Below are 53,991 nucleotides of genomic sequence, written 5' to 3' on the forward strand. Positions count from 1 at the left end.
GAAGGTCGTCGCGTCAAAACGGACATGCGCAGTTCGTAGGATCACCAGCGAGCTGGAGTGAACCACGCTCTTCTCTCTTCCAGTGTTGCACTATGTGTTTCAATCTAAATTCATTTGGCCTTCTCTTTGTATTATTTACATTTTACAAAAACTTATTATTGGGTTGGTGCGAATGAAATGTCCGCTTTGACGTCTGGTGGGAAGCTCACCTCAACAGCACAGCACAGGGATTGACTGAGGTCACAGGTCTAATGTCATAAACTCTGTATACGTCCAGCAAATAGGCTGGAGAACCCAGACAGTCAGGAGGCAGTGTGTTGCCGAACAGGGTCGTCTGAAAGTGCACCATGGAGAACACCCAATTGCAAGTGATTTGTCTTTACGAATTCAAACTGGGACATTCTGCTCAGCAAGCCGCCAAAAACACTAACAATGCATTTGGGCCAGGAATGGTAAATGAACGCACCATTCGCCGCTGGTTTGTCAAATTTCGTTCCGGTGACACAGCATTGCAAAATGAACCCAGTGGCCATCGACCAACATCATGTTCGGATGAGCTCCTCAGGAACCCCGTAGAAGCGGACCCTCAGATAAGTGTTCGTGCCATTGCAGACGAGTTAGGCATACACCATACCACTGTCGTTCGGTGGCTCCGTGCGATCGGTAAAGTGAAAAAGTTGGACTCATGGATACCATATGATTTGACACCGGTCAACAAGACTCGCCGTCTGGAGATGTGCAGTTCTCTGAGTGTAAGGAATAACTGGGATGGTTTCCTGCATGGGATTGTCACTCCAGATGAAAAATTGATCTGCTATGACAATCATAAACGATCAGGACAATGGTTGGATCGTGATTAACGTCCAGGGCGGTTTCCGAAACCACCTCTCCACCCACGGAAGGTGTTGTTGCTGGTATGGTGGTCTATGGTGGGTGTGATCCATCATGTCTTTCTCAGGCGAGGTGAAACCATCAATGCAAATTGTTACAGTACTGAACTCCATGAAATGCACCACAAACTTCTCCACAAGCATCCAGCAATGGTCCACAGACATGGTGTCCTCGTGTTGCACGACAATGCTCGCCCACATGTCGCACAAAGGACGGTGCAGGCTCTCCATGAGTTACAATATGAAACCCTTCCTCATCCAGCATATTCTCCCGACCTCTCTCCCACTGACTACCATAACTTCCGGCATCTCGATCACTTCCTGACAGGGAAGACCTTCGCTGATGATCGGGCGGTGCAACATGCCGTTGAGGAGATCTTTGCGTCGCAGACTCCAGACTTCTTTCGCCATGGAATCCAATTGTTGGCTGAGCGATGACAAAAGTGTGTGCCTGCGACTATTTGGATTAACCAGGTATTGTAGTTTTGATTTTTTTGGCCTTTGGCAATGACGCACCTGGGCCGGACATTTCATTCGCACCAACCCAATAGATTAATGAAGAGGGTGTAATATAAATGTAGAGGTGACACCGAACGAAAGCTAGAAGTAAAGATGATGGCACAAATTAGATAAATATGATAGAAATCAACTTGCCTACACATTTAGAGTTTTCTTCTTTAAGATGGAAACATTTCAGGTGGAAGGAGCCAAAACTAAGAGCCGAAAAGTAAAAAATAGCGCGAGGGCGAGGGGTCGCTTATCGGACAAGACTTAAACAACCTTTTGGTCTTCTTACGTCTGACTAAATGCTTTCGTTGACATGTTAGGCTTTTTAGGTTTAGTTGTCTTAGAATACACACACTGCAATTTTCGGGGCTTTACCATGCTTCACCAAAAATGTAGTATTTATTATTTATGCTAAGAGACATAAATCTATCAAGCCTAACCTAACAATGAAGGCATTTCGCACTTACGTCAGAAGAAGACAAATAGTTGTTTGGGTTTCGTGCGATCAGTTATACTCTAGCGCGAGAGGGTGTTCGAGGGGACGCACGCGATTGACTTTGTTACGTGTCATTGTCTCCATACTTGTTAGTTTATTTTGAAGTGCATTGCTGGTGATTGAAATATATTTGACGTGGTGATACGTTGGGTGGAGTGAGGTGGATTGTGTATTGGAAGGAGTGTAGTTGTTGCTGTGTGAGAAGTTAGAAATAAGTTTATTCAAATGGCTAGTGTTACGGTGAAAAGCCTAACGGGAATAACATTTTCGTCACTGTCCCTTGAAAGGAAACTGGAGGTAAAGCGTCGTGGTCGGCCGACGCCCCCCTTGGACATTACCCAACGATCGAAGGAAAAGTAAGGACAAGGAAATCATAAGGAAATTTACCATGGATGTATATACAAGAAATGAATGGATTTGTGGGTGCAGTGAAACTAACAGGTTATTCTGTTGCCCTTGTTTATTATTTAGTGTGGATGGCGAAGTATCATGGACGAAAACAGGGGTTGTTGACCTCGGTCACTTGTCCGAAAAAATCAAGAAACACGAAATTTCCAAGACTCACATGAATTCTGAGTTAGAGCTCAATCTTCTGGGGAAGCAAGACATACGACAGCAACTTGACAACGCATATATTTAGAGACATAATGATCAGGTTCGTAAAAACAGGTACATTCTGTCAAAAATAGTTGACTGTGTAAAATTTTGTGGGGTGTTTGAATTAGCGCTCAGGGGGCATGATGAAACAAGTGAGTCACGAAATCATGGAGTTTTTCGTGGCCTCGTTGATTTCAGTTCTGAACTTGACGTTGCCCTCAGGGACCACTTATCAAAAGCAACTGTTTTTAAGGGCACGTCAAAGGAAATTCAAAATGATTTGCTATCGTGCATGTTTGAAATTTGCCACGAAAAGATAAAAGATGAAATAGCGAGTGCAGACTTCATGTCGGTAATTGCTGATGAAACAACAGACATTTCATCAATTTTTCAATTGGTTCTTGTGCTGAGGTATGTTTTGCCCAATGGAAACCCAGTTGAACGGTTTTGGGGGGTTTTCACTCCCCCCGACCATGATGCTAAAGCTCTATCGACATGCCTCAGAGAAACACTAATACAAATCGTTGGGGACCCGAATAAAGTTATTTCGCAAAGATATGATGGTGCGAATGTCATGAGTGGTCGCCAGGTGTTCAGACTTTGCTCAGGGAAGATTTTCAATACGCGTATTACATACATTGTTATGCTCATGTTTTAAATTTAATTTTGGCACAAGCAACCAGTCAAAATACAGATGTACGAGTGTTCTTTGCTGATCTGAACGAAATTCCCACTTTTTTATCACATTCCTCACAAACAACTGCAGTTTTAAACGAAATTGTTGGGAAAAAAGTACCCCGTGTTTCAAATACAAGATGGAACTTTAAATCTAGAACAGTCCAGGTTGTGCAAGAAAACAAGGAATCTTTAATTGAGTGTCTTGAGAAAATTGAAAGAACTACTCGTCAAACTTCCACCATAGCTCAGGCAAGAGGTCTTCGCTTAAAACTAGAAAATGAAACTTTTCAGTTTTGGTTGTCAGTATTCTACGACATAATGCCCCATGTCGATATAAAATGAGCAATTACAGAACCGAAATATAGATCCTATACAGGCTAAAGATGCAATGCTGGGGTTCGAATTGGCAATTCAGAAAGTAAGAGACGTACATATTGAGAGAATTGAAGAATCATCCCAGGAATTTTCACAATCAGCAAAGCGAAGGTGTCGGGAACCGAACACATCAAAGAGTGTTGCTGCAAAAGAAGTTTGCGACGTTATAATCAGTCACACAAAGGAACGCTTTCAGTTTACCAACCATCTTCTTGCAGCAAATCTTTTTCTCTCAGATAAATTTCCACATTTGTTAATTCAAAAAGCCCTAGAGGCTTACCCCTTCATTGAAGAAAACAAGATTCGAACAGACGAAATCCTTTACATGCGTCAAGACTTTCGGGAGGTGTCGGGAGCTTTAGCACTACTACAGTTCATGATGAGGAACAATTTATATACAACTTTCAGTGAGTGTATTAAGTTATTAAGAATATTAGTGACCATTCCCATGACAACCGCAGAGGCTGAACGCTGTTTCTCCACCCTTAAACGTGTGAAGACTTTTCTCCGGAGGACAATGACAGAAGAGATGTTAACAGCTTTGGCCACACTTTCGATAAAAAAGGAGTTCATCGGTAGCATCCAAGACTTCAACGAGACTGTTATTGATAAATTTGCAAGAAGAAAGGAGAGGGGAATGGACTTTCTCTACAAACATGCACAGTAATGCAAGTAGGTGAACAATATATTTAGTTTTAATATTTCTTGTGCACTTTGATTCTTGTTTAATTCTGTTCGTCGCAAGAAAGGAACATATTTCATAGAATAGAATCGAATCGCTTTGATTTAGCGATATACTTTCGAATAGTTATATAAGAATTATCTTGTAATCAAGGGGTCTTGGGTTCGATTACTGATACATACTCATTTTAGCAGGCAGAGATTTGTATTTTTAACTCTAGGTTCAGGATCCAGTTCCAATAATATAGTCTATTTGATAGTGGTGGGACCAAAAAAAAGTGGCAAGTGTGGAAGAGGCAAAATTGAGACGAGAATATTTTCTGAATTCTGAGATACCCCTAAATACAATACCACACGAAAATCTTAACTTAAAATGATCGCCCCCTACACACACACACTCTCCTTGGTGCTGTCACTGTTATCTGAACATAAAGCAAATTAACTTTGTCAGTAATCTACCGGCAAAATTTTGATAATTTTCCCAGTACTATCTCTACGAACCAAAGCGTGTAGTGTCTCAAAAGATTTAGATAAGTCCACTTTGCAAAATTTTGGTGAACCCCCAGGAAAATTATTCACGAGCCGCGCCTGGTTACGCGACACAGCAATTATGTTATAATATATAATATATATTATATATATAAGGGGCTGGGGATCCCGTATAATGTGACGGGTGCAAAATAGCCAAAATTTTAAATTCAAATTCAAATAGGTAATAATGTAAACTACTCGGCGTCCAAGCAAGACTAAAACATGTACAATACGAGAAAAGATAAAAACCTTGACTTCATATTGTCCTCGTTTGAAACCTGTGACGTCACGCCCTCTTTGAATCTGCTTCAGTCGGACCACGAGTCGCTGTGCGCTACCTTCAAAATCCCGGTGAAAGCGGGAGGCTCCCCTTCTGCACCCCCCAGGCATAAGATTCGGCTGTGGAAGAAAACGCCGTCCGTCGAGCCATTGACCTTTTCAACTGGAACCTGCTTTCCGAAGGGTCCGTGACCGAGGCTGTCGAACTGTTTACAGACGTTATTCATGCCCTAATTCAGGACCACGTGCGTATAGGGCCGGTGGCAAACCACCATCGTGAGGAAATTGGGGAGCTCCGAGTTAGTGAGCGTAATCCGGTCGCGAAGTCCTACAACGGCTGGGGGGTCGGTCGGGCTGACCACCCGTCCCCCTAGTCTGGCTGCAGATCTCCACGCCCCCTTGGTGGCTCGCGTGGGAGGGAGGCCAGCAGTCGGTAGGTAAGCCTTGGCCCGATATTGGGCTGTTGCGCTATTGGATTATTATTATTTATAAAAACAGGTGTCGTTCAAAACAGCATTTCACATTCCTTTTCTTGCAGGTTACATTGTCTACATACCTTACAATGTGGTAATTTTTTATCGTAACTAGGGGTGTGCGGGACAGAATATTTTGAGTCGAGACGGGGAATTTTTTTAAATCCCGACATTCGGGACGGGAAAAATCCGCAATTTCCCGACGAAGTGGGAAAATTTTCGGGACGGGAAATCTTCGAAATTTCCCGAAGCTCTGGAAATCTCGAATTCTACACGTCATTTTCACTTTAAGTGATTGTTTTTGCATTTCTGGAATAAAAACTAACAATATCCGATAAGTTCCAGAAAACGTCGAGAATTAACGACTTTTTTAAAATGACCATTCGGTATTTCTCTACTGCTCGGGATCCTGAAAAGTCGGGAAGTCATTTCCCGAAGTCGGGATTGGGACGGGAAACCATAACCATAACCAATAACACTTTATCATAATTATATTTTGTTTACTTTGCATTGAATTTTGACGATGTTGTGAAACGGTCTTTCATGCAAAATAATAATCTCACTTCATGGTTTCATTCTATAACTAAACGAATAGTACACATTAACAACTTGTTATTAAATATTTGACACGAATCTTACGTAGTTCTTTGTTTGAAATATGATTTCAGTGATTGTAAGACCTTGGATTTTAGGTTTTTAACCTATTTTTTCCTTTGCAGGTAAATAAGAAATAATAAGTTATGTCAGCGTATCATTACAAAACGCAACAACTGATGAAGTTTTATAGTGCCTAAAATAACCTATTTTGCTTCTTAGAACCTATTTTAGGTTTATGTGCCTAAATTAAACATTTTTTTAGGTTTTTATATATACTATTTTAAGGTTTTACAGGATTTTTATATCTCACAGAGATATTTATTCGGTTTGGTGACGAAACAATTAATTGACTTGCGTGTTTGAAACAGGTTTTCTGTCTACTTCCCTCCCCCTCCAAGTCTATTATGTTTTTCAAAGCTCTTAAACAAAATAAAATGTCTGATACCACTGTCACCTGCATGGTGGTGATTAGAGGGGGCACTTGCCTCCTACTTTTTGCCCCCGCACTATGCACTCTTAATGCTAAGCCTTATCTACTAAGAGGAAGTAAACTGTCCTTGCGCCCCCCCCCCCTTCCCCATTCCAGTTTTGGCACCCAATCGCCTCTACTGCCTGTACAGTCCAAAGTGCAAACTTCAGATCCGTGTTGTCTTGCTCACTTTCTCGTCAGTTCGGTTCTTTTGTGACATTCACGCCTTGCGAAGTAACATTTGAACGTTCATATTTTCACCACTGACTACGTTTCAGTTGAAAGATTAAAAGATAAAGATAAAATAAAACATCTGCTTGTACTTTTTTTTATGTTTTACCAAAATTCACGCATGATTTCCAGAGCCAGTAACTCTCGCATAATTCCCGGAATTCAAAGAATTCCAAGTGAGTTGCCACCCTGATATTGTGCAGTAAATTTTACAAACTAATTCATTTTTTGAGTCAACAAATAACTTTTGCTAACAGAACAAGTATAGTATCGCAATTATTTGTGGTTAATTTTGAAAACGGTTCTTGAAATTTTTTTGAACGATTGATCTAATCAGTACCTATCAGGAATTTTGCATCATTTAAGTTTTTTGGAATCTAGCTCAGAATTTTTCGAGTCTAATTTAACATTTTTAGATTGATTGATTGATTTAATTTATTTTACTTCGCGTTTTGTGCCTCTTGGCTAATTTGCGAAGATGGGGATGAGTGATGAAATGATGAATGGACATTCACAAACAACCAAGCCCGAGCGGGATTCGAACCCGGGACCCTTGGCGTCGCAGCGCGATGTGCTAACCACTCGAACACAGAGTCTGGCTTAACATTTTTAGAACCTATTTTAAACATTTTACAACCTATTTTAGGATTTTTAGCACCTATTTTAAGATTTTTGGAACCTATTTTTGGATCTTTGGAACCTATTTTAAGATTTTTAGAGCCTATTTTAGAAATCTAAAAGCACACTTTTTAGAACCGCTAAAAGTCCGAGGTCTAGTGATTGGGTATATTTAAATCTGTGAAAAGAATCTGCGAAGGCAAGAAAAATGAAATTAGTGCTTAATTGAAGCACCAGCGTCTTACAAACTCGTAAAAACTCTATGTAGCCTAAACAGTTATTTTATTTGGCGCGGAGGTGCCTCTCCCTAGAGCCGGCTATGATAATATACTGCAGTTACATATTTATAGGAGCCTTGTGGAATAAGCACAAACGAAGAAAGTATTTAATTATCAAAGCTATTTTGTGTCACTTCACGTCTTTCTGTGCAAAAGAGGAAAGTTCCGCAAGGCAATATGCGTGCAAATTTTGTATTAGCAGTTTAAACAGCTCTAACCTTTCGCTTGAAAAGGTAAACAACTCGGCTGTACGATAGTAGAAATATTTTATAAGTATTCCCAAAACCAAAATGTAAGATTTTTTCTATCAAACAATTAACAATTAACAAGCTATTAATATAATGTACCATTTTTCTACCTCTTGGGTTAAATGCGCTGATGAGATTGAATGATGACACAATGAAATGGCGATGGTACAGACATGATGCAACCATAACTGTCCAAGGTCCGAACCTGGGACCTCTGGTTTCGTAGCGGTTTATGATCACGCCAGGGGTGCGGTTCGAATCCCGGCCTGGACATGGGTATTTGTAGGCCTAAGTGTCCCTTCATCAATTTAACCATTAAACACGGTGAAGCACAAGGACCCTTGCTCATCGACACGGAGACAAGTCAGGTCATAAACATTTTTGGGATCCAATGAACAGATGGTCACACTTTGAGGCATCTCCCTACCCCAGCACAAACCGCTCTGTCCGCCAATTGTTTCAGTTGAGCGGCAATAATGACCGTGTTACGCAATTTTCTTTTAGATAAAATGTCCAGTGATATTGGTAGTGAAGATTAAGATCAGCTTGCCATTAGTTTCGAATATTTGTGTAATTTCGTGTGAATAAACTTTCAAGAAATAAAAAATTTGCAGAATGAAAGTCTTGAAACCCCCTTACTCCTTCTCTGCATTTGCATATATTCCACACTGCTTCCCAAGATGCCTAAAACTAAAAGTAAATTATCAATTACGAAGCTTAGGAGTGAAATGTGATCGCCCGACTCCGCTCCCCCACCCACTTAAATATAAGCAGCCTCCTATTTGAGAATCCTGTTATAATTCCACCTATCGCATTGTAGAAAGTAAAATTGTTCACGTAAAAATACGTAGTACAATATATTGCATGTGGCGCGAGCGAATCGAGTAATAATAATGGTTGAATGATTTGGTTTATTTTACTTCGTTTTTCTGTCACCTTCGGCTAATCGCGAAGATGACGATTGATGATACGAAATTGCTGGAGGCACACTCACAAAAAAACATTCATGCCCGGATTCGAACCCGGGATCCCTGGCGTTGTGGTGCTCTGCGCTAACCACTCCGCCACGAAGGTTGAAACGAGACATAAAAATGTAACAAATAAAATAATTACTGTAAATAATTCTATTTGGAGTGAATAACAATGGGTCTACAAATACATACAGTGTTGCTAATACGAGTAGTATTGGAATTATATTTATTATTAATATTTTTACTCTTAATTTAAATGTTTCATGTGGTGTAAGGCTTGATGTGTAAATAAATAAAACTAGTATTCCACCTGAGAATACCACAAATTGATTTAAAAGTTACACATTCTTCTGTGACACATATGGGTCTTATACTAATGGAGCCATTATGGTGGTGATTACGAGAGTAATGTATATTTTCGTGGCGGAGTGGTTAGCACGCGCTACGATGCCACGAGTCCAAGTATTCTTTGTGAGTCCCCTTCATCAACTACATCTAATCATCACTCAACCTCTTCGTCGCCATTAGCCAAAATGGCAGGAAAGGGACGTCGAATAACTAAAAATAGAGATACAGTTAAAATGATTAATTAGGAATATTGTTGGGATATATCGGTCTCTCGTCGCGCTACGACGTCAGGGGTCCCGGATTCGAATCCCGGCCTGGGCATGGATGTTCGAGAGTGTCCATTCATCAATTTCATGCTATCATCACTCATCCCTATCTTCGCAAATTAGCCAAAAGTAGCACAAAAAGCAAAGTAAAATAAAGTGAATCAATCAATCATTCAATCAAAATTTCATGCAATTTATTGTATATCGCAGGTTTATCTCTATTTACCGTGACGAATTGAGCTTTCGTTTCATTCATATTAAAACATTTTCAGTCCCTATTTATGTCACAGTAGCACGTGAAAAGGACAGGAAAGGGTTACTTCGCGGGAGGGGGAGTAACCTTGAGTGGGCCAATCACAGAGCTGCCACTTGGAAAAAGGGACCCAAGATCAAATCTTGTTTGTTCTTGGGAACCTTGCGCCAGGAGCGGGGCTCCACTATACTGTTCTCCATTTAACTCCATGGGTTTGAATTGCCTGAAACTTCTCCTCGCTAGTTTCTGGCAATGTGAGACTTGTTCTGTGCTTCACTGTATTTTTACCCTTAGGCTTCGCCGCGCTTGGCCTTGTTGAGAGTGCCACCTATTTCGGAAACGACTCGAAACTAAAAATTTGGCAACGCAGAGTACCACGAGAATTTCCCCTCACCGCGGCAACTGAACAAAGCCGATTGGTTCAGCCGTTCGTGTGACCCTCCTTGGCTTTCGACGGAAAAGATAAAAATATAATTTCCAAGTCCATTCTTTGGCCGGAACCACTGTAGCAGTCGAATGGGAAAGAAAGGTATTGCTTGGGGCTTCGTGAAACTCAAATTGAAGAACAATGTTTCAAACTGAAAGCAAAATTTATTGAAATCCTATTTTGCAATATTTGTCATCAAAGTAAAATTTTCAGCAATTGTAGAACAGTTTGCCGGGGACACATGAACGTTTCGGGGGGCCGGTGCCCCCGCGTCCCCCCTAACGGCGTCCCTGCTTGTTAACGCCCGCTCCACTGTCAGCTGTTCAACCTCCCTGACCACGGGCTATCTGCTCCCCGCTCAAATTGTTTCAAAGATGGCTGCCTCGTTGCCTCTGGTGTTTCTGTATATAGCTCGTTGGTTCTTGGCAACTTGAAACAAATCGATGCGATGCAGGTTCAGGAAAATCCCGTCGGGAGGAGACTAGCTGAGAAGACAAGAAATGAGCCAGGGTTGGAAATTATGGGTCGATTATCATGGGGAACTTTGTTAATGCGCGTAGAAAGTAGACGTAACGGTCTCGTATGGTACTATTCATTAACGGATTTACAAGAGGACACACGGGGTATGTGTCCCCCAAAAGCGAAAAAAAAAAAAAAAATAGAGATTTTAAAAATGGTCCCGACAGAATCGAATCAGAAGGTCTCGCACGTAAGAGAGCCTTTTCCTTTCCTTTTGTCCACCCTAGATTGCGAAATAAATTTACATCTCACTCCTCACAAATTTCCAGTAAGTGAACCTCAAATATACGCGTCATTTCGAATCTTAACGTATTTCAACAACCCCTTTCAAGAAACAGAAAGTTTGGTACTGAAAAGTTTTCAACCATTTTCTCACTTCACTACACTCGCAACATTCTTTTCCTTTGGCCTTTTCTGCCACAAACTAATACTTTATTGTAAGTATCAACAGGCTACGTAGTTATATATCGAGGAGAAAATCCACATTATAGAAAAATCCACAAATCTCGAATATTTGAAGCATTTTTCGATCCCATAGGCCACTTATTAGATACGGAGAATTGAAAGCTTGGTAAGTACGAAATAGGAATAAGAATTAGTCTTTAATGTAAATATTAGTTGAAAGTTACCGTTACATATTTACTCGTGGCTACATATGTGACCTACTTTTTGATTTTGAGAATGAACCAAGGTATGCGTATTTTTTATCGTAATAAACATGAACTGTTTCATTCCATTTGTTGCATGAAAACCACAGTAACTGTCAAAGGAACGCAAATAAATCAAACCAAATCAGTTTGAGATATTTGTGGAAAAATTTTCAGACATTCAACCAGGAGTTTATCCTGAATTTACCATCTGGGGAGGAAGTTCATATATTAAGGGGGTGTTGCAGGCGCGTGCACAGGATTTTCGTAAAGGTGGGGGGGTATGAATCCAACACATTTTCCAGTTCACAGGTCAAATTTCTTGTAATAAATTAGATAATTAATATACTTGGATTTTACCCCAATGAATGCAATCAATGTATTTGCTATGGATGCTTCATGTTTTTATTGCATCATATAAAAGCAGCTGCTTGAATATTTCCAAATTATTAATATTTTATATTTAATTGCTCAAATATAATTTTTAAACAAAAAATATGTACACTCAACATTGTAACAACATTAAAGAGATTAAGACTACTTGATGTCTTAAAGACAGTAATAAATAAGGTATCACAGTTCAACAATTTAAATTCTGAAATTTAGGCATCGAGGATTCTGTGCGAGTTCTGACAATATGTCGTCATAAGTAACTTTTATACCCCGGTGAATGTTCAGAGCAGCTAACCTATTTAATCTTTCTTCGCAAATGGTATTTCGAAGATAGGTCTTCAACCGCCTCAAAGTTGAGAATGATTTCTCATTTGATGTTGTTGTTACCGGGATTGTACATAATATGCGCAAACGTGTGTTTACCCAGGGAAATATTACTTCACTGCCCATATCAATTGCTTCAAGAGCATTTACTGGACGTGTTTGCATTGCTGCAAGATGACGATACCACAGTCTCATTTCAGTGGGAGCGTCGTCGCCTTGTAATCAAGGTGTCCCGGGTTCGATACCCGGTGGAGGCTCATAGTGGTTCGGATCTCACTTTAAACTTTAGGTCCAGTCCCGATTAGCCTTACTGTGCATAAAGTGGATTTAAAACATCAATTCAATCAACATTGTACTTGTTGTGGAGATGATTTTGCTAAATATTGTGTACATTTTTGGCATTGTATTATTATATTATTGGTCAAAACATTTGTTTGACAGTCGACAAACAAATACGAACCCCTTCAGTAATTAACATTTTCTACTACAGTGTCATCATATTCATTTTCATATTAGGTCTATGGAGAGGAATTTTGTATGTTGTTAACGTTATGGAACTGCGAAACCAACTGTTGAATCCCCTCCCTTCCCTTCCGAAGCCCAGTACCGCACCTCAGGATCTGTCACTGAGCCCGACAAAATCTTGCCAGACAGACGTCCTCTTTTATCCGGACATGTCCTCATTTTTAGGTGTCTGTCCGGCGTCCGGGCGGATTTTTTAGAAATCGGTAAATGTCCTCCTTTTTTGGAAAGAGTATAGCATTGACCATAGCAAATGTGCTACATACAGAATGCTTCATTTGGGACGCGTTAATTCGAGCAATGCTCACCTAGCATCTGGGAGCTCAATACGATCACTTTCCCGACTGAGTCATTAGTAGGGCGCGTATTTAAGGCACTAAAAACATCTGAAATAGGCAGTCAAATAGGTACCAAAATGCACGAAAATAGGCACTTAAAAAGCACCATAAACTAAGAAAAGGCACGAAAATAGGCACTTAAAAGGCACTCTAAAATTAAAAAAATACATTAAAATAGGCAATGGATGTGAACTTATTTAAATTTTCTTCTTAGAATGCACAGTTATACTGTATTAGCACTTCAGTTTATACATAAAAGTGCGCTAGCGATTAACATACTATAATACTCTGAAAAACTCAATATGCTGACCAAGGCAGAAATTTATACTTCATGCCTTAGTCAGCATATTGAGTTTTTCATATCATAAAAACAAGGCTTAATGGTGTTATACGTGTATAATACTCTTTTGATCGAAATTCACATTTGCGGGGAATCGTCTGTTAAAATAATTCTCACAAAAAGAGCTTGTGCTAACGACTGTGTGGATTTGAACAAATGACGAATAAACAATTTGCACCATTGTAACAAAAAAATATTTAAAACAATGTTCCAATTGAGATCATCAAATCTGGCGAATTCCAGATTTCAGTCAGTACATCATCAACAAAGCCTTACATCTTTCAATATAGGGAAAGCCAAATGCACGTAAGAAAAAGCTGAAGTATGCAAAGATTGCAGAATATCCATTTTTTGGCACGATTAAGCAAAATAGGCACTAACCATCAAAATAGGAATTTATAGGCACTATAAAGATGTGTTTTCGGAATAGAAACTCCATGAAACGAACTTTAAAGTTTAAACATGAAAGCCTATGGTTTACTACAAAGGAATAAAAAACGCAAATAGGCAAATTTCCGCACCCCAGTCATTAGTATTAAGAGCTGAGACTGCTGGAACGCATGTAGTCTGTGCAGTTCCTTTTCGGTTGATTGATTTGGTTTATTTTACTTCGCTTTTTTGCTACTTTTGGCTAATCGCGAAGATGAGTATGAGCGATGATATGATGATTTTGATGAAGGACACACATGCTCAGGCCGGAATTCGAAACTGAGGCCTCTGGCGTTGTGGCGCGGTGTGCTAACCACTCCAACACAGAGGTCGGCCAGCTAACATTTCCGGCATCCATCCCGGCAGCTAACATTTCCACTTCAAACTCTGCCGATAAGTTTACGTTAACATACATATGGGCAAAGAAGATGTTTATATAAAACGATGACACTTGATTTGTATCTTACATACGTTATACAGAAATGCGTAGTGAGAATTTTGATTATTAAGTAATATTTACTTTCATGAAATAACGAAGCGAAAGAAAAGGAATGGAAAGAAAGGATGGAAGAAACAAATATGGGGTAAAGTGTGAGGTGGTTGCCACTTTCCCCTGCTTTGAAAGAGTGCTAGAAATGTTCGTGGCATTGAAATCATATTTCTCTACCCAATCCAAACTACCTAAAATTTAAATTTGACTTTTCGAAATAAGTTCAGCGAATCTTACTTGTTACATTTGCATTCACTTGTGGAGATATTTCAGTCTAATATCCAAGAATTAGAAAAGGAATAAAATTCTGTGCTTCAAATTATAGATATTCTTTGTAATTTGTTAAAAAACAGATTAGGAGATTGCTTTCTTTGCTTAAAGGTAAGATGCAGTTCTTGAAAGAGATCTTCTGAAAAGCATCTGTGAGCAAAATCTTGGTAAGATTTTTGTATATTGATTAAATTATGAGTAATGGCAAATGTATAGCCATTTTTTGCGGTGTCCTCTTTTTTGTGACTTTGTCCTCCTTTTTCGCTATGATCTGTCCTCTCTTTTGAATGTATGCGTCTGGTCACCCTAGCCAGACAGTGCTCGAAATGGAAATTCCTAGCCGAAAAGGGAGGGGATATTTGATCGATTTTGGAGATACGAGGGGGTACATCCTTGTATGGAACAACATGGAGACAATACAGTAGGTGGAGGATGCTCAATATGCAAATTATTCTAATTGGGGGTATGCTTTGTGAAACTTTCTTAACTGGAGGCAGCATCCCCTACTTCGACCACTGATGCCAGAAAAGATGCTTTCGGAAAATGAATTTATTACTGCACACACATATTACTTATTGTATTTGTTGCATTTGTTGAAGAGAAATATTCAGAAGATTTGTAAGGAATATTTACAGTTAATAGGATGCCTACCTAGTCTATCCCGTGTCGTAATACAAATTTTATCAATTTCCTACAAAATAATAAAACTGTTCATGGCAACCGTGATTTTATAATGTGGTTGCATACATACGTATATAGTAGCACCAAGCTTTCTGGGACCTCGGAAAATATGTGAACCACAGGCTTCCCCGTGGCTTTTAACCAGCGACACTAGTGCCACTGCTCCGATGCCAGGGTTTCAAATGCCTTGGTGGATCTATAGGATAGGTAATATCGTTTTCTGCAGGTTCGTGAACAAAACAAAAAATAAATTGTTTTAAAGTCCATTTTATATTCCGATACGTTAATCGGGACTGGACTTTTAAGTTTAAATCGGGATATGTACCACTGTGCAATGCACCTTCACAGAGGATCAAACCCAGGGCCTCTTTGATTACACCACCATCGGTGAGGCCCCTGAAATCATTGAGGAAACTTGTTCATCTTCATGTTCTCTCGCCCTGTGAAAGTTTATTGGTGATATAGGGTGACATCCTACACACGTCTTCCAGACGTACACATGCGGGCAACCCCCTCCCACACACACGATTGTATGCTTACAGCACATGCTGTGCCCTCCAAGAAAAACAATTCTAAATCCACCTATGGATATATCTGCTATCAAATAATGAACGTTACTTACCTCGAGAGTTCCTTGACATAATTTTGCAACAAGGTTTCCAATATCTTCTGTTATGCCTTCTTGTTGAATATCAGAGTCTGAAAGTTCGCACGTTTCACTCTTGCAATTCGGATGGAATTCCTCTGAACTTAAATCTACCTTTTTTGACGTTCTATTTGTGGAAGGTGAAGCTCCAACTTCCATTTTTTTGTTTCTTTTGGAAATAATCTAATAATGTATTTCTCCTCCTTTCTCTATCCATCTTTAGTTCCACGTCAAAAATCTATTACACACGCAGAAACGTAACACACAACACGACCACTTCGACTTGCTACCTTGCAGACTGCAACTCGCTACAACCCCAGTGAACACCAGGACTTGGGACAAATATACGGGGCGAGTGTTTGTGGTTTCGGGAAGTCGAATGTCTGAACCATACATCCACCTTAGTCCAGCTCAAATTACGTCACCAGTGTTGACAGCTACCAGTAGTGTCAGTGTCAGTAGTGTTGGTAACTGCTAAATTATTTACGCAGAAATTCAAGTGAGATCTTTCACAAATATTACAAGAAAATTAGGCTGGAAATTGGTTGAGAAAAAATATCTAATTTGTAAAGAGCACAAGAGTAAATCGTATAATATTTTGGCATATTAATTGTTTTTATTTTGTTTATGAAACTGACTGGGCCAGTTGGGCTATATAACGCATCCCTCACCCCTCCTTTCCTCCCGGCATGCTATTGTACAAAACATCGCTTGCCTCCTTCGTAAAACCATGCTTCGCTACTGCCTGCAACAATTATTATTATTATTATTATAATTATTGATATTTTGAAATAAATATGCATCCAGGTGCGATATAAGATTTTGACTTACTTTGCCTACTAATTTTAGTGATTCAAATCTCTCAGAACTTTGCTCTGCTGGCATAAATGGTATAAGAAGGGGAAAGAAAGAAAAGGGAAGTTAGCAGCACTGTCGTAACAGGAAAGGGAGGGTTATTCTCCTAAGAGGGTCATCGTGGGTGAAAGAAAGGGGAGGAGGGATTCCTTCAGTTCGCATTCCAAGGGTTACGGCTCTTTTCTTGACCATATTGAGAAGGAAATTCTCCTTCCTTTTCAGTGACTAAAGAATGAATGAATGCCTGTGATGACGAAACCAATGGGGGGGTTTTAACCCCCACCCCCCTGGTCACGCCACTAGGGTGTTGGATAAATTTGGAGCCAAAATTATAAAGTTGGACGTGAAAAAAAATATTGGGTGTTGAGCAAATTTTGGGCGTGTGTATGTCCAGAGTGGTATTTAAAGGGGGGGATGAGAAGGAATTTCCTTTCCTTCGGTTGCCACTCTTTGACTTTTGGTGGAGGAGGGAAGCTTATATTAGATAAATGCATGTTATTATTATCAATATACTAAACAATGATTAGAGAAAAATATTAAGGCAATTAATAACTTCATTATGAATCATTAATTTCCTTATGCTTATCTTTCTTTTCAAGTATTCGCTGTTCCACTTCAGCCAATACCAAATTTTACTATTTATGTGGAACTAATGTTAAAATACCTTCAACCTTTACTCCAGCTCCATGTATGAACTTACAAAAACAGTTCAACTCATTCTTCTTGTGCAAGCTTTGTAATGTGTGATAATGAAGCAAGAAGCCTTTTCATTAAATTTATACACTTTATTCCTTTGTAACCAACACTACTAGTTAAGTACTTATTGATATTATGGAGTTACTGCACATTCTGTCGGTTTCACACCTAGTTCTATATGACAGTGATTCTAATTAGGACTTTTGAAAGCATAAAATGTCCTCAACCTACTTCATGAACAAATATTTCGGAAATTGTCACCGCAGACATGAAAATTTACCATTCCTCAGGGGATACTTGTGCCAATTTGGGGGGAACCCCTGCCCCTTCCCCTGCAATTGATTCATACTTTGCTCAGCATGTGTATGTATTAAGTTGATTTTTTTTATCTGATATATACTGTATATGAGAAATTAAGTTTTACTTTCAACATATGTTACTTTTTCAGTAAAGTAACCATATATCACCAGCACTTATTTTGTAATCATCGCCTCCCAGATGGTTCACTCTGTACATAAAATATGCAACTACAAGAGGTCTGCAGGTATACAGAGGAAAGAACATCTCATACCTCTTACACTATTTGGATTTTGGAAATTTTGCTTTTGAATTCGAGACATTATGTGGTCATTCCTCTGTATCACCTTTCTGTAATGTAAATATAAAATCTGACTCATTCATGTAAACATAGACGTAATGTGGCAAGAGCACTTGCCCCTCCCCCCCCCCAAATTTTCAGGTTTATGAAAATGGTACTTTTGTTAACCTCCTGGAACTTGAGGAGCAAAATAGCGAGTAGTTTTGATGATTTTGCAAATGTACCAGAAATTTATCAAAATAGTCCTTGATGAAATTTTTAATGGGCTTCAAATTGTTTTGATTCTACCCCCCAAAGTTAACCCTTCTTGGGTCACGCATGCTCTAGTTCCTCGTATGGGTTTTTAACATTACCATTTATTAATGATTGTTTTGTCAACACCAGTGGTGTGCCCAAGGGGGGGTTGGTGGGGGTTATAACCCCCCCTTTGGCCCAGTATTTCTAAAAAAAAAAGAACGTCAAAGGGAGGAAAATATGACAAAATGAGGGCTGAATACCAAGAAAAAGTATACGTAACTCCTCCCTTTCAAAAATCCTGGCTACGCCACTGGCCAACACCGTCCTTCAACAACACCCTCCTAGCTGAGTTTCCGACCTTTTGTGTTTACACAATGACTTTGTTTTCAGTGTTAGATCTTCGAGCGGAAAGGAGCAATAGTGGAAGGAAAAGCTATGCTTTGTAATGATCATTCTTCCATTAAATATCCCTGCAGCCCACGTGTAAGATAAATGGAAGAGTTCTAATGCCACTGGTGGGGAGGAGGTGTGGTCATTGAAAGCCCCTGGTCTCCGAGTCTGTGCATGAATATCAGCGTACCTAGTTTTTACTGAAAATCCAGTCTGTTGTTCCATGCCCGACTAATGAAGAGTGCCTTTTTTTGTTAATTTGTGTGTTTGTGATTTCTAATAAACTGTGATACTTGTGCAATAATTGAACAGTTGGTGTAATAAGATGGTTATGAAGGATGAAGAGCAGATAAAGCAGATATTCCTGGAAATTCCTAGGGGATGTAACTCAATAGATGGACAGTTTGATTCAGATGACCATTGAGACCCATCAGCGTAACATTTGTAAGAGTGCCATGAAAAATGAAAAAGATTTTCAATCACCAGCTAAGTAGTGTAGGTGCACGGGTTCACCAACCGAAAATGGGGCTCGATGGGGCTCGCCTTAATGGATTTCTCTCGTAAGGCATGAGCCCCATTTTCTCGCAGTGTTGCCAACTCCTCACTCAAAAAATCACCGAGGGTTTTTTTGGGTTTAACCTAACCTAAAGCAAGGAGCTGGCAACACTGCTTGAGGTCTGCCTTGCAGTGTTGCCAACATCTTACTCGAAAAAATCACCAAGGTTTTTATTTGGTCTAACCTAACCTCAAGCAAGGAGCTGGCAACACTGCTTGAGGTCTGCCTTGCAGTATTGCCAACATCTTACTCGAAAAGTCACCAAGGTTTTTGTTTTGGTCTAACCTAGCCTAAAGCAAGGAGCTGGCAATACTGCTTGAGGCTTATTCTGCAGTATTGCCAACATCTTACTCGAAAAGTCACCAAGGTTTTTATTTGGTCTAACCTAACCTAAAGCAAGGAGCTGGCAATACTGCTTGAGGCTTGTTCTGCAGTATTGCCAATATTTTACTCGAAAAGTCACCAAGGTTTTTATTTGGTCTAACCTAACCTAAAACAAGGAGCTGGCAATACTGCTTGAGGCCTTACAGTGCATAAAGCAATTTGCCTACTGGTATTTTGCCATAGCTTTTTACAAAAAAAAAGAGAGAGGAAAGAGAGGGAAAAGTTAAACAACCGACAGTGTTGCCAACACCTACCTACAGCTTTTTCTTACTTGGCAAGGGCTTAGCCAAATTTATATATTGGCGTAACATACACACACTGGGCAATAGAGCCGACAACAAATATACACTGCCGTAAAAGAGAGAGATGGATGGATGTGTGTGCGTGTGTGTGTATAATATGTAGCATTATTAACTAGATTATGTTGGCAACCCACCTGCAACTAAAAAATAGAGATGCCAATGTTGCTGTAAGATAAAGAGAGAGACTAAGCTGGCAACAGTGGTGAGCGAATATGCATTATTTCCAAGTTCTGGGTGCCAATGTATATCGTGACTTTTGCAAACCTCTCTCGCGGGAACGATGTGCTGCACATGCATACGCGCGCGCTTCTTATTATTTTCGTATTGTGACGCAAACAAACAAATAATAATTGTTGTTTTTTAGGATGCCTGGCCCCTAACCCCGCCAGGGTGCGTGGTGCCCAACCAAAAAAGGTTCTAACGGCTGCGGCTCTAAATAACCACACCTCTGTAGGGTTTCACGTGTTTTTTTTTTCCCCCAAACTTCCATGAAACCCTACAGAGGACCTCCGTAATGCATGCAACGTGTACTAACGACTCTAGTGTTATTTTGATGTTGTAATATTTTTGGATATAGAGTTTTATTGTGAGATATAGATAAAAATAATTATGTTTATTATAATATTTTTTTGATGAAGATGGAGAATGTATGTGTGTGTGTTACAAATAAAGTTGCATGCTTTTTTCTAGTGTGTGTGTATGTGTTTTTGATGTTTCGGCAGCATCTGAAACGATAAAAAAGAATTTTATTGTTAATTTTCTTGTGTAAAAAACAACAACAAATTTTTTGTGCAAATTTTCTGATTTGTCTCTCGTGCTATAGTGCAAAAAAAACTGATGAAAAAAAGATGTTGTAACTGATAATTGGTAAAATTGACATTGTAACTGATCTGAACTAGAGAAATTCGTATTATTATTGTGCTAGCACAAAATTTTTATTGTAACTGATTGTGCAAGAAAAAGATGTTAAACCTGTTAAAACTGCTCTGTGACCCTCTCGTTCTTCACGTCGTACGCGAAAGACTTCTCTGCAATCAGGATGACGCTGCACACGGTATCATCGGGCAGCGCGTCGTGGAACTCGCAGACGATCTTGATGTTGGTGCGATCGTTGACCACCACCTGCTTCCTCTTCGTCGTGTTGATGACGAACATCGGCCTGCGGATTTTGAATTCGCTGGGCGTGTAGTACACGTCCACGTTTCCCTCGGTCACGCGCTTGTAAGCCGTGTAAGCTTCGTAAAGTTTGAGGTAATCGTTTTTGGTCATGTCGAGGTTGTAATTCTCGCGCGGGAACACTTCGTTCCTACCATTCTTGAGATAAACGTTCTTGATCTTGCAGTCGTCGAACTTGCTGGAATCTTTTTCCTGGTTGTTATTGCGCCCGGTCTGAAAGAGCACGACGACGAAATCTGGCATGTCGAACTGTATGTTGTTGAACTGAGTCGTCACGTCGAATTCCATGTGACTTCCCGACGCCAACTTCTGCACGCACTGGTAACCGTGAAAGTGAATCGGCACCTGTGGACTCTTCAAGATCTCCGCTTTGTACTTGAGGGCGTAGTTTGTTTCGTATTCCACGATCGGCATTCTCAATTCCATGCTCCGGATGACGCACTTGGCTGCTTCGGGTAATGTGTTGGCTATCGGCGTGCCGTCGGCATTCAAGTTGGTGTATCGCATCAGTGCGTCGTTGTCGTTGGCCGCTCTTCGAAACGTGACGCGCAATCCTCCCTTCCACATGATCTCTTTGTAGTCGGAGAAGAATCCCGGTAGCAGACGCATGGGAAAGAGCACCGTGTGACTTCTCGTCGATATTTTCGTTCCCGCTTCGAATCCTCCCGCCTGGTAGTATGCCGCATCCGTTTTGGATAATTTTAATGTTCCCACTGCCGTCGACGTGATGCCTGGATAATCTATTCTGTCGATGACGGTGTTGTGTTTCCTCACCTCCACCTGCGAGAACAGGTGAGGTACGAAGTTGTCCACGAGTATCAAATTTGCATTGGGTGGAAACGCGTCTCCGCTTTCCTTCTTCACCACGTCGAATTGAAGATAGAGGTCCGCTCTGTGAGGATGAACAAACCCGTCGCCTACGTCCACGTCGTATTCGATCTCCCTGTTCGCTTCGTTGAGATTGGCGAACGTGCGACGGTTGGGAGGGAAAGATTGCAATTCGTAACTTTCGATTTGCTCCATTTTTACTATGCGTGTTATTTATTATACGTTGATCTCCACGATGGCAGTGGTCGTTGCACCTGCGAAATCCACCACGTCTCCTTTCTCGTTTGTCACCACCAACTCTATGTCGTCTATGCGGTTGCGGCATACTGGAAAATAGATCGGCGAAGAGGGTGTGTAGATGATCGGTTCCATGAATTCGGAACTGGGTTTGAATGTGGCTATGATTCCTGTCTGCTTGTGACTTCCTAACAATCCGTCCGAGGATTTCGTGATCATGCCTTCCGCCACGTTGCAGTGAACGTTTAGAGTTTCTATGGCTAGAAATTTAGGAATGTTGGTTGCCGTATGTTTGATGCCAGCTTCGAGTTTGGTGTCGTTCTCGAAACCTAAAAGTTCTCCCATGGTGCCCAGGTCCACGGTCTCCGTTGCCGACACGATTTCCACTCTGTGCGTGACCGAATTTTGAGAAAGGTACGTGCCTTTGGGTAACTGAGCTTGCAAAGTGGAAAGATTGTATTGGCCTGGCGTGACGACGATGTGTTCGCTTCCGACACTAATTTTATTATTGTGCTGCGTGACGTTAGGTATGAGGTACATGCTGTAGAATGCACGCAGAGCTACGGATTTAGGATAGACGATGTCGTCGTGCAGCGTGAGTTTCAGGATCGAAGATTCGCTCGTGAGATGGAACACGCCCATCGTGTTTCAGGCTCCACAATGCTTTCTGAAAATGTTCCACCGACGGGTTATTTATTTTAGACATGTATGCGAGAACGGAAAGGCATAGGTGGCCGCAGTTAACATCGGTGAAACCCTGGATGCGTTTGTCATTGTAGTAGAGGTTGGCAACACTGAGATACTTCACCAACCTGGCAGGCGGTGTGCCACCGAACGAATCGAAAACAAATGCATTGTTATCGTCAATTTTGAGGTAGCATATCCAATGTGTACCACGATTTTTGTAACGGTCCAGGTTGACCACGCCATACTCCTTTTTCTTCACAGCAGAGGGTAGAGAATCGGACATGAAAACACCCCTGAAGTTCCTTATTCCCAACGGTTCGATCAGAGATTCAATATCGAAGTTGGACAGGGCTTCTTCTTTTTTTTATATTTCTTCAAAGCATCGAGGTTGCTTTTTTGTTTTTTGGTTATACCTTTCCCCTTTTTCTCCATAGCCAGGTTGTGACGTTTTTGTTCTTCCAATTCTGCCTTGTTCTTCTTCGAGTCGATGACGGTTTTTGCGATGGCGGCACTTCCGCCGGCCAAACTTCCAACGGCCCCTAATGCTGCCAGAATGGCTGGGATGCTGAATATGAAACCTCCGATCTTTTGCTGTTTTCGCGAACGCTGCAAGCGTCTCAATTGAGGTGTGCTGAGAAGTAATTTCATTCCGTGTCCTTTTGTCAAGCAAGAACGTTTCTTCTCACGTTGTTTCTTGGTGAGTAACCCATCGAGGGCACCTAGATTTTTCAGATTGGAGTATGGTATCTGGTACACGACACCCTTAGGCTTCATGTTGATGCTCTATATGTTATCTTCACGATATGTTATTTATATATATGTTTTGAGATTTTTTTGTTTTGTGTAATTTTTTCGGTATGTTATTTATATATAAATATTCTGAGATTTTTTTGGTCCGTGTAATTTTTTTCAAGGATATACTTCGCGCAGAGTCGTTACACAAATTCTATTACGTGCTTTGTTTTTTTACCAAGAAGTTCTTTTGTACCCTTGTACACGATTCGAGTTTTGTTCTCGATTAAAATAGCTAGCTTCTCGTTGGATAACATGTCAGCGTATCGATCTGGTAAAAATAGACTGTATTGTGCGTTGAGCAACAGACGTGCCTTGGGACCATACTGGGTAGAAACAATTGAGCCGGAAGTTATCGTGTAAGGTTTGTCCACTTCCAATTCCCGAATTTTTACATACTCTACTGACAAATTTAGCATTTGTTTTAATGCTTGGAGGTCACTCATTTTTTCAGTTGTCATATCGAAGAGAAATTTTCAGTGTGTGTGTTAGAGAAATTTAGTTTTTTTTTTCACGATGTGTGTTATTTATATATACCGAAGATTATTTTTTTCACGATGTGTGTTATTTATATATATATATATTTTTCACGGTTTGTATCGAAGATTTTTTTTTGTGTGTGTGCGTTAGAGGAAGAAAGTTCGTGCTTCGGAAAACGCAATGATGTGCGTGATGATTTCTTCAGTTTCCTGTTTGGACTTACACCAATCATCAGTATATCGCCTTCTCCCCTGCCTCGCCTCGTGCAGTTCGTCTAACCTATCGTTTAATTTTTCCCCCGCAACCGAAAGAAGAGTGTCAAGATCACCGCTCCTCATTCCACTGATCTCCCGAAGATGGCCCTTGATAAGCATTTCACAAGGGATATGAAATTTCGGAGTTGTTCTTGCTACGTGTAAAAGTTTCCCTACATCCTCGCAAGCGTGTTTGAATATTTTACATAGCAGTTCGTGCGGCAAATCGGTTATGCAAGACATGTTGTTATTATTTCTTTTTTTACTGTATGTTATTTATTTATACACCCCATCCAAATTTTTGTTTCGTGTTCATGGCGATGGTGGTGCCCAGTGCTGCAACTCTTTCTCCCAGCGAAGCGTCTCTGCTAACGAATCTTTCGAAAGCTGCGTGCTCTAACTTTCTGTCTGCTTCGTGACGTGCATCTAGATTGGTGCGAGTGGTGTTGTAGGCAATGTCGTGATCTTTGCATGCGACGTCCAACGGATTCACACCCTTGTCTCCTCTCTCCAATCTTTTCTCGAGTTTGGTACCCGGTCCGCAGAACTGGTAGCCGGGTAAATGCATCTCGAAAGGTAACTTGTTGATGATGTCGTTCACGAGTCCCTTTCCTTCGGCCACGTTCCAGAATCTCGGAGGCAGCGTGTTGATAATTTTAATGAGGTAACCTATGCCCTTGTCGTTGTTCACGATGAAGTTGGAAAGTTTTGTGCTGATCATGTCCACAATTCCTACCTTCTCGTTGTAGAAATTACGATTGCCTGCATTCTCCTCTCCTGCAATAACCAACAATCGGTCTATGAGCTTGCGCACGTCGTCCACCCACACAAACTCTTTGGGCAGGGTGTTGTAGAGTTTGACGCCGCTGCCTGTTTTCACCTGGTTCCAAATCGGTTTGATGAGATTTCTGTACTTCTCGCCGCTGCTCGATTTCACCCTATTCTGCGAGGCGTCGTTGTTCTGGTATAAGGCATCCGTCATGATCAAAATTTCCTTGTAACTCTGGTAATCTTCGTCAGTGTAATCTTTCGGCTGCTTTTTGGCAACGAGTTCCCACAGTCCCACCGTACCCGGATACCTGTTCCAACTATCCTTCTCGCCTAAATTAACTTTAATGTCGTTGCCTTCGAAGGTCACCTTCGATTTTCCAATCTTCCAAACCACACCGCCACCTTCGTTGCTCTCCATGCTCGGATACAATCCGAACACTTCATCTTTGTCGAATTTTCCCGTGCTCAGGTAGTCTCGTGCCAAAGGTCCTAACTCAATCTTATCCAAAGACGACGGCGTGCTACCTATGGCTCGACGTCGTGCCGGTACGTCCTTCAGTTCGAACGGCGTCGAAGGAATGCTCGAAATGGGCGTGGGTACGGTGTAACTTTTAGCTGCAAGTGGTACGAGTTCGTTGATCAAATTTTTATTTTGTTCCGTGACGCCTTTAATTTCTTTACCTAGATCGCTGATGGCGTCGATCACAGGTTGATCTTGACGTTTTTTCTCTTCGTAGAATCCGCGATTCTCGGATTTCCAACCTTTGAAGCGTTTCGCGAGGTAATCGCGAAGCTTGAGATTTTCGTCTTCGATTTTTCGTTTCGTCATAGCGTTATTTATACACGTCGTTTCTCACAACGTTGCAACGTTTAGAAAGTCGTTGATTTTGTTTCTGTATTTTCCGTCGTTGGGTTTTCTCGTCATGTCGATCGTCGCGAATCCGAAATCGTCACTGTTCCAACAGTGGGAGCAGCAGCGTTCCGAAAATTGATTGTAGTTCATGTCTCCGCCTACGTAGTCATCGTACGCGTGCTTGAGGTTGGTGTGATCTTGACGAAACAAACATATGAAATTAGCGTTGTCGCGTACTAACTGTTTTGGAATTTTGGAAAACGTTTGAGCTAGGAAGAAGCAATCTATTCCTTTGTGACGACCTTGCGTGAAAAAATTGCGAATTTCATTTTGATTTTCCAGGATAACATCGTCGAACACAACAACTGAATTTTCACGACAATCGTCGAGTGGTTTTATTTCCGAAGAGAACGTTGCAATGTCCAGACCATCGTACAGTTTCATCAGTTGCTGGTATTTCGCTTGCTCCAAACTTTTCGAAAATACGTAGAGGTGCCTGTTCTTCCAATCTAACCAATTCGGTGCGAGGAGAAAATTGTCCACGAGCAGTGTTGTTTTCCCACACTCTGAAGGACCTACGATCAGACAGCGGATGCTGTCGGGAAGCAACTCACCGTTCTTTTTTTTCGTTTGACTTTCCGAATCCGGTAGACGCTTCACCACGTTCCACGTACTCACAAGATTACTTCGTTCGCGTCGATCCAACTCTTTTCCGGAAGTCCCAGCCATTTGACAAACAGTTTGTCGCCTTTCCTACGCAATACTTTCTCGATGAGGTACGTGTCGGGATGTTTTGTTTTAGAGAGTTCCTCTTCGTAAAATCTTCCTTTCAAAATCTCGCCGCTACTATCTTTTATTATATACGTGTGTCGGTTTCCGGGTAAAACTCGAACCACCGTAAAAAGTTCCGTGCTCCAATTTTTTGTGAACCCCTTCTCGAAGGTGCGTTTGAATTTGCTGATCCTCACCTGGTCTCCAATTTTGAATTTTGATTTCTTGGTAGTCGTGGGAGTGTACTTTGGACAGTAAACTGTAGAAATTAAACGCTGCTCGTCAGATTTCGTAACGTCAGCTGGCTTCATGCCTATCGTTCTGTGTACCGTATTATTATAGGTGTCGACGAGTTCCGGCAGTATGTCGACCCATTTGTAATTCCCCCGAAGGGTGAATTGTTTCCACATGTGTGTTTTCAAGGTTCGATTAAATCTTTCCACGATGCTGGCTTTGATGTGACTGAAGGTTGAATAATGTCGAATGTCGTGTTTCCGAATAAACTTTTGGAATACGGCATTGTAAAATTCCTTCCCCTTGTCTGTTTGCAAAAACCGAGGTCGTCTGCCGTTTTCGCGAAAAATTGTCTTGAATGCTTCCGTGACGCATGTCCCCGTTTTAGCTTTCAAAGGTAGAGCCCATGCGAATTTCGAAAACGTGTCTATGACGGTGAGGAGATACTTGTTGCCCTTGTTCAATTTATGCACATTTTTTAGATTGCCGCTACTCATCTCCACGAGGTCACTTTGCCAGAGGTCGTCGATGCCCTTGGTCACCACCGCCAAACGTTCGTAGTTGCGGCGTGCAGGTTTATGCAATTCTTCGACGATGGCTTGCCTAGACATTTTTTAGAGATTACGTTTGAAGAGAAGTACCAGCGTGATGGGATTCAAAGAGGGTGGTACTTCGCTCGTGTTTTGAATGATCAGCTTATCGCCGGCACTCACGTCAAAAACGGTGAGATCTTCGTCTTCGTGTATTTCATATATGTTGCGCGTTTCGTTCCAACGTGCCAGAGGAATATTTCCTGCTTTCTGGACACCACGATTCGATATCAAGGTCATGGTGGGAACGCTAGCTTTTCTGCCGTGAGACCAGTACGAAAATTCGTTTATCTGAATCGTGCCATCGAGGAGAAACTTGTAGTACGGATGATAAGGATGCAACATGTACAGTTTGTTACCTTCAACGAACGTGGAGATTCTCTGTTGATTGGGTACGCTGTTGATTTCGATGGCTTGCAGAGAATGCAGTTTAGCGAATTTAGTATCGACGCTAACGAGGTTGCTGTGAAGCTGTCCCAGTGTATTTTGTACGGGCAACAAATATTCGACTATGGTATCCGTTACTGTAGAAAATGACGGTTTGATTTTCACTTCCACGTTCAACTGCTTGAAGTTTTCGTTGAGTTCTTGTAACTTGGCACCGAAAGAGGTCAGCGTCGATTCCTGCGTGGATTCCAACACTCCAACTTGATCTCTGATGTTGACGACGATACTCTGAAGGTTCTCGACTTGATTCAATTTCGAACTTTTCTCGGTAAGATCGTTCACGATGCTTCGCATCTCGGTAAACTGCGTGTGAAGGTCGGCGACGCTCTGCGAAGTGGGCAGCGTCGACACCAGCGAAGCAAGTTCGTCTCGAATCTGTTCCACGTTCGCCGTTTCCGTTTCCAGTCGTTTCAGCATACGTGATATGCTTCTTTTCAAAGCGTGCAATTCTTTGGAGGTGGGGAGATTGGCAACCCTACTCTCGAGATCGCTCAACGAACTTTTGATGTCGCTCGAATCGGATAGTGCTGTCACCGCCGTTTTCAATTTTTCCAAATCTTCGCTCGAAGGTACGCTCGTCCGTAACGATTCCAAGTCACCCTGTATGTTGTCCAGTACGTGATGAAAATGAGTAAGGTTCGATTCGACGTTCAAATTTTCTAAATATTCGATCTTCTGCTGAACCGTGCTCAACGTGTCTTGTATGCTCGTTAACGCGTTCGCTTCAGCGTGAATATTTTTAATTTCTTCGTTGATCAACTCCAGAGACGCCTGAAGCGTAGCGATGGTGGTTTGAATGTGTTCGAAATCTTGATAAGCCTCCAATTGAATTTTTATGTTCGCGACGCTTTTGCCGATGACCTGCAGTTCGTCTGACGATGGTAGGTTCGTCATGGTATCTTCCAAAGTCTGTAACTTGGATTTAATTTCTTCCAACGTGCTGGCGAATTCTTCTTGTAATTTGGAAACAACAACATGCAAGCGTTCTACATCAATATCCTTCACAACGGTTTGAAGTTCAGAAAAATTCTTTTCGATTGCGGAAGTTCGTTCTTCGATTTCGAGTTTCAATTTTTCCAAATCTTCATTTTTCGATTGAAATTGTTGTAATTTGGCCAAATCATTTTGAAGCTTATCCACGCTCAACTGTATATTTTGAACGTTGTCGTAAGAAGGTACGTCGACATAATTTTTTATGAGCGTTTTCAGTTCGGAATCGATTTTCAGAATGGGGTCCAGACATTGCGTTTGGAGCGTAGCAATCTCCGACTCTAAACTTTTGTTTAAGGTCTCCTGCAAAGCGATCAAATCGCTCCTCAACTTTTTAATTCTGACGTCCAACATGAGAATCTCTTCTGCGTGGTCTACACGTTTGGTGTGGCCGAAAATATCGTTAGGCATTTTGGTTAACGGTTATTTATAATAGGATAGACGATTCGTAATTCTACGAAGAGAGGAATAAGTTTGTCGTAATCTCCTAGGAGTTCAACGTATAAACAATCTCCTGCAGAAACATCGTACGTAATGTTAGAAAGCATCTTGTCGTGCTTGATTCGAAAAATATTCTTGCCGGTAGATATTTTGATTTCGCCTACGTTTTCCGGATTCACGGTGATTTGAAGTTTTCCATCGATCGGAATTTTGTAAAAATGTAAATTGTTGTTGAAGACGTAAAACATCTTGCCCACATCGTCATCCAATTTCGTCCAAATGCTGTTAAGGTGAACAATCAGTAGACCGTTGAGTTTAGTTAATATGGAAGGTAGAAATTCATGATCTGTCGTCGCGCGGTGTACAGTCTCCATGTTGGTTTGTTTTCGGAAACCAAAGAGATTCATAGGTATGCTGGTTATTTAAAATACGGTCAAAGTTTTTTTGTAATGACAGTCAGTGTTTTTTTTTTGTAATGACTAACAAAATGTTTTTTTTTGTTTTTTTTTGTTTGTTTTTGTTTGTTTTGTTTTATGAATCTTCTGTTGAAGATGGGCATATGTTGCAGGTTTTGCTTTCTGCTAAGCGATAGTGCCCCCACGGCAGTGTGTGGATTCCACATTGGAGAACGCACCTCTTGTCGTCGTTGGGATCCAGGGCAATCTTCCTCACTTTGTTGGTGGTCAACACATGGTCGATGCTCTGGATGCGCTGTTCTGCTCTTAGAACCGACGACCTGGTCTTGAGGCAATCCACGAAGTCCTCGAATGTAAGATGCTCCCGAACCACCTGTCTGCCGACACCCTTGGCCTTCTTGGTAACGCCACCCTCGGCTTTGATGGTATAGGCCTTGGCGCGAAGACCTGCAAACTCGAGAATCACATCTCCGTCCTTCTCATCTTTGAGTTTGCCAGGCACCTTCTTGTTGCGGGCCAGGATGTCGTACTGGTTCGGCTGGGGATAGCCCGAGGTGTCGAAGAGCTTTTCAAGAGCTGGAACTGTGGCTATATCCCCGTATGCGTCGGCTGTGCGAACGTGGTACACCAAGCTGTCCGTGTCCGTGTAGAGAAGCGAGATGTTGTGGCCGTAGTGTGGACGTAATATGTCGTAGTATGTCTCGAACATGTGGAGCTTGCTCAGATCCAGAACAGTGGCTCCAACGTAGATGGGCTTGGTGAGTTTCACCACACCTTGCCTCATGTGAATCAGAGCCAGCTGCTCGTTGTAGATTGTTCGAGACTTGAACAATGGACTCGCGACAAGCTGACGACATTGCTCTTTCCTCGTCACCAATTTTATGTCCACGCGATTTCGTACATTCTCCATGGTCTTGCCAAACACCGCATTATTCATGAGCTTGAAGAAATCCTTATCAAGCTCGGACGTGGCTGCGGTGCGGTGTTCGGTGTTGACTTCAATATATGGACGCAACCACGGAGAATGCTCGAACTTGAGGATGCGGTGAACTGCGTGGACCGTGACCCCTCGCTGCATCAACCATCGGAGATTCTGGTAATGCAGGACGTAATTCTTCTTGGGTTCAAAATCCATGACGAGCTTCGTCTGGTTGGAATCGGGTGGACACTTGAACTCGGGTGCAGGGGGAAGATCGCAGAACAAATCCTGTAGCTTCTCGGAGAACTCAAGGTCCACCTCGGCGAAGAACCCATGTTCCGAATCGTCGAAACTTTCGACGTCGAATTTGAAAGGGTCAGCCCACTCGAACCCTCTAAAGGGGAGTGGCTGCATCATGGAGTGCCCGTACAAGTTATTCACGTCCGTATGCATGATGTAGCTCGACGGTTGGGAGGAGTCGTAGCCAGTAGCCATGTGATGGTTGTTGGCGCGCGCGTGCCGTTGCGACACCTGGACCATGCCACCCCGGATAGCACGTTCCACAAACAGCACCATGTCCACGTCCGAAAGAAGCTCCAGCTCGATTTTCGTCACCAGAAACATGGCCGACCACGCCAGTCCGGGGAGACTATAGAAGTAGGCGGGGTCCAGCTGGTAGATGGTCTTTGCAGTCGCCCGGAATGTCTGGAACACGTCGGCGAGGAGCGTCACATCAAGTCTGAGGTAGGCGTCGTGGTAGTCTCCGAGAGTTCGACAACCCAGCTCGCGCCACATGGACTGGGCGTGGTAATATTCTTCGTCGGTGATGTTCGAGCCTCGTAGCTGACTGTAAAACTTCGCCTGGGGGGGTAGCGACGTCTCCGCGAACTTGGCAGGGTCTGTGACGTATTCGTAGGGGTAGACCCCCTTACGCCTGAAGAGACCGACGTCCAAGTTCGGAAAATTCGCAGAGGTGATGCGTATTTGCTCGTCGCTAAGCTTCCCCGCGAGAGCATCGAGGCTTGCCGGGAGGAACCTGAGGGAGTCGAGGAAGCGAAGCTCGACGGTAGAGCGTGATCCCGGGATTGGCACTCGTTTGCTCACACTAATGTAACGCTCCTCGTTCTGGGCGAGAACGTTGATTCCCTCGTTGTCGTACCCAAGATGCTTGATCAGGTGGTGAAAGTCGTACCCCGAGCCGTTGTGGAAGAAGATCGGGATAAATCGCGGGTCCCGGGCCATGAGATTGTATCCGTTGCACCAAGGACCAACATACCTACCGTTAAAGTGGTCGTGGTGTTGGACTTTACGGTTGTTGGCGGTGTACTCCTTGACGCAGACAGGGCAAGCGATGGCCTCGTCGTGTCTACGTTGATCGTCGGGGGACAGTGGGAGCATAGACTTGGGGGCCAATAGTATCTTTCCTATCTCGATGGCCTCGACAACCATCCTCTCGAGGAAGTGCTTGGCTGCGTCGGGACCACGGTACACGTAGGGCTCGGGGGCGATGTGTTTATTTCGTCGCACCACAACATATGCAAAACTGGATGCCTCGTGGAGTTGGTAAGGGGTGGTGGAAGAAACTTCAGGATCGGGATCGCAAGTGGACAGGGGTTTGAGGAAGGTCTCGAAATCCGCGATGATGATAGCAGGGTGCTCCACCATGGCACCGTGCATGTGGAAACGCTCCACGGTGCCAGGTTTGGGCAAGTCTGCCACCCCCGGTTCGTTGGCTTTGCAGTAGAGCTTGTGGTTAGCGAGCTTCTCGGCAGCGATGTTGGGACCTCTGATGCGCTGGTAATCCTGCTGTTTTTGATTACGAAATTTAGACAAGCACCTGGGACAAACTTCTATGTGGGTTTTGTCTTTGCTCAGCTGGCTTGAAACAAGCCGAGAAAGGGAGCGAATGAGGGTGTAATGGTGATGGGTCTCGTTCTTGATGAGTAGGAGATGGATTTCTCGAGCATCCTTGTCCTCTACGTCGCTCACCCGGATGGGGTACACCACATTTTTGTTTTCGGTGAGGCCATAAACGTTGATGGCCAATCGAGGGTTGTGTGTACGGGCCTCGAACTTGCGAATATCCGAGACCTCCACCGGGTAGTTGATCCCAGCAATGGCATCTTCCAGCTCTGGCTCGTAGGGTAGGTAGTGGTTAACTCGGTGTGGTTGTTTTTTCCAGTGAACAGGGTGCAACGCTGCAAGCACAGACCAAACAAAGCACTTGGCGTCTCTGTTCTGAATGTTCAGGACGGCCTTCTTTTCCGCAATTGCTTCTGGTAAGGGGACGTAGCTGGAGGCGGAGAGAGGTACAAACTTGGAAAGTTTGACGCGCAGTTCGTGAGGCTCCCCACACAGCGAACCCCCCGAGCCCTTGGCTTGATGTTCTTCTTGCTTTGCCACCAGCTCCTCGACAAACTTGTTGTAGATGTCCTCGAGGTTGTCGACATCCGCCAGATGCAGCGTCCTCGCCTTGGTGTTGTGGCAGAAGCTGTAAATTTCATCAGATGGCCTTTTGTACCAGCAACGAAGCGATGCGTAGAATTTAGTGGAGGCGTGCGTAGCCAGTGCATTACTAAAAATAGAAACTATTTCTGCTCGCTTCTCCTCTAAAAAGCTACGCACGTCGCATGAGCCATCCGACAATTGAATGTAATCTCCTAATATTCCCCCGAAAGCAGACCGGTCTGCTTTTGGAGGCTTGACGCGTTTAGCGGGTGGTGCATTGATGGAGGCTGCTTCTGCCTTCCTCTTGGTGGAGGTCGAAGGCTGGGCCCCAGATGTATTTTTGCTTAGACAAGTAAGCTTATGCTTCTTGACATACGCAATTGTAATATGTTTATTGCATCCGGAACACAGTTTGGTGGCAGCCAAATGCTTGCCTGGCACGCAGGTGCGACAATGTCTTGCAAAATGTTTGCTTGATATGGCTGTTTTGCACACAGGGCAATTTTTCATGGAGCGCATTTTTTTTGGGTATGTTTATTTATATGTGATCTGTTGGTGATAGAGTGTTGTTTTTCTCAAATATGTGTTTTTAATCAACCCTATAAAAAAAATTAAAAAAAATATATAAGAAAAATATGATTGTAGATAGAAAAAGCACATTAAATATTGTATGCATGTGTAATTCTATTTAGCTTATTTTCGCTAGACACGAATCTTCTTCAGATTTTATTGCCCACTAGTATATTTTTCTACCATTCTAGTAGAGGTGTGAAACTATGAAAATGTTCTTGTTTATATATATTCTTTTGTTTTGGCTGATATAATAGCAAATATATATATATATAGTTATTTTGAAATTCTAAAACTTTCAGGTATACTTATTTTTTACATGCAAACATACATCATAAAAATTACACAATCGTATTTTTTTCCATATACATATTTTTTTATTTTCAGAAAACAAAATTATTTTCGATCTCCATTTTTTTAAAAAATTTATTTGTGTTTATAGTATTTGCCGGGCAATAGCAGATAAAACAAGAATAGGTTTTCTACGACCCATACTTTACGAGTTACAAAACAACTTAGAAATTACATCTTGAAATTTTAATTTAAAATAACTCGAAAACAGTAAGCACTAATCATTATGTTTCCAATAGGTTGCAGAGTACCTTCAATTTTTTATCAAATATCATTAAAATTTTCGAAATAGGGTAAAAACTAAGCCAGCAAATCAAGTTTCTCAAAAAATAAAAAAATTGTCTATATTTTCGAAACTTGATGGGGTAAAATCGATTTTATTTGCTAGTCGAATAGTTTTCGTCAAATCCTATCCAACAAACTTAAAATCATCATCCTAGCTCAATTAGGAGCCGAGAAAATCAATATCTTGGAAAACGTCTTAAGATTTTTGTCTTAAGAAAATTTTCTTGATAGACCGGAAGTAACATCTTGACAGACCGGAAGTCGACTTTCTTAAAGATTAAGATATTTGTCTTAAGACGTTTTCCAAGACATTGATTTTCTCGACTCCTATGGGACCTAGAACCATGTAACTTTGGTCTATGTATATACCAGTACTTGCCCGACCCCGTGGCCGAGTGGTTGGCACATCGCGCTACAACACCAAGGGTTCCCCGGGTTCAAATCCCGGTCAGGTATGGTTGTTTGTGAATATCCATTTTCATCAATTTCATCACTCACCCCCATCTTCGCAAATTAGCCAAGAGGCACAAAATGCGAAGTTAAAATAAACTAAATCAATCAATCAATCAATCATTAAGTTCGTGTTGTAATCATGAAATTAAATTTTAATTAATTTTTTCCTATCCATCTCTCAAATCTATATAGCCTGTTCATATTTGGCATGTCGACCATTTTGTTTACGTAGCAAAAAAAATCTCAAGCCATTTTTGCGAATGCTCGTTGTAGCCAAAAGTATATTTGGATATAATTGTCGGATTTTATTTAACATTAGGTTTAAAAATCAATAAGCCTGCATAAAAAGAAAAAAAACTAAATATTTTAAATAAATTAGATTCGAATAACTATGTACTTCCATTAGTCTTTGCAATGGTGTAGTGGTAGCATTGTAATCAAAAATTTGATACCCGCACAAGTGGTTCTTGAAACTGTAGGTCCAGTCCCGATTAACCTTACATGCATAAAATAGACTTAAAACATCAAATCTATCAGTACTTCCACTAGCCTCTACAATAACACTGCAATAGTTTTGTAATTGAAAGTTTGATATCCGTATAAATGGTTTTTGAAACTGTAGGTCCAGTCCCGATTAACCTTACGTGCATAAAATAGACTTAAAACATTAAATCTATCAGTACTTCCACTAGCCTCTGCAATAGTACTGTAATAGTTTTGTAATTGAAAGTTCGATATCCGTATAAGTGGTTTTTAAAACTGTAGGTCCAGTCCCGATTAGCCTTACGTGCATAAAATAGACTTAAAACATCAAATCTATCAGTACTTCCACTAGCCTCTGCAATAGTATTGCAATAGTTTTGCAATTAAAAATTTGATATCCGTGCAAGTGGTTCTTAAAACTGTAGGCCCAGTCCCGATTAGCCTTACGTGCATAAAGTGGATTTAAAACATCAAATCAATCAGTACTTCTACTAGTCTCTGCAATGGCACAGCAATAGCATTGTAATCAAAAGTTCGATACCCGCACAAATGGTTCTTGAAACTGTAGGCCCAGTCCCGATTAGCCTTACTGTGCATAAAATAGACTTAAAAATAACAAATCCATTATAGCTAGTCAAGCGACTTGTGTGCGTATAACGTATGCTAATATAGTACTCACCTGACAGACCAAACTAATTCGGTTTCTATTACACTTAATATTACACTTGGTATAGCGTACACTTTTATGCAACTACCCAGTAGCAATACTCGACTGCAACTGATGTGCGCGAGGTTTCTAATAGAAACTTATACCTGCCGACAGCTAAACTTTCAAGGTTGGTTCGAGCTATGCGTGAACGCCCTTTCCTAGAAAAAATATCGTTGACGCCCAGCTGTATTTTGCTGGAAACAAGTAGAACTTGTTTCGTGCAGAATTTATGACAGCTGTGTGAGTGATTGCTTCCTGTGGTCATCCAGTAGATTTGAATCTTGTGTGCCCTTTAGTGCAATCCAGGAAAAAAATATCGTTGAGTTCATCGCACAGCCTGGGTGCAACTGCAGGAAGCTGTCAATCACATAGCCGTCGCAAAAGCTGAGAATTTGCAAAGTTTTCGGCAGTAACAAATAATCTTGATTTTTGTCGAGTAATGATACCATCAACTTGATGGACAACTTCCTGCAGTCACACCCAGGTGATTGACAGCTTCCTGTTGTATGATTGATGGTTTCCTATAGTTACCCGCCCAAGTTTCCACACAACACAGTTGAGTTGACCACAGATTTTCAGATTATCCTCTCAGTCACCCCCAACAGTCGATGAAAATTGTAGATAGGCTGTGATTGATGGCTTCCCGCAGTCACCCACCCAAAGTTTTTACATGGTTGAGTTGACTACAGATTTTCAGCTTGCCCTTCAGTCACTTCAGTAGATGAAAATACAAAAATAAAAAAAAAGAAGTACGTACGTGTGTGTGTGGCGCATCGTTGCCGCGAGAGAGGTTTGCAAAAGTCACGATATACATTGGTGCTCGGGACTTGGAAATAATGCATATTCGCTCACCACTGTTGCCAGCTTAGTCTCTCTCTTTATCTTACAGCAACATTGGCATCTCTATTTTTTAGTTGCAGGTGGGTTGCCAACATAATCTAGTTAATAATGCTACATATTATACACACACACGCACACACATCCATCCATCTCTCTCTTTTACGGCAGTGTATATTTGTTGTCGGCTCTATTGCCCAGTGTGTGTATGTTACGCCAATATATAAATTTGGCTAAGCCCTTGCCAAGTAAGAAAAAGCTGTAGGTAGGTGTTGGCAACACTGTCGGTTGTTTAACTTTTCCCTCTCTTTCCTCTCTCTTTTTTTTTGTAAAAAGCTATGGCAAAATACCAGTAGGCAAATTGCTTTATGCACTGTAAGGCCTCAAGCAGTATTGCCAGCTCCTTGTTTTAGGTTAGGTTAGACCAAATAAAAACCTTGGTGACTTTTCGAGTAAAATATTGGCAATACTGCAGAACAAGCCTCAAGCAGTATTGCCAGCTCCTTGCTTTAGGTTAGGTTAGACCAAATAAAAACCTTGGTGACTTTTCGAGTAAGATGTTGGCAATACTGCAGAATAAGCCTCAAGCAGTATTGCCAGCTCCTTGCTTTAGGCTAGGTTAGACCAAAACAAAAACCTTGGTGACTTTTCGAGTAAGATGTTGGCAATACTGCAAGGCAGACCTCAAGCAGTGTTGCCAGCTCCTTGCTTGAGGTTAGGTTAGACCAAATAAAAACCTTGGTGATTTTTTCGAGTAAGATGTTGGCAACACTGCAAGGCAGACCTCAAGCAGTGTTGCCAGCTCCTTGCTTTAGGTTAGGTTAAACCCAAAAAAAACCCTCGGTGATTTTTTGAGTGAGGAGTTGGCAACACTGCGAGAAAATGGGGCTCATGCCTTACGAGAGAAATCCATTAAGGCGAGCCCCATCGAGCCCCATTTTCGGTTGGTGAACCCGTGCACCTACACTACTCAGCTATTTCATTTGCAAAAGATAATATTTTTTTTTGATTGCCTCCCCCATGTCGCAGGGGAACGACAACACATTGTAATCAAATTCTCAAGTTTGATACCTTGTGGAGGCACATAGTAGTTCTACTCATTTCATAACTGAAGCTCCAGTCTCGATTAGCTATTCCATGCATAAAGTGAACTTAAAACATTAAACTGAAATAAAACAACTATTTTTTCCAATTTTATGGTCGCACATGTAACATTGAAATTTTCATTATGTGAAATATTACTTATTTTGTCCTATGTATTGAATTTATTAACGAAAATGTACATTTCATAATTTTATAGAATCTCAATTGTTTGCACAAAAAGATTGAATCTTAAAAATTGAAAGTTTCTTGTTTTAGATTGTTAATTGAACATATTTTAAGAACCCGCTCTCTTGCACTGTGCACGACCATCAATGTAATTTTCCTTGCACGACCCACGAAGGGTTAAGCTCCAAGTTGATTCTGCATAAAACTAATCTAATGCGATTAACATTTTCATCTTAGGGTATATCTGTAGTTGCTAAAGTACAACAGTAAAGCAGTTTTGTCATTTTCATGGATCATGAGAAGCATGCATAGCATAGAATAACATGCTATTAATTTTACATATATGTATGTATGTCTTGTCTATGTGCTTTCTTTCTTTCTAGACCCGAATATGTCCTCAGTCCGAAGTCTTCAAGCTAAAGATAACACAAATTATGTAATCGAAGAAGAAACTGATGACAGGCCTAGAACTGCAATTGTCTACAAAGTTGTAACTTCCTTTATGAATATTGATCTGCCTGTTGAAGCATTTCAGCATTGGTCTTTACTGTTTCTCTTTGACGATTCTAGCTACATCATAGTAGATGGTAAGTACATCTGTTTACACACAATTTCAATGAAACCAAACTCATGAGGTTTCATAAATGATAATTTTTTTACATGTCGTTAGTAAACTGTAGATGAGAATGAGCTATGTACCAAATTTACATGCAGAGCACGATGAAGTGAAGTGTAGATCACCTTGTCAGTGTTTGCACTATTGGCAAGCAAGGCACTCTCAGCCATTTACGGCATTGTAGTGTTGATGAAGCAAGCACACAATAGTTTCCGCAATTATTTTAAAAAGTTATTTACTTACCAGATTTATAAAGGAGGTATTCAAACTTGTCATCTTCAATGAACACACATTTTTGATCTTTATTAAGACATTCACTAATGTAAGCTGGCAACTGGGGGCTAGAAATAGGTTTTTACGGAGGTCCTGAAAGTAGACAGGAGTCTGAAGTGAAAGGGCAATTCCATGAAAAAGTCAACCTGATGGGCAAAATACAAAAGAATGTGTACGGGTAAGAGGAATGCACAAATTGAAGCTCCTATACCCATTCTTCATGATATCAGCAATATCCAGGCTGGTGTCAGTATTTCTGCCAGTAGCCACATTGCAAAACAATATGGCTTCCAGTGCCCTATGTCTAATATACTTACAGTGAACTGATTTTTGCACAGCCAAACCGTAGTGTATATGTGTACGATTTTTTTTCGAAGAACGAAAAACTATTATTTTTCGAAAAACGGATTTTTTTTCGAAAAACGAAAAAACTATTTTTTTTCGAAAAACAAAAAAAACTATTTTTTTCGAAAAACGAAAACCTTTTTTTTCGAGAAACGAATTACGATTTTTTTTTCTTTCGAAAATCGAATTTCGAAAAATGATTTTTTTTCGAAAAACAAAAAAGGATTTTTTCAAGAAACGAAAAACGATTTTTTTGTCCCAAGACAGGAAAACGAAAAACGATTTTTTTTCTTCGAAAAATCGAAAAATTTCATTTTCGAATGTCGAAAAACAGTTTTTTGTAAAAGGCCATCACTAGTTTAAATCTCTATCTTCAAGGTAACAATTACGGGCCCCCTTGGCGGAGTGGTTAGGAAACTGCACAACGATGCCAGGGGTCCTGAGTTCACATCCCGGGCTGGACATGGATGTTTTTGAGTGCTTATTCATAATTTTCATCATATCATCACTCATCTCCATCTTCGCAAATAAGCCAAAAGTGACACAAGATGCGAAGTAAAATTAAGCAAATCAATGAAGACACAATTATGACCTTGTAACTTTCTGTTGTATTTTTCTTTAACTTGACATGTTTGTAAAGAATGATTCCTAATGTACACAGGGCTTAAGTTTTTAATAGTTTTCACTGATATTTAGCTCTTATGGTTTAAAATAGTTATAATTTCGAACCAAGAAGAAGACATATTTGCAATATCAACAATAAAATAATTTGCTTTCATCAAAGTCACGCATATCATAAATACAAAAGTTAATTAAATTACAAATACGTTATTAGGTCCACCATAAACATATTATAAAAAAAACCAAAAAAACTAAACTGTTCCAAACAATTGAAGTGATTCAGATCAAATTACTTATTCCTTAAGTGCAGTACATTTTTGACGTTGCTTGTACGGCAAGCATAATAATAATAATAGTAATCCTGTGCGTAACAGCCCATGAAGTGCCTTGGCTTACCTACCAACTGCCGGTCTCCCTCCCATGCTTTCCTTCATCACCTCTAAGCGTGGAGATCTTCAACCAGTATTGGAATAGCCGGGTGGTCAGGCCGACGTATCCCCAGCCGTTATAGTAGATTTCCTCGACTGGATTACGCTTACTCATTCGAAGCTCCCCAATTTCCTCACGATGGTGGGTTGCCACTGGTCCTATACATAGGCCGAAAATTCCCGGAGATGTAAGGCAAGCATACCCAATTAAAAATCAAACGAATTTCTATGTGACTACAGTTATTTACATCTAGTAAAAGAAAAGTATTTATTTATTGAAATATCCAGTACAGCCGAAGCCATTTTAAACCAGAAAGAAACAACAGTAAAACAGTACACTAGTGTTAAAATGAACACACAAAACAAGATAAAATAAGATAAAATAAACAAAATATACTAGATTGCACTATGAGCACTGCTACATGTAAACAATGGTATCTACAGTAGATACCACGTTTTACACGAAATAGAATGTACTGGCCATGCACAGTTTTAGTCACATTTTTGATTGGCAAACTCTTCATTCTCCCCATTCTTAGTCAGTGGTACATATTCCGGGTCATTATGGATATCATATACACTTTCTAACTTGTTCTCATCTTTGCTGTTGCCTCAATACTCGCAAACTTTCTGAGACACGTTGCAATTTAGTAACAGCCGTTTCACCGCCATCTTTGCTACTTACCATACTTTACATGAAACAACTGGTAGATACCATAACTTTCAACACGTCTAGCTCTGTCATCTGTTGACCAAAACGAAACACTTTGAGTACGATTCGACTCCATTTACGATGGACTACACGATGCATTGTAACTCCAAAATGACCAAACTGTCACTTACCATATTTTACACCCGAGCCCTTCAATTATTAGAATAAAAAATGAATATTGTAATTTATAATATAGATTCTCACTAGGATATATCGAGTTCAGTTTTGGTTGGGAGGGTGGTCCGCAAAAACAGAACATCTTAATAGGTCTGTGGTATAGGAAAATGGCGAATCAGTATTCCAATTTTATACCAAATCATTAAATTTTCTTCCTCCAAAATTAATTTAATATTCGACCCTGCTACATTACAGAAATCAATTGATCATGTAAGATCAGAGTTGCATATCCCCCCTCCCTAAATTAATATCCAGTCCTCCACCAAAATTTCCATGTCAATTTTAGGTTCACTGTTGTATTGAAGAGTTGAATATCGACCTCCACCAAATAATTTAATTCTCAATCGCCACACCAATATCCCACAACAGTCTAAGCCTAATAGTGATACTCAAGACTTGGATATCTCCCAACCTAGTGCTCACTTCCTTACTAGAGTTGGGTCCCAGGTTCGATACCAGGTGGAGACACATAGTGGTTCGGATCGTAGGTCAAGTCCCGAATAGCCTTTCTGTGCATGAAGTGGATTTAAAACAACAGTTAAATCAATCAAACCTTACTAGAGATTGAAACTTCCCATACCAAGTGCAATCCTCAACTAGAATTCACGTGGTAATTTAAAGTTTAATACTTAATAGCCGAACATTGTGCACCTCAAATAGGAGATTATGTTGCACCTGGGTCTATCTTGTCTAGTGAAAATTCCATCTCTTCTCATGTCTAGTCTCGTGAACAACACTAATAATACATAGTAACTGTTATAATTCCCATGGGAATACAGAACTTGCTATTTATATAGCAGTGATGCTTAAATGAGAACAGAGTCAACTTCTATCCTCCATTGCTCTATTTTGTGAACTTCCTCACATTTCTCCTAGTGTAGTTCAAATATTTATAAGACTCTGAACTAGAATCAATAAGCAACATTAGTGAAGATATAAATATTACCAGTCAAAGCAAAGTTACCAAATTGAAGAAGTTAAAGTGAAAACAGCTCCTTCCTCACTCCTAAATGCGAGCAACAGATAAGATTTTTTTCTTTTTTTACATTTTCTACATATCCAAAACTTTTGTTTTCAATCGTTATTTGTATAACAAAACACATGACCAGGCATATTAACTTCAATTTTACATGAAACTTTAGGTTTCACAGAGAAATGTGACGACCTAAAAACTACCGATGCAATACATATGTTAATAGCTGTGTGATCCAATTCTGAAGACATACATTATGTCGGATCCTAAGTGAATCTGTATATTCAGTCCCAACTAGCTTCTGGGCATAACGAGGAATCCTTTTTGTTCATAATTACTGCTTTGCGAAACTGGGGCGTGGAGCGGTCTGTCATGCTTTCATCAAGGACCATGTGATCAGGTATGGACCCAGCCTTATCCTTCTAATAGTCTTGGGTCACGGCCCCCTTTGGCCCAGTATTCCTAAAGAATAATATCAAATTCAGGAAAAGATGGTAAAATGAGGTCGACTACAAAAGAGGGTACGCATTCCATTTCAAAAACACTGAAATTACAGATATTGCTTACCATAGGCATGTGCATGGAGGGGGTGGGGGGGGGGTAATCATGGACGTCCGCAGATTTTTTTTCCATAGAGGGACAAGCAGGTATTTTTCCATGGGGCATATTACCCCGATAAATATTGTTGTCCCCTCAAAAGCCACCACTTGAATTAGAAACTATCGCAATAATGTAAATTACTATATGACTGAAATGAAATTATAAGTCTAAAACATGGCCGTATTTAGAGGGGGGGTTAGGGTTCAACCCCCCCCCCCCCTGAAACTTCTGGCATGTTGGATTAATAGAAGTTCAGAAACCAAAATTTGTAACACATTTTCAAAAATTTATTCCCAGTTTTACAAAAATACAACAGGGAGACAATGCTGAAATGATCGAGCTAGAATTTTCGAACATTTTGAATTCTGAAATTTGAGGGAAACGGGCTTAATTCTTACAGCTTACCTGCAACCCCTTCATTTTCACTTGTGCTGTGCTGTCCTTTTTCCAGTACTGTTCCTGGATCAGACTGAAAATTCTCTTGTGATTGTTACAAAATTCCCAATGATAACACTGTTAAGCCTTGTTTCCATGTTAATGAAACTTTCAAATGCTGACCAAGGCAAATGTATTGTATAAAAAATATAAACTAAAAACGTAATGTTTCCACCCTTTAACAGGGTCTTTTTCAGACAAAGATCTCTTTCAATTTATTGTGAATCTTTGTTTAAAGAACACCTGTCAGAGGGTGGAAATGTTACGTTTTTAGTGTGTATTTTTTATACAATAAATTTGCCTTGGTCAGCATTTGAATGTTTCATTTTTTAACAAAATTCCCGTTCCAACTTTTAAATTCCCTGTTCGATAAGAGTTTAAATTCCCCCTTGATATGAGTTCAAACCTAGGATATCCAGCTTCGTAGTGCATTACATTGTATTCCATGACAGTAGATAATAGTTGCTTGATTGATCGATTGTGTTTATATTTCTTCATCTTTCTGTCACTTTTGGCTAATCGTGAAGATAGAATAAGTGATGGTGTAATGAAACTGATGAAGGGACACACAAAAAACACCAATGACCAGGCCGGGATTGAAACTCGCAACCCTGGCTTCGTAGCACGCTGTGCAAACCACTTCATTACATATGTCGGCTGTAGATAATGTATAGCATTGGTAATCATGCATATAAGGTGATGACATACATGCATCTCTCATTTTTAATTTGAGTTATGCTTAATTTCAAACACTTTACGTATGTTTTGTATGTGCATTAGTGATGTTGGACAAATTCTGATTCCTTGATGCTGATTCCGTGACATGACATCATTCAAGATATTATTTTAGAACTCTATATATGTGAAGCTAAAAGATATTGTGTTTTTTGCATTGTGTTCCTTGCATCATATACTTGTTTCCAGTAGCGAAGCGTAGTCTTACGAAGGAGGCAAGCAATGTTTCAGTACAACAAAACATGTAGTACAATGGCACGCCAAGAGGAGGATTAAAGGTTTATAGCCTCATTGGTCCGGTCGCTGGATTTGTCAAAATATGATGATAAAATGACGGTTCTAAAAATAAACCATATGATCCTCAAACGCCACATTTACTTTCGAAATTCCAGGTAACGTTATTCGTATGGTAGTAAACGTCTTACATATGCGAACTTTCCGCATACGACTAAAGGGGTACGTAATTTCTTATTTATTTATTAGTACTTTTATTTGTTCATTATTTTTTAATGTGGGCAAACGGTGACCAAACGGATTTAGGTAAAATAACTCATTTATTTAATTTACACTGCGTGATTGTAATTTAGGATTTGTGGGCACCCTAAAAATCGCATTCGGAGTCAAACATTAAAATAAAAAGTTAAACACAAATTTAAAAATTTCATTTCAAACCAAAGAAACACATGCATAGACGATGTACTCACCACAATAAATTCCAAACTCCTTTACATATATAGGAAATTTCCCGCTATCGAACAATTCAACAAATCTTAGGTCCTCAAGGTTCTCAAAACGTGAAGACACTCCCACGCTCTTTCCACAACTGGAAAGCATCCACGCAAGATCACTTTGGAAATCTCTGAAACGACCGAAAGTGATACCAACCTATTTCCTTAATTTTATTCATCATGGGAAGGAAAGATATATCAGTTTGGAGATAGAAATTAAGCGATGGAATCAGAATCATTACAGCAGAAAGAGTATATACATAATATTTAAGTAATAAAGTGAAATACAGAGGCGTGTCCGGGGCCGGGGGAGGGTTGCCCCCCCCCCCTTTGGCCCAGTATTCCTATGGAAAGGAAAGTCAAAGGCAGGAAAAGATGACAAAATGAGGAGACTACTACAAAAAATCCTGGGAGCACCACTTGTGTCATAATAATAAAACTTAAAACATGTTCTTGTGTTCATAATATGTACAATGTAAACGATTTAATTGTGCTGTGTAAATATCAGTAGAGAGTTCTTTTTAGATAGCTTTATTTTCACCCCAAGTTTTATTCAAAAGCAGTCAATTTATTGAATGTGGTTGTAAAATTTGTGAAACAGCTCACTTGAATTACTGTGTAAATAATTTGGCAGTTGCAAACACTGGTGCGGTCAACACTTTTGACGTAATTTGAGCTGGACCGAGCTGGACACAGGGTGCAGACTCTTCACGGGGGTGCAGACATTTCACTTACTGGAAACACAAACCCCCGCCCTTTACCATCTCGCCCGAACTCCCAATATCCATTTTTTTACGCATTTTACAATTCGCGAAATCTAAAATAAATTGTAATATAAAATTATATATATATATATATATATGGAATTTAGAACAATGATAATAACTTATTTTAGTTATTTTATGACTAAGAATTATTTTTATATTCGCGATCTTGTTTACGTGTTCATGAAGACAAATATTCTTTACTCGTAGTTTTTGGTGGCAATATATCCTTCTGCTTTCGGTTGAGCTCGGCTATTTTCGGGAATAACGCAAGCTCAGCAAGCAGAGCTTTTGGTGTAAGCGTTGTGGACGGGTTCCACTCGAATTTCATGCTTCGCCATGTGACTCCTTCGGGTGCGTTATTTTCCCGCAGAGCAGCCGCAAGCATTGAGGCTGGTGCTTGCTACAGAGCTGCTGAGGGAGTTTGCGGCCGTAATTTTTCGCGAAATCGAGTGCGATGGAAACGAAATAAGGCTAAAACATTAAGTACATTAAATGATATTCGAATAATGCAAGCAGTGCTTGCATTGCTTGTACTATATCTTCGCCTCTGCTTGTTTCTGAATAACAGATATTTGTTTCTTCTTTATGCATCTCACAGAAATATGTTTCTGTTGCTACATGTCATTATACTATGGTTGACCCGAAGATGATTCCGTGACATTTTGATTATTAGTGTTTTTATTTATTGTCTACTGACTTGCACTTCAACATTCCATGTTTCCTTGATGTACAAATGCATGACCTGTTTTATACTTTTACATACTTAGAAACATTCAGTCATTAGGTATATGCTGACAGTCCCAAACTGATTCTGTGACAAATGGATTAGCCCATAAGGGTTGTTGTTATGTATTGTGTGGCGGTGTAGTAGTTTTGTGACTGTTAAGTGATAGGGACAAAATCTATATTTCACTATATCCACTATATATTGCTTTTAGCTGGAATTTTTACATCTGGAAAATTCAGTGTTTTACCAAATATATAATTTCTGGCAGTCAATTTAGGAGTTCCATGGCCTGTAGTTGATAGACATGTCGCCGGTTCAGACTCGCTGAGGAGTATTTTGTGCAAGATGTATTGTCCCTTCCCCTCCCCAAACATTGGGCCTATGGTTTGGTGCTTCTTTGTCAAACAAGTCACATTTTTGTACTGAGAGTAAATATTAATATGTGCACCCACATAAAAGACACTAATCAGTCTTTCCTTTATTTTTCCAGCAAATGAAATTGATGGAAAACTTACACCACGCTTTGAGCATATCTCTTGGTCAAAAGGAGAAGAAATGCGTTTACTACCCAGAAGTAACATAATTCATGAGTTAAAAATTTCAAAGTTGCAATTGCAGAGATTCGTTGTAAAAAACAAGCTCAATTATACACCATATGACCCAGTTTGGAATAACTGTCAGGATTTTCTAAAAAGCTTTAAGTTGTGGTGCAAGCCTCCAGAAGAACTGTCGTCATGTTTGACTGCAGGTGATATAGGAACTGCAGCAGTCGTTACTACTGCTATTGTTGGTGGCATTTTGTTCCTTGCTTCATTGTTTAGTAAAGATAAAAAAAAAGAAAAATAAAGAAAGGTGTTAGTAGTAGGGTTGAGCTGTGCTATCGGTATTGGAAAATATCAGTTGATACCAGACATTACTTTTCTGACATATGGGTATTTCACAGGGTCCTCAGAAATGTTGCATGACATTTTCGCGGAGCCTAATTATCCTGGAAATTATTCAAAATTCAAACTTTCTTTTTATTTGGCACACACTTTGCACGAAAACTGTATTTGGTGATTATGTAATATCTATTTTAATATTCTGATGTAATTATTGAATATTATAAAGCAAATTTCTTGTAATATATTGATACATATATTTGGAGAAGGTTATTGACACACCAATATTGATCAATATATTGAACATATTTTAATTATTGCAATTTTCAAATACCGGTATCGGTGGGAATCAGTAAGATTATTGGCATTGGTATTGGTTCAAAGTGACATTTCATTATGAATATACTTTGCGAGATGTCCCATTGTTTACAAATCTACACAACAATGCTTCATTATGTTGTAGTACACCCTGTGAGCATGGTCCCCATTTCCAATATGTAACTACTCATGAACATGAAACATCTAAACTGTCTTCAAGCTGGACTGTACTGACATTTATTGACTCCTTTCAAAACTATTAACTGCTGTGATCAACTATCCTATGATTGTTTGTGACTTCTTTATTGGCTTTCCTTTGATTGTGTCATGGCAAACACCAGAACTTTCTCAGCAAATTACATTTAACCTTCTGAAACCTGAGGTTCATGTTCTGCTCCTTGTTCCCCCCCAATAAAGAATTAGGCCCCAATTTGCGCTGCAACCAATGAGTCGCCCTCTTTGACTAAAAGTTTTTCAAATGCTAATTGAGTCATCTGTGTAGGAATAATCTGTGGTCAACTCTGTTTTCATTAAAATATGTTTTTTTTAAAAAAAAGACTTTATTGTTAATGTCATACATGTAAAGGGTTTTTCTAACTGATTTCTTACTAAAAAATAATGTAAAGGATTTTGGTATTTTGCAAAATACAAGAAAATTGTAAATCATTGTAAAAGTTCTGTAACTATGAGGATGTACAAATAACTATAGTTATAAAAGTATAAAAGGGAAAAGCTCTGTAAATTTATGGGACACTGGTTGCTGAAAGGCTGGTGATTAGGGAATCTCTGGGGAAAATATCTTTGCTGTGCTCTTTGGGGCAGGTCTTTCTAACCTAGATTCTGATAAATGTGCTTCTCTGCATCACCAAAAAACCAGGGTTTTAATATGTGGTGTAACTAATTGGTTTTAGTCTGCAAGTTATATCGGGTGAATTGTCTGTTTAAAAATTTATGTATATGATCGGAAGCTTGAATAAAGCTCTAAAGCAGAGATAATAATAATATTTTATTCCAAATAACTCTAAGAAAAGCAAACAAATCCTACACCACAGACCACGCAGGGGCTGGTGCCACACACCCATTGATGTGAAGTCTTTCACCCTTTGAGAAGTCAGATAAGGGATTGTATATGGACTAACCTAAAAAGCCCCAAAGGCAGAACTTGCATGTCACCAATATATATCATTAGGGATCCTTTGCAATGCATTAATATTGAAAATTAAATTTTGCAACACAAATTACATAATCATTATGCAAATTGAAGAGAGGGATAATATGTAGTGTTGCTGCCATCTGAAATACAATAAATTGAGAGTTACTGTTGTGTTGTTTATTTGGAGAATTCAGATCAGTGGTCAAACATTGGCATGAAATGACAGAGAATGTTTGAAAACTTGGCGGAGCCATATTTTTTCATTGAAAGTTCCTATAATCAAAGACTCGCTGTTCCACTTGTTAGCAGATTCCAAAAAATAAATACATAAATAAAATAACAGAATGAGTTTAGTGAAGATTCATTGTTTCATATTTTAATATTCTTGTGTTTAAGTTTATACTTTGAACTGATGGTGTGTGTGTGAGCATGTGGAAACAATAGTGACATACCCTTTTGCTTGACTAGAAATAAGCTCAGTTCCCAGAACCAAACACATTTACAATTCTTGCTTCACATAAGCAACTGGGCCCCTAATTTTTCCTTTTTTTTCCTTTTTTGTGCAGGAGAAAGTATTCTACTGCTTGCCAGAAGAATATAAATTTATTTGGCTTACATTGTTTATTTTGAAGATTCCGAATTTACCTATGACAAGGTAGAAAGCTATTATTTGCTTTATAAATGGAAGATTTTAAAACAACAAAAAAAGCCACTTTGCTTAACTAGAACTCATTTCATTTTCTGATATTTGCACTTTGCGCACTATACAGTCACAAACCCTTGTGAGTTGTAACAATTAAACCCATTGTCTTTCAATGGAATCATTGCAATCCAGAAGTGTACATGACTGCACCATAGGGCCTCCCCACTCCCCATATAATCATGGAATCCCAGGTTCTCTCCCTGGGTTTGGATCACACTTCTAAACTAGGTCAGTCCTGATTAGCTTATCTCAGCATAAAGAGGAAAATATTTTTTTGGCATAATATATGTCACTGGATTTAAGATTATTATTTTATTATTTGAAATAGGGCTAGCCTGTAGTATACATAAATTATAATTCTTGCAGTAGCACAATTAGTGCTTTTCTTCAAGTATTACACATAAATAGTAGTAATTCCACTTGAAAGCTTACTGTGTGCACAATTCAAAACATACATAAAGGAAATGAAAGGAAAATGTAGGCAAACAATTTTCAAAGTAGTTAATCAGGCAGAAAAAGTTAAGAGAGGTATGGTAACAATATTAATATTAAACTTTACTTTTGAAATATATATGTGCAAAATATTTTATATTATGTCACGCTACATATTGTCAGCACAAGTATAAAGTCATGGAATAGAATGGTTCCGCAATTCTGTTTTAAGTAACTTTTATAACGAATCATGGAAATATTTTCAAAAAAACATTTGTAACAATATCACGAATACAGTGTTTCTAACCATGTTATATTACTCCTGTTGTTGGTCTGTACCCTTACCAAAATGTTGTCATTCAGCAAATGATTATTTCTATATTTACATGATTTAAATAATGCATGTGAATGCATGCCTGACCAAAGGATGTGACGTGTATCAAAATCTAAGTTGCATTTCATATTGGTCCATGCAATTGCAAAATTCACATTGTCAAATCTGCATATCACTACTAAGTGCACATGCAAATATTCATATTTTTATATATTTTTAGTAATACTGTTATTTGTAAAGGAATTATGTTTTATAGCAAGAACAGACTGCAGTAACTACTATGTTAACAGTGAAATTAACTTTGTTACAATAAAAGGTGCAATATTTAAATCATGAAATTTTAAGAACAGTACTGTGCTAAAGTAACATAACATGAAGGTTTATACAGTGACATACCTTATTTTGTATAAAATTTAGTCAATTTATATAACGTAACCAAACTTATAAAGGTAATTCATGTTTGATTGATCTACCAAGAATTATTGTGACAAAACTTTGTACTGGAATTATTTTAGGTGATTACCTATTTTGAAAATAAATACCTTTTTCTGTAATTGACCTTTCATTTATATTTTCTACTCTATACTTCATGGAAAATGATACATCATTACATTCAGAATAATAAAAAAATAAGGTGTGCATTCACGTTGTACGTACCATCCACCCTCCCCCAAATACCTATTGAATAAATCATGTGTTCTGTTATTACTATTATTACTATTATTATTATTATTATTATTATTTTCATTCTTTTTAAGGATTCTTTACTTGTATCAAGGATTTGCGTGCTCACAGGAAGTTAAATCTCTAATGGTAAGCCCTGCATATTCAATGAAAGATTTGCTTCAGAGTTGAGAAGTCGTTAATGTTTTTCTCAATAGATGGATCTAGCTTTCCTGCTAAGATTTTTGCCCACCCCTGACAATAGTTGACAGTTGTAAAGTAGGAATTTTTGTCATTAGTAGCCACATTGTGGAGAGGTCTATAGCATGTATACTTTGATCTGTCCTCTGGTGCCAGTTTCAAGTACAGTATATTCAGTTTGGCTTGGGGGCCACCTAGCATGTGACTGCAGGTGGCAAAGCATGGCATAGATGCATTTCGATCTGTAATGTCCTGCTTATTTATATGCACATATCTTTAGCATGCAGACAATTATACAGAGCATTCCCTGACATTCGCTACGAGACTCTGTGGCAAGTGGCCCGGCATCAGCGCTTGCCTTTCCCGGTGAACAGGTCCGCGACAGTCGGTAGAGTCAGCTATTAAAATTACAGTTTTCATATTGCGTACTAACCTTGACTACAGAAGATGTTGAAAATGATGTCCCTCTGCTGCAACACATTCCTGGCATCTCCGAAGGAAATTGGCATTTACATGTGCAAGTTCGTCTACTATAATTCTCCCGATTTCTCATACAATACTCTCTTTGAACTCATGGATGGTGTGCGGATTGTCTTTGTATACTTTATTTTTTATTCAGAACTGACCCTGTTACTCTAAACCTTTTCACGAGGTTTAATAGAGTGGTCCTATGTGGAACGGGGACACCAGGAAATTTCGTTGCACTTCTCCACAATTCCTCTTTTTGAAGTAACACTCGTCAAGATAAATCCTTTGTTGTAATGTAAACTTTTGTGGTGCCATATTAAGCCACAATCTTCAACACATGGACATGACACAACACAACTTCCGAGGGAGAGCGAAAAAAACAGACTGTAGCGTGCGACTGTCGCGGACCCGTTCATCGGGAAAGGCAAGTGTTGATGCCGGGCCACTTGCCCCCAAGTCTCGTAGCGAATGTCAGGGAATGCTCTGTATTTATATTGCATAACAAGTACTAACTTGTGTTATAAGAATTGTTCAAAGTGGTGGCCAATTCCATTCACACATTCCCAGCATCTTTTGATTGTTGTTATTTTGTTGAACATGGCAATAATTGCTTCAAATTACAACATGTAATTTATAGACAGCAATATTATGCATAATAAAACATTGCTACAATTTCACCATTCGAATTACATAAATCTCAGAACCCCCCTGTGGGTGCTTTTGCTCCTCTTTCAGCTTCTTTGTCTCTTTGTCCAGACATAATGTGGAAGAGTTCCAAGATATCTTCTATTTGTATTTTCACTGGTCTCTCCCAGTTTTCATTATCTTCCCAATGTTACATTTATTTTCATCTTACCCCTCTGGTTTGCTTTCATTGGAGGAGAATGTTGATTTGATTGATTGATTTGGTGCTTAAAGTCCACTTTATGCACAGCAAGGCTAATCGGGACTGAACCTACAGTTCAAAGTGGGATCCGAACCACTATGTGCATCCACTGGGTATCAAACCCAGGACCCCTCGATTGCAAGGCGACAACACTACCACCGCGCCATCAGGGAGGCCACATGGATGAGAATGTGAAATTTCATCTCTTCCTTACTGCATAACAGCACTACCATCCTCTCATTTTGAGTTTAACTTATACCCATCCTTCTTTCCCATTCTCAGACTTTATCCATTATTAATACTAATGTTAAAGTTTTTCCCCACATTCTGCCAGATTTTATTTTGTTAATGTCTTCCAGTCTGTCATGGTTCCTATCATCCTCACATCAATTCTCCCTTCTATTCTTTCTTCCCAAGTCCACCAAAACCCTACTCTATACAATTCCTTTGTTATTTTTGCTACCCATTGCCTCTCCTTACACACACACACTTATTTGTGATGGTACACCAAGTTTCTTTAAGTCTCCCCCCCACCTTTTCAATTCCATAGTCATCATCTTTGCACAGTATTCAAAGCTCCTCATTTTAGCTTCCACTTCCTCTCTGAATTTGCCCAATTCCCTAACCACCCTGCTCTTTGCCATACTCCTTCCTACACCGAGCATTTGTTTTAGGAGTCTACATTGCATGGAGTTTTATGGATTCCTCTTCCTCCCAGATCCAGAGTTTGGTGCCATAGGATAGTGTTGCCCTAACTGTAGCCTCATATACTTCTCCAGTTTTAGATTAGATTTATTTCATCCATGAATCACATGTTTGCATTTACGTGCTGTGATATCGGACATGTCAATTTGTTTTCACATTATAACATACAATAATATAGTGAGTTGAAAAAAGAAATGATACCTTAGCCTATTACAGTTCAATGCTGGAAGGTGTGCACTCGAATTAGTGATACAGTCTATTATAAAATAGTACCATCAGTAAAACCATGTTGAGGTTACAATAAAAGGATAATATATGTATTCTGTCATGGATTAAAAGATTAAATGAAATAGTGTGAGATAGTATAAACATAAGACTTATAACATCATAAAATGATACTAAACAATGCACTCAAATGACAACAGATATGAGATATGAAATGGCATCCAGCCTACTGTGGGTCTATATTGGAAATATTGATTATATTTCCCATTGCATTATTCCATGAACCTTCAGTACATCAACACATTTGTGGGATACACAATAACATTGATTTTTGCATTGTATGAAGATATGTATTTGCATGTTAATCTGTTCCCTGGTTATAGCCATTCCTAAATAGCTGAGGGTGTTTTACGTAAAATCTTCTAGCTGTGACAATGCCATCTTCCAACTTAGAGCATTAGTAAGTAACACACAAGTCTTTATATACTTATGTGGCTATACCCATACCGATGGTGTTGCTGTGAACCACCGACGAACTTTCACAGCAAGCAGAGGACTTCTACGTGAATGATTTTTCTTGTTGTTATTTTTGTTGAGGTCTCATTTCGACTTAATGAACCCTCAAGAAAAAATATTTTTATCCTGTAAAACAAACACAACTGAAACAAGACCTGAGCTAGCAAAGAGTTGAAAAAAATATGTCTGTATTGATGTCCTCTACAGTCCACACCAGCGTTTCTCAGCCACTAGACTGTGACCCAGTA

General features: G+C 39.9%; 1 protein-coding gene across 3 annotated transcripts; it reads left to right on the forward strand.

The window, feature by feature from the left end:
- The first annotated feature begins 11,147 nt into the window (after positions 1-11,147).
- On the forward strand, positions 11,148-50,633 carry LOC146001732 (uncharacterized). 3 transcript variants are annotated; one of them, XM_083139428.1, is made up of 3 exons: positions 11,148-11,303; positions 38,505-38,708; positions 46,749-50,633. In XM_083139428.1, exons 2-3 carry the CDS (start codon positions 38,513-38,515, stop codon positions 47,102-47,104), a joined length of 552 nt encoding a protein of 183 aa, XP_082995554.1. In that variant the 5' UTR covers positions 11,148-11,303; positions 38,505-38,512; the 3' UTR covers positions 47,105-50,633. The 3 variants fall into 3 exon arrangements, with proteins under 3 accessions (XP_082995554.1, XP_082995555.1, XP_082995553.1); XM_083139429.1 differs by lacking the exon at positions 11,148-11,303 and adding an exon at positions 18,554-18,681; XM_083139427.1 differs by lacking the exon at positions 11,148-11,303 and adding an exon at positions 18,694-19,032.
- Positions 50,634-53,991: the final 3,358 nt, after the last annotated feature.

Source organism: Lepisma saccharinum, chromosome 17 (genome assembly GCF_977018435.1).
Source record: "Lepisma saccharinum chromosome 17, izLepSacc3.1, whole genome shotgun sequence".
Classification (NCBI taxonomy): domain Eukaryota; kingdom Metazoa; phylum Arthropoda; class Insecta; order Zygentoma; family Lepismatidae; genus Lepisma; species Lepisma saccharinum.

Excerpts from the sequence above, each read along its gene's own strand:
- LOC146001732 (XM_083139427.1), top strand. The coding sequence starts at position 18,984 with ATGGACAGTTTGATTCAGATGACCATTGAGACCCATCAGCGTAACATT. Across the intron at positions 19,033-38,504 it reads GACCCATCAGCGTAACATTT|ACCCGAATATGTCCTCAGTC; the intron begins GTAAGAGTGCCA and ends CTTTCTTTCTAG. Across the intron at positions 38,709-46,748 it reads TAGCTACATCATAGTAGATG|CAAATGAAATTGATGGAAAA; the intron begins GTAAGTACATCT and ends TTATTTTTCCAG.